The sequence below is a fragment of the Rhinoraja longicauda genome, unplaced genomic scaffold, assembly GCF_053455715.1.
Source record: "Rhinoraja longicauda isolate Sanriku21f unplaced genomic scaffold, sRhiLon1.1 Scf000114, whole genome shotgun sequence".
Classification (NCBI taxonomy): Eukaryota; Metazoa; Chordata; class Chondrichthyes; order Rajiformes; family Arhynchobatidae; genus Rhinoraja; species Rhinoraja longicauda.
The window spans coordinates 259,445-331,533 of NW_027601332.1; the positions used below are offsets into that span (position 1 = coordinate 259,445).

General features: G+C 41.2%; 1 protein-coding gene and 1 non-coding gene across 2 annotated transcripts; one reads left to right on the forward strand and one right to left on the reverse strand.

The window, feature by feature from the left end:
* The first annotated feature begins 12,480 nt into the window (after nucleotides 1-12,480).
* On the forward strand, nucleotides 12,481-52,733 carry mcm9 (minichromosome maintenance 9 homologous recombination repair factor). The gene is made up of 13 exons (XM_078394936.1): nucleotides 12,481-12,772; nucleotides 20,253-20,567; nucleotides 23,261-23,577; nucleotides 24,848-24,929; nucleotides 26,527-26,727; nucleotides 31,968-32,093; nucleotides 33,271-33,390; nucleotides 41,293-41,467; nucleotides 42,786-42,988; nucleotides 43,144-43,347; nucleotides 45,864-45,946; nucleotides 48,991-49,136; nucleotides 51,018-52,733. Exons 2-13 carry the CDS (start codon nucleotides 20,258-20,260, stop codon nucleotides 52,525-52,527), a joined length of 3,477 nt encoding a protein of 1,158 aa, XP_078251062.1. The 5' UTR covers nucleotides 12,481-12,772; nucleotides 20,253-20,257; the 3' UTR covers nucleotides 52,528-52,733.
* trnak-cuu (transfer RNA lysine (anticodon CUU)) lies at nucleotides 45,679-45,751 on the reverse strand. Its single transcript has one exon. It is a non-coding gene; the product is annotated as a tRNA-Lys (tRNA).
* Nucleotides 52,734-72,089: the final 19,356 nt, after the last annotated feature.

Consider the following 72,089-nt stretch of genomic DNA (forward strand, 5'->3'; position numbering starts at 1 on the left):
AGAGTGGGCTCATCTTGGCATGATTCACTCTTGTATGGTTGCCATTTTCTGAGCATCATTTGATGGGTCAAATGGCCCAATTCTACACCTATCACATGATAATTTGCGAGCAGGGAAACACCATCAAGTGTGTATGACATTCACTTCTATCATACTGATAGAAATTAAACGAATGAAGTCTATCTTCTATATCTTCTATCCTCACTCATGGTCAAATTAGAAGCAAACTTCACAAGAAATTACTGAGCAGATGTGAATTAAAGTCCTGTTGGAGATATTGCTATTTTGCTCTCTGCGTGTGCCTGACTACTGCTCTGTGCTCTGCAAATGTCAATGCTTGGTCTCATGCTGCTTACTGAAAAAAATGAGAAGACATGTACAGTACATGCTGTGATCTCTGCAGGCTTGTGAGTCCATGGCTCACAGCAGCATGGATCCGCAAATGGGAAAAGATCGACTGGCATCGGTGACTGAAGTGGGAGGGAGGGGAAGATTGTGTCGCCACCGACATTCAACAATTCCCCAGGTCTGTTTTCCCTCACCTCTACGGCAGCTTTTTGATTCTGCACTAAGGCTGCCTTGGATATTGTACCATGGGTATCATATCGATATTCAGCGGTCAGTGCAGGAATAAACAGCATCTTTAGTTTTTCAATAATGCTGTCATCAGGAAATGCACAAGCATTATGCTAAAACTGCGGGAAGGGGGAGGAACATTTTAACCATTTCTCATGTGTACATTTAATTTGTATAAGTCTGTCAGGGTGCCTGGGCTAACCCCATGTAATGCTCCAAGAATAGGTGATATTCAATTTCCACGCACTGGTGCCCAATTGACTTTTCATCCTACAATGGTAATATACTCGGTCTCTTTACCCAGGTTATTTTATTAAATAGTAAGTAGTTGAGACCAGTTCTGATTCCTATGTTACACCTTAGGTTACAGTTTACCAATCTGAACATTATACATTTACCTGAACCCTCGGCTCGGTTAGTTATCCAAAGCTCCATCGTTGACACTATGTTATCCCGGTATCCTGAGTTCTAACGTGTGGCACTTCATCAAATGCACTTTGAATAGTCAAAATACATTACATCCACTGGTTTATCACACTGCTCATTATATCCTCAAACATGCTTTCCCTTCTTAACACCATATTGATTTTGCTTAAATGTACTATGAACTTCCAAATCTTATGCTGTGCCTTCCTTCAAAATGCGTTCCTTCATTTTCCACATGCCAGATGTCAGGCTTATGAGTCTAAAGTTTCCTGCTTTCTTTTTCTCTTCTTTCTTGAATAGGATGTTGTGTTGAATGGTGGTACCTTGAGCAAAAAACAAAATGTTGGAGGGTCTCAATGGGTCAGGCAGCATCCGTCGAGGGAAATGAACAGATGGCATTTTGGACCAGGACCTTTCTTCAGACAGATGAAGTAGAGAGAAGATAGTTGGTAGAAAGTCATGAGGGGAAGGGGTGGGACAAGAGCCAGAGATATGTGGATCCAGATGAGGAAGTGTTATATTTCTGGTTTTCCCATCCACTGGGACATTATTTAAGAAATAGAGAATTTTAGAAATTCACAACCAATGAATCCATCATTTGAACAACAATTATTTTATAGAGAATGAAGCATATCAAGTCCAACAAACTTGTCAGTGTTTAGTTCTATTAATTTGCTTAACACCTTTTCAATGGCAAATATGATTGTTTTAACTTCCCTGTTTAAAGGTATTGGTATTTGTTTATTATTGCCGCATGTACCAAGATACACTGGAAAAAATAGTTTTGCATGCTATCCAGGCAAATCATACTGAACATGAACACATTAGGTAGTGCAAAAGAGAATACAAACAGAGTACAAACTATAGTGTTACTGCCACAGAGAGAGTGCAATAAAAAACAAACGTTTGCTCGTTGATTTACGCTTTTATCAGGATGCTTTCAGTGTTTCCCTTCGTGAAGAAAAACAAATATTTGTTCCGAGTCTGGGCCATTTCCTTATTTCCAACTATGAATTTGTAAGTCTTACCTCTTAAGATGTAACATTCACTTTGGTTACACTTTTTACATAAACTTGTAGAATGATGTTTTTCATTGAATCATGAATTGTTAGAAAAACAGAGGCTTCTAATTGTGTCACCTGAGCTGTTCCTGACTCTTTCATAGACACAGCATTGGCAATTCACGAATAAACTTTTTTTTCTTTCAGGCATGGCTCTCAAGTGAATGGATTATGATAGCAACAGGGGGCATTCTTCGTATTACTGCCAGGACAAACAATTCCTTCCAATCTTGTCGGCGTACAAATAAATACAGAAGGAAAGTATCCAAAACAACTAAAAATAATGTGGTAATATTGAAAGCCAAATTGAAACTGTGTTCTATTCCAGGGCTAATTACTGCATTTGGGATCTTGGTAATGTTGGGAGGAATTGTAATGGTAATAATGGGTTATTGGCCCCTAGCTTATGAGATTTCCAAAACCATATCTCATAATGCCACGAGCAATAATATGACAGCAGAGACCACAACCTTGGAGATTATTTCTGGATTTATGGCTGGCTCTGCACAGACTGACAAGCTGAAGATTTTTGGACCAATGGTTATAGGAATTGGAATATTTCTCTTCATCTGTGCCAACGCAGTTCTTCATGAAAGTAGAGACAAGAAAACTAAGATAATTAACATGCAAGATATCTATTCTACGGTGATAGATATTCAGAGCAAAGAGAAAAAGGCATATGGTCCTAATGGAGTTGTGAATTATGTGCAGTGCAAAAGTATGTATAATCTGAAACTTCCAGATTCCCACAACACAGTAAAATTGGCTGAAGGTGCATGTCAGTCACCTACTGCAGATGATATAAAAACGATGTGATCTAATTAAAAAGAAAAACAGGAACATTGCAATTATTTTGAAAAGCAGGAACGATTTAACCTCCAAGAAAAAATGACATTATCATGGAGTACTTACAGAAAAAAAATATTAAGAATAAAAGAAAGAAAATGCCCACATCAAATGGATCTGAATACCATGTTACTTTTGTTGATAATCTTATTCCCCCCACAAGGGCAATGAACAGATCAGTTTACAACAGAGAAGACACAAGATCTTCCAATGATAATAAAGCACAGATGTAAAAAAAATATGAATAGTTTGAATAAAACCTGATCATATACATCCATCATTTCTACTGACATTTCTTTCTAGAGAGAATGAAGGCTAGTACATCATCCCAGAGCAACAATTGGATTCATTTGAAAAAACAGTGCCTCAGCTGAATGTTTTCAATTCAATAAAGATGGCATCAAGGATGCAACTTCAAATGTTGTCTGGTTTGATCATATTCAACTGATATCCACCAAACTCTTGTAAAGAGTCGCACTCTCATCGAGAACAATAGTTCCCTCAACATTTTATGTCTTTATTTCTATCCTCCAGACTTTAGAAACCACCCTTCCCAATAACAATATTCACCGAGAAGAAACCTTCAGTAGGTCACAGTCAGATGAAAGCAGCAGCAAAGCTTTCTTATAAATCGAGGTGGCATCATGAGCAGCTCCTGAAATGATAAAAGAGGAATGTTTGTTGACATTTATGGATCAGGACCTGCTTGCTGTTTTACTGGTAGCTCCATCACTGGTTCCAATCTTTGCAATCTTTTTTATATCTCTTCCTATTTAAGTATGTTCATGAAGCCCTTGCCTGTAATTGGTGCCTTGGCCACCTCCGAAAAAGGCGTGGTTGAAGAGATGACAGACAATAACTCATCAGTAGTAAGTATTCACCCGCAATATTCACCAACATGCTTGGCCTCTTCCTATGAGACAGGCAGTGTTAAAGGTTGAAGAAAGCTCTCTTCAAAATAGTAGAAACAAGGAACTGCAGATGCTGGTTTTTTTTTTAAAAAGACACAAAGTGCTGGAGTAACTCAGCTGGTCAGGCAGCAGCCCTGGAGAACATGGATCGATGACATTTTGGGTCAGGACCCTTCTTCAGATCCTTCTTCTTCTATCCATGTTCTCTAAGGATGCTGCCTGACCCGCAGAGTAACTCAGGCACTTTGGTACTCCCCAAAATAGATTGAGTTGTCAGAAATTGTAACAAAACTTTGAGGAAACAGCAACCAGAAGTGTAACAATGTTTAAAGCATGGTGACTGGGTATGGAAACGAAGAGAAATCAAGTCGTCAAGTTTATGTACATGTTTAGTGAGATACAGCTAAAATGAAAATGTTGGTTGTAGCAGCATCACAGAGACATAGACTTAGTCAACACAGATAACATAAATAATACATGAATTACACATATATCCTATAAAACATTGAGAAGAGAGAGATAGCAAAAAATAGGGCATTAGTTCAAAAAACAATTAGAAAACAAATCCATGCTAGTGTAAGAGGTTGTCCATCGTGTTGCTAAGGTCACATTGGGGTTGTGCACGTCGGTGCAAGAACCTGAGGGTTGTAGGAAAGTAGGTCGTTCCTAACCCTGACAGTGGGGATCCTTGATGATAGATGCCACCTTCTTGAGACTGCGCCTCGTGTGGATGCTTTAGATAGGAAGGAGTAGTGTGCCGTGATGGACTAGTCTGTGTACAGCACTTTCTGAAGCCTCTCGCTCTCCTTTGCATTGGAATTGCCATACCACGTCACAAGGCAACCAGTCAGGATACTTTCTACATCGCATCTGTCAAAGTTTGAAAGAGTATTTAGTCACATGCTGCATCTCTTTAAAAGTCTAAGAAAGTAGTGGCTTCTACTTTCCATATGTTTCTAAATTACACAGTGGCCTCATGATGATCAACACTGTGATGAATTTCAGAGGGATCAGTAAAGGAGCTTTGTGCATAATCAGTCACAAGAAGCATCCATGTAAACACACCGATTTGTAAGAATAAATTACTGGAAACCACAGATAGGTGTCTCAATGTTATTGATGACTAAAATGTAATCAAACTCCCAGGCTCTAATTTGTTACTCTTGACGTTTTTCAGTCAGCTTTTTAGTTCCTGTAACAACTGAATACAGTGGTGGCATTGCTTGTTACAGTAAATAAGAAAATACAGTATTAATATGTCCAATATTAGAAATATTGCTGCTCCATGTTTTAAGACATCATCAGCTAAGATGGATTCTATCTTGAATACAATTTGTAATTATATCAGGTTCTGCAAATGAGAGAGAAAACAAATGGAAGACCATGTAAGATTATTACAAAATGCTGGCAATAGTTCCCTAGTACCCAATTTCTGGAAAAAAAAGGATTAAAATAAATTTACAAAATAAGCTTTGTGTTGTGATGCATCCTAATTTTAAATTACAATAATATTTAGCTGATTGTTTTAATTACGCCTCTTCATTATGTGCACTAATTTTGATGCTTTTTTAATACATTAATTAATATCCATTTGTGTTTTTTGTTCCTTATTGGTTTCTGATTGATACAAATTGGTGGTCAAATATTTATCTTAAAGACAATTTAATGGGTTTTTTAATGCACAATTTCTGATACCCATTTTGCCCATTCCTAACAATTAAAAAAGTGAATATATGCAGAGTAATTTGCCACGCATGCTTGACAAAAAGGATTTTCCATAATTGCCTGCTCTCACTAATAAGTGAACATTACTCAGTGCTGTATGTAGAGACATAGAGTCATAGAATCATACCTTGTGGAAACAGGCCCTTCGGCCCAACTTGCCTTGGCCAACAATTGCTATATTTGCTGAATCTTTGATCATGTTTGAAGTACATTGAAGCGGGCCATCTGACTCCATGCTCCCATTTACTTATCCACATGTTAAGCAATCTGAGCAAACAGTATATCTGAAGTTTCGATATAGCACTTATCTATCCACAAGAGAACCTGCACGAAAGACTGCCCTTGCCAAATCCACGTGACCGAAATTTATGATATAAGGAGCTGCAGATGCTGGGTATACCAAAAAGTGCTGGAGTAATTCAGTGGGTCAGGCAGCATCTCTGGAAAACATAAACATGAGTCTGAAGTAGAGTTCCGACCTGAAATGTTGCCTATCCATATTCTCCAGAGATACTGCCTGACCCATTGAGTTACTCCAGCACTTTGTGTCTTTTTTATGTCTGAAATTCGAGTTGGACAAGCCATGGCAATGCTGATTGAAAATGGAAGATCAGGGCAGAACCTTGGCTTTTCAAGAGAATAGAGGTGGCCCAGGAGTGAGAATTTAGGTGTAGGTGACCTGAGGAATCTCCAGAGGCAGGCAATGCTATACAGGAAAAGATGGATCTATACAATGTTCATAGAACCGCTGCAAGACTGATCCCAGGCCAGAGAGGATTTCTGCATGAAGAACAGCAACAGATGTTCATTAATATCTGCTATATTGTTCAATAATATGGTTTTGTTTGTATGCTTTCAAACCATAATTTCATCCACAATGTTAGCATTTGTATTCAAATCATAGTTTATATCATTTCTCAAATCCACTATAATTTTGCATGTTATGCAAACTCCACATACGGCTAACATATGCAAAACGTTACCCATTACATCCACCTGGGCTCATACATGAATATGAACAAAACCTGCAGGAACACAACAGCATGAAGAAAGGGAACATATCCTGGAAAGAGCATATCTCAAGAAAAAAATAGTGTAGCTAAAAGCAACCTGAATAACATCAAAGTTGATGCATCAATATAAATTAATCTTTAAATGTTCTTTAATCATCTGGGAGATACTACTACAATGCAGTGAGCAACGTCTTGCAATTACATCAGCTCTCTAGCAAGGCAATGGACTGGATAAGCAGAATGAAATTAAATCTGTGATCAGAGTTTCCGCTCCAAAAAACCAGGGGCCACAGTTTAAGAATAAGGGGAGACCATTTAGAACAGAGATGAGGAGAAACTTTTTCAGTCAGAGAGTTGTAAATCTGTGGAACTCTCTGCCTCAGAAGGCAGTGGATGCCAATTCTCTGAATTAATTAAAGAGAGAGCTAGATAGAGCTCTTAAGGATAGCGGAGTCAGGGGGTACGGGGAGAAGGCAGGAACAGGATACTGATTGAGAATGAGCAGCCATGATCACATTGAATGGTTGTGCTGGCTCGAAGGGCCGAATGGCCTACTCATGCACCTATTGTCTATTGTCTATTGTCTAAAAAATCATATGAAGGAATTAAACAGATTTCCATCCAGATTTCCTTCCTCGCTTCAATGTTTCAATATCTCCATTCTTCTTTTACATCTGTAAATTTTTTCTAAGAGATGAACAAGAAGTTCCCTTTAATTTTCTCCTAAAACGAAAAAGTAGAATTACCCGAGGTACAGCAGGAGGATGAAGAAAATGTAAAATACAAAAATGTGTACCTCACCCCAATAACATTGTTATGCACGTGTTTCTTGTGTGTGTATTGTTGTGAATCCCCATGCCAATCGAATCCAAAGTTTTCTTTCCCTTGGTTGTTTATTGTTCTGGTTACACATTAAAAGCAACAAAAAAAACGAAGTCTTTTATAATAAAAAAGATTGGAATCTAAACAATTGCATTTGAGATAAGAGGTAAACATGTCTGGGAAATGTAGCAGAATCAGAGAAATTCATCTTCATCTGTATCACAAAACATGCAACAAGGTAATGGCTGCACATTGTAATCAGATTCCAAAGTCGTTGCATTAACTTCCACGTGATCTTATGACCTTGCACTCCCAGCAATTTGTAACAGAATTTGTTTGAGCAGAAGGCTGAGGAAAATAAATCAGTTCACAAAACATGCTCCAGATGCCTTTTAGATTGTTCGATTCAAAGATACAGCATGGCAACAAGTGGTTTAGTCCACCTAATCCATACCACCCACTGATTGCCCGTTCACACTAGTTCTACGTTATCCCACATACAAATCTATTCCCTACACAATGGGGGCAATTTACAAAAGCCAATTAACCTACAAACCCACATGTCTTTGGATGTGGGAAGAAGCCGGAGGACCCAAAGGAAACTCACAGGGAGGATGTACAAACTCCACACAGGCAGCATCTGAGATCAGGATCGAACCTGGGTCTCTGGTGCTGTTAGGCAGCAGCTTAACCAGCTGCGCCACTGTGCTGCTTTACTCTAGCAAATTCTCAACCTGATAAACATTGGGATCAATCGTAACTCCCAAAACAAATAGGAAACAGACCAGCCTCAAATCTGCCCATGTTAGAAGATGAGGAATGATGAGATGGTAGTCAATCAGCTAATGACAAAAGTACAGATAAACTGGCTGTCAGCACTATTTTAATAGTGAATTTGTTTTTAATCACAGTGGGCGAGCCAAGGGATTTCAGATACTGAAGCAAAAAAAGAAACTGCTGTTGAAACTCAATGGGTTGAGCAGCATCTGTGGAGGATATTCTATGATTTGGGACATGACCCTGCTTGAATAGGCCAACTGAAAACCTGCCATCTGCAGGCAAATGAAGTAGGATACATTCACGAGTTGAATTTTTTTAAAGCACCAACAATGGACTGACCCTACAAGGTTATCAGGAAAAAAACTCACCCCAACAATGCCTCGCACCCTCTCATCCCTCAAACACCTTCTCGTTTCACATTACAGATTAGTTTAATTTAGAGATACAGCATGGAAACAGGCCCTGCAGCCCATGCGGACCATCGAACACTAGTTCTATGTGATCCCACTCTCTCATCCACTCCCTACACACTAGGAACATCTTACAGATGTTAATTAAACCACAAACCCACACATCTATGGGATGTGGTAGGAAACTGGAGAGCCTGGAGGAAATCCTTGTGGTCACTGGAAGAACGTGCAAACTCCATGCAGACAGCAGCCAAGGTCAGGATTGCTCCCGGGTCCCTGGTGCTGTGCGGCAGCAGCCCCTAGCTGCGCCACTGGGCCACCCTCTTCAGCTTGTCTAGTTTGCAAGACTACTCTCATTCAGTAGAGCACAATCTGTTTACTTCCCCATGTAACCGAGGCATCCTTTGCCAACAAAGTAGTCTTATAGCAATGCCAAGACAATGGTTCTAATGTGCTTTATTGTCATATGTATGGAGGTACAGTGAAATTCCTTTTTTGCATACAGTTCAGTAACAATATTGCTATACATAACACAAACTTAGTTAGGTACAAGTGTATAAAGAGTATGCATGAGTCACTATGTTTTGGTGCCATTTTTCATGATTCAGGTCTAAGTTGTTATAAATGTAGTGCTTTTAACTTGACCATTGTTGGCCTGGCCAAGCAAAGTTATTGGTGTGCTCCACCCTATTTTAAACTTGTAATCCGCGTAATGTGAAAGAGTGAAAAGAGTATCGTGTAATCTGGCAGTACAGATAGTTAGGAGAGAATTTTATACATGGTTGAAAGTGATTCAATCTAATCGGCGATCAAAGTACAAAAGTATGAGGTGTGAGTTGGCAATGGGGTAGAGGAGAACCAACAATTAAAGGTTGGAGAGTAAATGAGTTATAGTCACCTTTTAAAGGAATAATACATATTTCAAATGTAAACTATTTCACTTTTGAGGCAATTAAAAATAATAGGAAAGATAATCCTATCAAAAGAAATTAAAGATAATATAAGATTAATGAAAAAGGTATACAAAATTGCCAAAATAAACAGTAAACCTGAATTTCAAAACTTAGCAAAAGGGAACTAAATCATTGATAATAAAGAGAAAGCAGAATAGAGAGCAGAGACAGCGCAAGAGCTTTTACAGATTTGTAAAAAAAAGATGAGCATTGTTTAATATGGTTCCTTGAAGAATGTGACAGAGGAAATTATATTAAGAAGTAAGGGAATAACAGAGAAACTGAACAAATATTTTGTGCCTCAATTTTCAAAACATAGAGCAATATACCACACAAAGAGGGCTTTTGGCCTACGATGTCCATGCCCAACATTATGCCAATTTATAATTTTTCCCCAAAGTGGAAATGTCGAACTCTAGAGGACATAGCTTTATGGTGAGTGGAGCAAAGTTTAAAGGAGATGTGTGGGGCAAGTGTTTTTACAGAGGTTGGTGGGTGCCTGGAATGCGCTGCCAGGGGTGTTGGTGGAGGCAGATACAATAGTGATGTTTAAGAGGCTTTTAGATAGGCACATTGATTTGCAGAGAATGGAGGGATATGGACCATGTGCAGGTAGATGAGATTAGTTTATCTTGGCTCATGTTCGGCATAGAAATTGTGGACAAATGGGCATATCCCCGGCTGTATTGTTCTCTATTAAATGTGAAACTAATCTCCTTTGCCTGAAAGAACCTGAGGGTTATCTTTTTGCATGCAAAAGGTGGTGGGTGTATGAAACGAGCTGCTGGACGAGGTAATTGAGGCAGGTACTATCACACACACTATGTTTAAGAAACATTTAGACAGGTACATGGACAGGACAGGTTGAGAGGGATATGGGACAAACACAGGCTGATAGGACTAATGTAGATGGGACATGTTGATAAGTGTGGGCAAGTTAGGCCAAAGAGCCTGTTTCCATACTGTATCGCTCCATGACTCTATCTCCCCCATTCTTGTATATCCATGTGCCTACCCAAAAGCCTACCCAAAGTATATCCATGTGCCTACCCAAAAACACAGAAAACTCTTGGAAATAGAGTAAGACAATATATCTACAGTAAATCTGAAAATAATAATAATAGTAAAAAAGGTTTTTCAAAATCCTCAGCACCTGGTGGCTTGCATGCAAGCAATTTGATGGTTGTGACCAAGGAGATATTCTACATACTGGTTGCCATCTTCCAAATTTCCGTGGTTGTTACAATTTTTCCCACAAATGTCGCCCTACAATTGAGGAAAGTACGGAGAAATAGCAGGAAACTAGTACCATTTAATCTGACATCACCATTCAGAAAATACGTTTAGCTTTCTGGAATCTGAAGAAGGGTCCAGACCTGAAATGTCACCTATCCACGTTCTCCAGTAATGCTGCCTGACCCACTGCGTTAATTACTTTGTGTCTTTTTTTTGTAAAGCGGCACCTGCAGTCCATCATTTCTCCGTTTATTCTTTTATTAAGGAAGTGTTTAGAGAGTATTCTGTACTCCTTGGAATTTAGCAGAATAAGCAGAGATCTTATTGACAATCACTTTCAGGACTTCACAAGTTAGTTGCGCAATTGTGTTTCCCTTTGCCGGGGTGCTTGGAACTAAGAATCGCAATTGCAAAGAGGTCAGGCAGTAAGGACAGAAACAAGAAGATATTTCTCCAGGTAATAACCAGGAACTGCAGATGAGAATTAGAAACCTTAATAATGCTGTACCCAAGAAGGCTGTGAATGGTTCATTGTGATCTATATTCCAGGCAAACACTGATAAATTCCTCAAAACATTTAGAACTGAGATGAGGAAAAACTTTTTCACTCAGAGAGTTGTAAATCTATGGAATTCTCTGCCTCAGAAGGCAGTGGAGGCCCCAATTCTCTGGATGCTTTCAAGAGAGAGTTAGATACTCTTAATGATAGAGGAATCAGGGGGTATGAGGAGAGGGCAGGAACAAGGTGCTGATTGTGAATGATCCGCCATGATCGCATTGAATGGCGGCGCTGGCTCAAAGGGCCAAATGGCCTATTCCTGCCTACTATTGTCTAACTTTTGCTGGGGAATCTGCGGCAAATTGAAGCTTGTGCTGAATCACCGAGGTTATATGTCAGCCTTTTTTTGTCCTTGTCTGGTAAGAATAAACTGTTACAATTTCTTAATAACACTTTATTGCTTCCCTGTATTGACCTCTCATCTAGCTTTATTAAAGAAGATTAATTGGTTTTGCATCTTTTATTGCTATGGGTGCTGTGTTTGGGTAACCCGGGTGGTACGTTTCCAAGTACAGTCCGGTGACCACGTCATTGGATTGCGAAATTTTGGATCGTTCAACCCGCCAAATAATGCACGTTCATTACATTATATTGTGTATACAAAACTAAAATTGTGAAATGAGAAGTTATTTAAACGTAAATAGGCACATTAATTCAGTAAGACAAATAATCCCTTAAATGTACCAATGAGTTTTTATTTTTCTGCTTTAAGAAACAGATCTAGAGTTTTATTGAACCCGCGCTTTATTGAACCCGCGCTGAAACTGCAAAGCTGGGAACGACCATTGCACGGGTGAGGGGTGGAGAAGGTAGGGAATGCAAACATCATCTCTTGATTGGAGTATTGTAGAAACACAATATCCACCAATTAAGAATAAAATAATTTAAAAAATAATGTACAATTTTTTTTCAGTTGAATATCGCATGTTACTACAAAAGAGATGAAGCAGTAGCTATGGTATTTCTTCCGGGCTCCGCCGCGCTCTCTTGGGCGGCGCGGCTGGCGGGAGATGCGAACGGCGGCTGGGGGTTGCTCTCATTGTGACGCGGGCCGCTTCTTGTTACTGTCCACCTGGTCCCGCGGCCGCTGGGGGGTTCCCCTCATTGTGACGCGGTCCACCGAGTCCGAGGCCGCTGGGGGTTTCCCTCGTTGTGACGCGACCGTTACTTGTTACTGTGCACCGGGTCTCGCGGCCGCCGGTGCTCCGGTTTTTGCTCAGGATTGGAGCATCTGCAGGATCTGGAGTTCCCCCTGCTATGATGTCATCGGGCTCTGTTACTCCGGGTCCCTGCGCGTCATCTCGACCACTCTGTGAGTGGTGACGCCATCGGGTGATGACGTCAGCGCAGTCTGCCCTTGCATTGCAGAGGTACCTGGGTGCAATCAAGGGCGTCACATGAGGCCTTGGAGCAAACGATTGCATTACACTGGGACCAGAGGGCATAGCTTTAAGGTGAGAGTGGCAACGTTTAAAGGAGATGTGGGGAAAAGGTTTTTTTTTTGCATAAAGGGTGTGGGTGAGGCAGATGGGATAGTGGTGTTTAAGAGGCTTTGGACAGCCACATGGCTACGCAAGGAATGGGCAGATATGCATTGTGTGCAGGCATATATGGTTAGTTTAATGGAGACAAGAGACTGCATTTGCTGGATTAGAAAAATATACATAGTTCTGGTGCAACTCAGCAGGTCAGGCAGCATCTCTGGAGATGATGGCAAGGTAATGTTGAGTTGGGACATTTCTGACCGGAAACATCGCCTATCCATGTTCACCTGAGAGGCTGCCTGACCCACTGTGCAACTCCAGCACTTTTATTTTGATTTTAGTTTAGAAACATAGAAAAATAGATGCAGGCCATTCGGCCCTTTGAGCCAGCACCACCATTCAATTTGATCATGGCTGATCATCCACAATCATTAGACCGTTCCTGCTTTTTCCCCATATCCCTTGATTCCTTTAGCCCTAAGAGCTAGATCTAACTCTCTCTTGAATACATCCAGTGAATTGACCTCCACCACCTTCTGTGGCAGAGAATTCCACAGATTCACAACTCTCTGGGTGAAAAAGTTTTTCCTCATCTCAGTCCTAAATGGCCTAAACCTTATTCTTAAACTGTGACCCCTGGTTCTGGACTCCCCCAACATCAGGATCATTTTTCCTGCATCTGGCCTGTCCAATCCTTTAAGAATTTTATATGTTTGTATAAGATCCCCTCTCATTCTTCTAAATTCCAGTGAATACAAACCCAGTCGACCCATTCTTTCATATCTCAGTCCCGCCATCCTGGGAATTAACCTGATGAATCTACTCTGCACTCCCTCAATAGTAAGAATGTCCTTCCTCAAATTAGGAGACCAAAATTGCACACAATACTCCAGGTACGGTCTCACCAGGGCCCTGTACAAATGCAGTAGGGCCTCCTTGCTCCTAAACTCAAATCCTCTCACAATAAAGGCTAACATGCCATTAGCTTTCTTCACTGCCTACTGTACCTGCATGCTTACTTTCAGTTTAGTTTATTGTCATGTGTACAGAGGTAGAGTGAAAAGTTTTTTTTTGTTACGTGCTATCCAGTCAGCGGAAAGACTATAAATGATTACAATCAAGCCGTCCACAGTTTGCAGATATCTGTTGGAGTAGGGGGTTTAAAAGAGTGGAGCGATTGTAATGAATGATTGATCCACTTCTGAGACCAGCACCAGGGTCACCAAGCTTGGATGCCTTGCATTTGTTTAACTTGGCATCATGTTCGGCACAGGCCTTGTGGACCAAAGGGCCTGTTCCTATGCTATATTGCTTTATGTAGAATGTTCCAGTGTCACAAATGCAAATGGAAGTAGAAATGACACCTTATGTTGTGGTGCAAATTTATCTGGAAATGAACAGAGTTCAGGAAAATTAATCTGATTGGGTTTTTTATGAAAATATGGCTTTTTGTTATTTCAGTTGAACAGATTAATAGCAAATTTGTTTCAGAACTTGAAATGGTGGGTTTAGTGGAAAGTGTGCTTAGGTTTATTGATGGAGTGAGACATATATTACACATTTTTTGCCTGATTCTCATGATCTAGAGAAGACATTTCATCTGCACTTATTTTTTTAACAACTCAGCAAAAACATTTAGACTCTATCCCGTGCTGCAAGACTGGAGTTGTGACTAGATGCTAAGGATGTCGGTGTTATGTTAATCTGACATTAGTCATTTTTGATGACAGACTGCAGTTCACAAGATGCCATGAATTTAGTTTATTAACGTGGATTTTTATTATTATGAGTCATTATTCCTCGACAGCACCCATTAGACATGGCCTTTCACCATGGACTTTAATACGGTTGTTGTACAAACAACCACAGTGGTTCAAAATGTGGGATGTACTTGATTAGAAAGTTCACAAGAACGTGAAGAACATATACACCGATCAGCCAAAACATTATCACCATCTGCCTAATATGCTGTTGGTCCTCTGTGTGGCGCCAAAACAGCGCCGACCCGCCGAGGCATGGACTCTACAAGACTCCTGAAGGTGTCCTGTGGTATCTGGCACCAAAACATTAGCAGCAGATCCTTCAAGTCCTGTAAGTTGCGAGGTGGAGCCACCATGGATCGGACTTGTCGATCCAGCACACCCCACAGATGCTCAATCGGATTGAGATCTGGAGAATTTGGAGGGCAGGGCAACACAGTGAAAAGCTCATCATGTTCCTTAAACTATTCCCAAAAATGTGTGCAGTGTGGCAGGGCACATTATCCTGCTGATAGAGGCCACTGCCATCAGGGAATCCCATTGCCATGAAGGGGTGTACCTGGTCTGCAACGATGTTTAGGTAGGTGATACGTGTCAAATTGACGTCCACATGAATGGCCGGACCCAGGGTTTCCCAGCAGAACATTGCCCAGAGCATCGCACTCCCTCCACCGGCTTGTCATCTTCCCACAGTCGGTTCGGATCAGACAGGATAGCCTTCGTTGCCCTCGCATATCGATGAGCCTTGGGTGCCCAACACCCTGTCGCCAGTTTGTGGTTTGTCCCTCCTTGGACCACTGTCGGCAGGTACTCACCACTGCTGACCGGGAGCACCCCACAAGCCTTGCCGTTTCAGAGATGCTCTGACTCAGTCATCTGGCCATAACAATTTGGCCCTTGTCAAAGTCGCTCAGGCCTTTACTTTTGCCCATTTCTCCTGCATCCAACACATCAACTTCAAGAACTGACTGTTCACTTGCTGCCTAATATATCCCATCCCTTGACAGGTGCCATTGTAACAAGATAACCAATGTTATTCACTTCACCTGTCAGTGGTCATAATGTTTTGGCTGATGTATACTTGCCACATTAGCAGCCCTAGTTGTTGTTAACCAGGAATAGCCCCCATTCCTTAAAATAATCTATGATGACATTAGCCATTTATGGGGGAGGGGTGATGGAACCAGTGAGCAACTGGTTAAATGTGATCTGTCTCAGAGGTTCAATTCAAATCAGTTTGGGTAATTTTAATGGTGTTTCCAGTGGGCATGCCAACCAGAATGGCTCCATGAACTATCTTGTGTTAAATTACTTTCTTAAGACATGCAATTATGTAAATGGCATTTACAGTGGTCTCCATAATGTTTGGGACAAAGACCCATCATTTATTTATTTGCCTCTGTACTCCACAATTTGAGATTTGTAATAGAAAAAATCACAAGTGGCAAAAGTGCACATTTTCAGATTTTAATATAGGCCATTTTTATACATTTTGGTTTCACCATGTAGAAATTACAGCAGTGTTTTTCATAGTCCCCCCATTTCAGGGCACCATAATGTTTGGGACACAGCAATGTCATGTAAATGAAAGTAGACATGTTTAGTATTTTGTTGCATATCTTTTGCATGCAATGACTGCTTGAAGTCTGCGATTCATGAACATCACCAGTTGCTGGGTGTCTTCTCTGGTGATGCTCTGCCAGGTTTGGTGATTGGGTGATTGACTTGGCCACTCAAGAATTGACCACTTTTTAGCATTGAAAAACTCCTTTGTTGCTTTAGCAGTATGTTTGGGCTCATTGTCTGGCTGTAGAATGAACCGCCGGCCAATGAGTGTTGAGGCATTTGTTTGAACTTGAGTAGATAGGATGTATCTATACTCTTCAGAATTCATTATGCCACTACTATCAGCAGTTGTATCATCAATGAAGATAAGTGAGCCAATACCTTCAGCAGCTATACATGCCCAGGCCATAACACCCCCACCACCGTGTTTCACAGATGAGGTATGGATTTGGATCTTGGACAGTTCCTTCTTTCCTCCATACTTTGCTCTTGCCATCACTCTGATATAAGGTAATCTTCGTCTCATCTGTCCACAAGACCATTTTCTAGAACTGTGGTTGCTCGTTTAAGTACTTCTTGGCAAACTGTAGCCTGGCCATCCTATTTTTGCAGCTAACCAGTGGTTTGCATCTTGCAGTGTAGCCTCTGTATTTCTATTCATGAAGTCTTCTGCGGATAGTGGTCATTGACAAATCCGCACCTGACTCCTGAAGAGTATTTCTGATCTGTCGGACAGGTGTTTGGGAATTTTTCTTTATTATGGAGAGAATTCTTCTGTGATCAGCTGTGGAGGTCTTCCTAGGCCTGCCAGTCCCTTTGCGATTAGTAAGTTCACTAGTGTTCTCTTTCTTCTTAATGATGTTCCATACAGTTGATTTTGGTAAGCCTAAGGTTTGGCTAATGTCTCTAACAGTTTTATTCTTGTTTCTTAGTCACATAATGGCTTCTTTGACTTTCTTTGCACAACCTTGGTCCTCGTGTTGATAAACAGCAATAAAGGTTTCCAAAGGTGATGGAAAGACTGGAGGAAAGACTCGGTGCTGACAGCTCTCTTATATCTGCAATAAGGAGACAGTTAAACACACCTGAGCAAGTACAAACGCTTGTGAAGCCATGTGTCTCAAACATTATGGTGCCCTGAAATGAGGGAACTATGTATAAACACAGCTGTAATTTCTACATGGTAAAACCAAAATGCATAAAAATACCCTTTAATAAAATCTGACAATGTGCACTATAACCACATGTGATTTTTTTCTGTTACAAATCTCAAATTGTGGAGTACAGAGGCAAATAAATAAATGATGGGTCTTTGTCCCAAACATTATGGAGGGCACTGTATGATTGTGCTATGGCCCATTGGAACTTCAAGCAGCAGCATTTCATTTAATGAGATAGGGAAAACACTGCATTATTTTACTGGTAACTATGCATTTAAAATTATATATGCAGAACTCTGATTAGCTAGTAAAGCTTTACTGCAGGACAAGACCCTCCTGATTCTCGAAGGTTACTGAAGATTCAGAATTGATTTTTCATTCTTATTTTTCCATTGGAAAAGGTTGTACTGAGATGTAATTTTGTAGTATTGCAGCTCTTGTGTTGGCTAAGGAGTTGCCGAATTTAGATCCTATGCCAATAATCTATTATATGACTAGATTATATATGACTAAAACTCTCATCTTGTATATATATTCGTATATATATATATATATATATATATATATCATTGCATATTTGTATGTACCCGAAATACAGCCAAAACGGTACACGATAGCGCAACAATTTTAGGACCACCTAAAGGTGAGGAGAGCTCTCCAGCTGATGGCTACCCGGGGCCGGGGTGAGTGGCTCCCTTTCCCCTTTCCTCTCCTCCCTCACCTGCCCCCGGCTGGCAACGGGTCCACGGGTCGTCAGATGGGGAAGGGTTGCCGGGCCTGCAGGAGAGGTTTGGACCCAATGGAGGGTTGCTGGGCCCACATGAGAGGTTTGGACCCATCGGGAGTTACCAACGGGTCCACGCCCGGCTATATATTACTATAATCTATATATTACTAAAACTCTCATCTTGTATATATATGTGTAGGAGCCATTTGTGTTTATTAGCTGTCCGAGCATATTATATTATTTTGTATCTTGCTGTATTATTTTTGGGCACTTGGGGGTTGTGAGTTGAATCACGGGCGACGAGGACAGGGCTTATAAGAACTAATAACTGATCAAGGAGTTTGTGGACTACTGCCAGCGGAACTGCCTCCGGATCAACGTGGGCAAAACCAGGGAGATGGTGGTAGATTTCCGCAGGCACAGCCAGGTCCCCCCGACACCGGTGAACATTCAGGGAATGGACATCGAGAGGGTGGATTCTTATAAGTACCTGGGTGTCTACCTCAACAATAAACTGGACTGGACTGAAAACACCGATGCGCTATACAGAAAGGGCCAGAGCAGACTTTATCTGCTAAGGAGACTCAGGTCCTTTGGAGTGCAGGGGGCACTCCTAAGGACCTTCTACAACACAGTGGTTGCATCGGCCATTTTCTATGGAGTGGTCTGCTGGAGCAGCAGCATCTCAGCGGCGGAAGGGAAGAGACTCGACAAGCTGGTCAGGAAGGCCAGCTCTGTCCTGGGTTGCCCTCTCGACTCAGTGCAGGTGGTGGGAGATAGGAGGATGATGGCAAAGCTAACATCGCTGCTGGACAACGACTCCCACCCCATGCAGGACACTGTCACTGCACTGAGTAGCTCCTTCAGTGACAGACTCCTTCACCCCAACTGCGTGAAGGAGAGATATAGGAGGTCCTTCCTTCCCGCTACTGTGAGACTGCACAACCAGCACTGCTCCCAGCAGACGAGTCAACAATAACAGCTAAGAACACACAGAAAACTGATGACAATTTATGTATCGTTTATTTATAATGAATGATCTCTTGCTATCCGCTTTGTTGCTGTGACACTAAATTTCCCCGGTGTGGGATGAATAAAGGAATATATTATTATTATTATTATTATTATTATTATTTGGACATAATGGGCATATATGGGCATAACGTACTGGGAGGAGCCAGAACTAGGTACTATCTGAGGAGGCGGAAACATGAGGCGTCAGATGCAGAGAAGCTATGGCGAGATACAGTTCTTACCAGGCTTATGATGGGAGAAATACAAATCTGTTTGTATCACTACTTCAATAAACGACTAATTACACTGAAAGTCGTGAAGATCTCTCTGTTGTTGGTTTGAGTCAACATCGTTCACTCCACTCCTCCATGAAGTGGTGGCAAACGGAGAGGACTGCTATGGGAAGGACTGAAGTTGCCACTACAATGTGGATTTATGGATCTACTTGTATGTGGGTTTGTGGATATATTTGTTCCCGAAATACAGCCAAAATAGTACACGATAGCGCAACAATTTTAGGCCCACCTTACCATTGACCTGCGGTTCAAATGGTTGTTATATTTTAAAAGTTATTCACTTTTTAAACTTTAAAAATCACTTTAAAAATTTTAATAAACCCCTTTTCTACTTGCCCTGCACGCCAGTCGCGCCTGCGCAGTAATACCTCCGTGTTCGACATCACAATGGGAATCCAACGGGTCTGCGCGTGCGCAGTTGTGGCCCATTGATCTAATACAGATGCTCCCCGGCTTACAATGCTTCGACGTACGATACTTCGACTTCGAGATGATGCAAACGGCAGCGACCCATAGCGAGCTGCAGCTCGCTTCACGGCATGGCTGCCGGATCCGCGGGTGATGGGAAGGGAGGAGGGGAGAATAAGGGGGGGTTGAAGGGGGATGGAATGGGTGAGGGGGGGAGGGGGAGATAAGGGGGTTGAGGGGGGGAGGGGGAGATAAGGGGGTTGAGGGGGGATGGAGTGGGGGAGGGGAGGGTGCTACACCAATGCAGAAGAGGTTTGGACCCAATGGGTCCACAGCAGCTAGTTTAAGACTAAATGTCAATATCAGCTTGCATTTGGTGCAGTAACAGTTTCTTAAATTATTTTAAATAATCATTTGCAAGCTTTCATATTATTCCCAAATATGCTGATTCTATTGGTGCAGTAACATTTGCTACCTGCTATTGGATAAATGTAATTTTTGTTTTTGTTTTCCAAACAGGAAGTATGCGTCTGAATACAGAGCAAGTGGCTTTAATCGGACAAGTCTTTGAATCCTATGTTGGAGAATTCCACAAAAATGATATCGCCCAGATTCTGCAGAAACCAGATCAAAGTGCTCATTATCCGATCACGGTGAATGCCATCACACTGTTCGAAATCAGCATGGAGATTGGCGAGTACTTGAGTGCATTTCCGAACGAATTATTTCCAATATTTGACAATGCATTACACAGAGCTGCCACGACCATTCTGCAGTCTTTTGCAGAACCACATGAATTGGTCATGAAACAAAACCTTCACACGAGGATTTCAGGTGAAATGCAAGGCTATGCTTCTATGTTTCTAAATGCAAGGCATGTAATCTTTCTGTCTTAGTTATGACACAAGGATGCTATTAGGCCCAATGACTCCATACTAGCTCTCTGCAGGCCTCATTAATCCCACTTCCCCTTTTCTTCTTTCCCTGCACTCCTTAAATCTATTCTTTCTCACATGTCCATCTAATGTCCTTTCAGTTCTTCTGTCACATGCCTACGCTTCGGTAATTAAGATTTTAGATTTAGAGATACAGCGCAGAAAGGGCCTTCGGCCCACCGGGTCCGCGCCGCCCAGCGATCCCCGCACATTAACACCATCCTACACCCACTAGGGACAATTAAAAAAAAAATTTTTAAAACATTTGGCCAGCCAATTAACCTACAAACCTGCATGTCTTTGGAGTGTGGGAAGAAACCAAAGATATCGGAGAAAACCCACGCAGGTCACGGGGCGAACGTACAAACTCCGTACAGTACAGCACCCGTAGTCAGGATCGGACCTGAGTCTCCGGCGCTGCATTCGCTGTAAGGCAGCAACTCTACCGCTGCGCCACCGTGCCGCACATGTACAGGTTAATTAATCTGTTATTACATTTTTGGAGGAAAGCAGAGCCCCCAGCAGAAACCCACAAGGTCAGCAATTGAATGTCCATATTTCTCAAAGCAGTCGAGGTCTGTCCGTGGCACAGTTTTTGGTAACTTCTTTAGTTTATTGGTGAACTCGTTTATTGGTCTGCGCCAGCTTAGCACCAATCACTGAGAAACACATCTCCAGCAGACATTAAATAATGATCACTCAGCAATACTGTTCGCTGACTTTTATTACTTGAAGTTTCATTTTCTGTTTCTTGTGTAATTTCAATTTGAATCCAGGAACTGTAGCTCATCTAAGTAGTCAGTTTTGCTGCAAGGTAGATGCATGTGTTCGTTTGTTGTTTTTAAAAATTATTTTCTGCTGCTAAACCTTCTTCCCAATAATGACGAGAGGAGTTGAACGGGTTCCATATTCTCGTTGGTACCAATGTAGCAGACAGCATACTTCCGGTTCAGAACTTGGATAAAGACACCAAATAGAACGAGGGAATTAAATGTGACATCTCCAAGTTTGCGGATGACACAAAGCTGGGTGGCAATGTGAACAGCGAGGAGGATGCTATGAGGCTGCAGGGTGACTTGGATAGGTTGGGTGAGTGGGCAGATGCATGGCAGATGCAGTATAATGTGGATAAATGTGAGGTTATCCACTTTGGTGGCAAGAACAGGAAGGCAGATTATTATCTGAATGGTATCAGATTAGGAAAAGGGGAGGTGCAACGAGACCTGGGTATGCTTGTACCTCAGTCATTGAAAGTAAGCATGCAGGTACAGCAGGCAGTGAAGAAAGGTAATGGCATGTTGGCCTTCTTCGTGGCGGCACGGTGGCGCAGCGGTAGAGTTGCTGCCTTACAGCGAATGCAGCGCCGGAGACTCAGGTTCGATCCTGATTACGGGCGCCGTCTGTACGGAGTTTGTACGTTCTCCCCGTGACCTGCGTGGGTTTTCTCCGAGATCTTCGGTTTCCTCCCACACTCCAAAGACGTACAGGTAGGTTAATTGGCTGAGCAAATGTAAAAATTGTCCCTGGTGGGTGTAGGATAGTGTTAGTGTGCGGGGATGGCTGGGCGGCGTGGACCCGGTGGGCCGAAGGGCCTGTTTCTGCGCTGTATCTCTAAATCTAAAAAAAATCTAAAAAATTGCAGGCGATTTGAGTTTAGGATCAAGGAGGTCCTACTGCAGTTGTACAGAGCCCCGGTGAGACCGCACCTGGAGTATTGTGTGCAATTTTGGTCTCCTAATTTGAGGAAGGACATTATTGCTATTGAGGGAGTGCAGCGTAGGTTCACCAGGTTAATTCTCAGGATGGAGGGACTGACATATGATGAAAGAATGGGTCGACTGGACTTGTATTCACTGGAATTTAGAAGGATGATAGGAAATCTGAGAGAAACATATAAAATTCTTAAAGGATTAGACACGCTAGATGTAGAAAAAATGTTCCCGATGTTGGGGGAGTCCAGAACCAGGGGTCACAGTTTAAGAATAACGGGTAGGCCATTTAGGACTGAGATGAAAAACTTTTTCTCCCAGAGAGTTGTGAATCTGTGGAATTCTCTGCCACAGAAGGCAGTGGAGAACAATTCACTGGATGTTTTCAAGAGGGAGTTAGATTTAGCTCTTAGGGCTAAAGGAATATGGGGGGTAAAGCAGAAACGGGGTACTGATTTTAGATGATCAGCCATGATCATACTGAATGGCGGTGCTGGCTCGAACGGCCGAATGGCCTAATCCTGCACCTATTTTTCTATGTTTCTAATTGTTTTACACCTGGATGTAATGGCAACATCTAGAAATCCATTGTAAAGTAAGTATCCTGGTACCTTTATCTTATGTTCTGACCCAGAAGTAATGCTGGCAGCTCTAATGGTACTGGTACCAACAAAGATGCACATAGCCTTTTTTTTTAAACTACATTAATCTCTTTAGCCTATATTTCTGAAGTGGACATAAAAAATCTTGACCTGCTATTCAAAAAAATTGGTGTAGATTTGGTCAGCTACCATTGTCAATTTTTATCCTTCATTGAAGAAAATAAATTTGGTTATTTGGGCAAGTGTGAATTGATTTGCTTAAATGTTACTGTTTCTAACAGGATTGCCACTGTGTCCTGAATTGACGAGGGATCGTATTCCAAAGACTAGGGATGTGGGCCATTTTCTTTCAATTGTTGGCACGGTAATCCGCACAGGAATGGTGAAGGTGCTGGAATATGAGCATGAGTACATGTGTAACAAATGCAGGCATGTTTTCACTGTAACCCCAGACTTTGAGCAGCATTATGCCTTCTGCCGCCCCACATCCTGCCCCAATCCAGAAGGTTGTAACTCGATCAAATTTTCACGTCTTTCTGGCGCCTCATCTTCTTGTTCAAGTTGTAGAGACTATCAAGAAATCAAAATTCAAGAACAGGTATTGTAAAAAAACAATTTTTAACATTTCTGTTAACATTAAAGCTCTTCATTTTCATATAACAAGCATTTATGGTTGACAAAAAAAAAAGACAGTGCTGGTGTAACTCAGCGGGTCAGGTATCATCTCTGGAGAACGCGGATAGATGATGTTTGTAATTAAGTGTCCCGACCCAGAACGTCACCTATCTATGTTCTTCAGAGGTACTGCCTGACCCGCTGAGTCACTTCGGCACTGTGTGTCTTTTTTTGTAAACCAGCATCTGCATTTCCTTTTTTAAGCATTTTGGGCTACAAGGTGCAGTCATAAGGTCAAAAGTGATAGGAGCAGAAATATGTAATTCGGCTCATCAAGTCTACTCCACCATTCAATCATGGCTGATCTATCTTTCCCTCCTAACCCCTGACACCCATACTAATCAAGCCTAATAATTTATTGCAAAACAAAATGACTCTATATCTCAGATTAAAACCAGAAACTTTGGGACATACGCAGCAGAACAGCAGCGTTTGTGGAGAGAAAAATACAGTTAACGTTTTAGATTAATTCTCTTCCATCAAAATGGTTTATGTTGGTATCAGTATCCTTTAATATCTGAATATGAAACCAATTATTTGTAGGGTCGAATGAGCTTGGGCTGAGATATGAATTCCAGTACTTTGCATTACCATTTTTCTTGATTCAGTTTTTATGAAATTTTATCATTTAAATGATAATGTCAAGGGTTTTTGGTAGGTGGTGCATTCATCCCCAGCTGGTGCTGAACGCTCACCTGCTACACCTTAATGCAGGCTGCAGCAGACCAGAGAGCAGCCCAGCCCAACTATCTGACTGCATAGTAACAGTGGACAATAGAGATGAGGGGAAAAAGCTGGCTTGGTGATGTGAGGCAGACCAAGATCCTAGTTTGAGAGAAGTCACCAGCTGATGTTCAGAAAGTAGTTAGCTTAGAAACCTTGCATTACCATATCATGCAAGCCTTAAAGTTATATTATATTGTAATTATATTGTAATTTCTCCACATACTAACCCATTCAAAATGTTTTAAATGGGCTGACAGATTTTGAGTTCATCTGCTTCCTGCCACAAGTCAACATAGAATACCCAATTGTGTTGTCACCAAAATTGAGTCATTTGGGATCTTTCTAGTCGTCGTATACTTTTGAAACGTTATCTTGTATATTTTTGCTAATAGTACACTTTCTTTTTCCGTTTTTAGTTTTAGAGCTATTGTATTAATCCTTGCGTATCTTTCCTGTTTCAATAACAGGTTCAGAGGCTGTCTGTGGGAAGTATACCTCGATCGTTGTTGGTTGTACTAGAAGATGATCTGGTGGACACCTGCAAATCAGGTAAGATTTACTGGTTAAGTTGTGTGGCACAATTTTAACACGCCCTTTAGAGTTTGAAGCCCTCCAGAGTGCAGACTCTATAGGTACAATCTGAAAATGATCCTTCTCACAATTAAAGCCTTAACCAACTACTCTTAGGAATGGATGGCATTACAATTTCACCCTGAGCAAGAATTCTCTAATATTTTAATTTAAAACTACTGTTACTTTCTGAAAAGGGTTTTTTTCATGACTTTCGGAGACTGCACTATAAATTGAGCCTCCACTATACTACACTTGTTTCTAATTGGAGCGAGAAGAATTTAGAAAAACATTGTTCAATATTTATATTAAACTTTTAGCTTAAAGGGAAACTTGGATGGTTATATAATTACAGTTTTTTAACTGGTGCATCATGTGAAGTGTTCATCTGAATGGGTAGATGGGAGGTGTGCAAAATGTCTTATTAGAATAAATTAATTTAAGGAAAAATGTCATTCCTGATCTGCACTGGAAATTCTTTCTCCATCATGTGATCACATCTGAGAAAAGGGTAAATATTTAATTCATGGGTTGGATGAAGGTGCAGAAACCTTATTGTGAGTGCCGTAAATCATGATGATGATGCAACATGTACATTAACAATAAATTGTAATGTAATACAGCACGGAAACAGACTCCACTTCCTCTGATCTAGCCTTGTCAGCCCTTCAGGTAGAGAATTCCAGACATTCAACACCTACCTGCGAGAAGTAGTTCTCGTGTATCTATGCATTAAATTATTGCCTCTTAATCTTGTGACTATTTTTCCTCGCTTGGGATTTTCCAGTGGAAATTTCTAACTGTCCCATCAGGATTTTGTAAGTTAGGACACAGTCAGAGGATGATTTTTTACCGAATCAGGATTTTGTATGTTTCAGTAGGATCATCTTTGTTCTTCTGAGCTCCAAAGAATGTGGACATAATTTAGTAGAACATTGGCACCATCGGTGATAAAACAACTAACATCCAGGGAAGTAGCCTGTGAATCGGTTCAGATTTATTTCTAATGCTAGTGTATGCTTTCTAAAATAAAACTACTCACCTGTGCCCTGTAGAATTCTAATCAAGTTTTGCACTTAAACCGGTGAAGAGAGGGAGCCTGGGGAACAGGGTCCTGGTGAACTTTGAGCTTGAATGAGCCTTATGTCAAATCATTGTTTTCTGAACTATCAGAATCTATTGGAGTCTGACTGTGTTGGCAAATAGTTTATTCACTTCTCTGCTCCTAAAAATGAACAATAATCAAATGCTTAGAAGCGGCACGGAGATACAGCGGTAGAGTTGCTGCCTTACAGCGCTTGCGGCGCCGAAGACCCGGGTTCGATCCCGACTACGGGTGCTGTCTGTACAGAGTTCTCCCTGTGACCGCATGGGTTTTCTCCAAGATCTTCGGTTTCCTCCCACACTCCAAAGATGTGCAGGTTTATAGGTTAATTGGCTTGATATAAATGTAAAATTGTCCCTAGTGTGTGTAGGGTAGCATTAATATGCGGTTGGTCGGCATGGACTCGATGGGCCTGTTTCCGCGCTGTACCTCTAAACTAAAGTAACATGCATATTTGTATTTGAATCACAGGTGATGATGTTACTCTTTATGGTATGGTCATGCAGAGGTGGAAACCTTTTACTCAAGATACCCGTTGTGATCTAGAACTTGTCCTGAAAGCCAATAATCTCGAAGTGAACAATGAACAATCATCTGGAGTTGTTATTGATGAGGATATCCAAAAAGAATTTGAAGAATTCTGGGAGAGTCACAAGGCTGATCCTCTAGCAGGTACTGCACCACATGCAATTGATTAAATCACGTCAGTAGATTTTTCAGGTAACACATCATAACTAGATTTTACTAAGTTGTGCAATAATATTTTGTTACAATATAGAAAAGGTATTTTCAACTCATTGAGTATGCAGGCTCACAGAGCAACCTAATTCCTCACTAGAAACATAGAAAACATAGAAAATAGGTGCAGGAGTAGGCCATTCGGCCCTTCGAGCCTGCACCACCGCCATTCAATATGATCATTGCTGATCATCCAACTCAGTATCCTGTACCTGCCTTCTCTCCATATCCCCTGATCCCTTTAGCCACAAGGGCCACATCTAACTCCCTCTTAAATATAGCCAATGAACTGGCCTCAACTACCTTCTGTGGCAGAGAATTCCACAGATTCACCACTCTCTGTGTGAAAAAAAACTTTCTCACCTCGGTCCTAAAACACTTCCTCCTTATCCTTAAACTGTGACCCCTTATTCTGGACTTCCCCAACATCGGGAACAATCTTCCTGCATCTAGCCTGTCCAACCCCTTAAGAATTTTGGAAGTTTCTATAAGATCCCCCCTCAATCTTCTAAATTCCAGCGAGTACAAGCCGAGTCTATCCAGTCTAAAAGACACAAAGTGCTGAAGTAACTCAGCAGGTCAGGCAGCATCTCTGCAGAACATGGATAGGTACTGTTTTGGATTGAGACCCTTTTTCAGACTGATTGTGGGGGGGGGGGGCAGATGAAATCTGGAAGAGCAGCATCTGCAGTCCCCTGTTACCTATTCACCCCAGTTTCCCATCCACATATCATAGATTCCACAACTTGCCTACTCCCCTATGTTTACCTTAGTCAATTAACCTACCAGCACATACTTAAGATATATACTTAGAAAACAGGGCACTCATTGGGAGATTGTGCAAACTCTACTCACAGCACTGGAAGCCAGATTTTAACTATGGTTGCTGGACCTCCACCAGCTGCACCACTCTGCATCTCTAATTTGATAATGTTTGTTAAGGAAGTGTTAAAAATATCAATTATTGTTAATAGCGATAGTGGACACAATAATAAGAAGAATAGCTGAAATGGCTAAATTGTTGATTTGCTTTTTAAATAAAGTAGTAATTTTCCTAGCAGAACTTTAGCTACATTTAAGCGTAGTTGCTGTCTGTGAAAGTTGTCATCCTGCTGGTTTGAATGAAACATTGTGGTGGTTAATGTTCATTTTGAGTAGACCTGACTGATGCGGAAATGTTAACTGCAGAACTCTGGTAACTGTGATCCCTTTTACAAATGTCCTCTTTAAAAATAGTACAAGGTAGATGTAACCTTTGCTAAGATGTAAGCAAAGCCTCCAAATTAAAAATTGAAAATGCCGGAGAAATTGAAGGCAATTTGGTGTCAGGTTTGAGTTTCCCTATGAAAGCAAACTTTCCCTTGCACATGGCATTGGGATGTACCAGAGTAAAGGAGTGATTTTTGCAGTGTTGTCATCCTTTGTGTTAATTATGTGTCAGTTGCTCTTGTTGTTTATGTCCCGTTAATGTGTTGCTTGTTGGGTTTATCCACCTTTTCACCCCTTTCTGAAAAGTGTAACAAAATTTTGTTGAACCTATTCTTAGAATTTTAAAAATAATTTGTAATTGTAAATGTGAAACATATTAAAACATATAAACATTGTACTATGATTGGAGCCAGCATGCAAATATACTGCAGTTACCTGCTTCGAAACCTGCATCACCCACCTTCAAGAACAGATGGATGTAGATGCATGGGAACATCGCCATCTCCAGATTCCCCTCCAAGTTGCACACAGTCCTAACTTGGAAACCTGTTGAGAGGAGATCTTATCGAAACGTATAAGATTATTAAGGGGTTGGACACGTTAGAGGCAGGAAACATGTTCCCAATGTTGGGGGAGTCCAGAACAAGGGGCCACAGTTTAAGAATAAGGGGTGGGCCATTTAGAACTGAGATGAGGAAAAACCTTTTCAGTCAGAGAGTTGTGAATCTGTGGAATTCTCTGCCTCAGAAGGCAGTGGAGGCCAATTCTCTGAATGCATTCAAGAGAGAGCTGGATAGAGCTCTTAAGGATAGCGGAGTCAGGGGGTATGGGGAGAAGGCAGGAACGGGGTACTGATTGAGAATGATCAGCCATGATCACATTGAATGGCGGTGCTGGCTCGAAGGGCCGAATGGCCTCCTCCTGCACCTAATGTCTATTGTTGGCAGTCCTACATTATAGTGGCAGGGAACATAAAAACTGACTGCAAAAGCTTTTATAGATATGTGAAGAGAAAAAGACTAGTTAAGACAAATGTAGGTCCCTTGCAGTCGGAAACAGGTGAATTGATCATAGGGAACAAGGAGATGGCAGACCAATTGAACAAATACTTTGGTTCTGTCTTCACTAAGGAAGACATAAACCGTCTGCCGGAAATAGCGGGGGACCGGGGGTCTAATGAGATGGAGGAACTGAGGGAAATCCAGGTTAGTCGGGAAGTGGTGTTAGGTAAATTAAATGGATTAAAGGCAGATAAATCCCCAGGGCCAGATAGGCTGCATCCCAGAGTGCTTAAGGAAGTAGCCTCAGAAATAGTGGATGCATTAGTGATAATTTTTCAAAACTCTTTAGATTCTGGAGTAGTTCCTGAGGACTGGAGGGTAGCTAATGTAACCCCACTTTTTAAAAAGGGAGGGAGAGAGAAAACGGGGAATTATAGACCAGTTAGCCTAACATCGGTAGTGGGGAAAATGCTAGAGTCAGTTATTAAAGATGTGATAGCATTACATTTGGAAAGTGGTGAAATCATCGGACAAAGTCAGCATGGATTTACCAAAGGCAAATCATGTCTGACGAATCTTATAGAATTTTTCGAGGATGTAACTAGTAGAGTGGATAAGGGAGAACCAGTCGATGTGTTATATCTGGACTTTCAGAAGGCCTTCGACAAGGTCCCACATAGGAGATTGGTGTACAAACTTAAAGCACACGGTATTGAGGGTTCAGTGTTGAGGTGGATAGAAAATTGGTTGGCGGACAGGAAGCAAAGAGTAGGAATAAACGGGTCCTTTTCGGAATGGCAGGCAGTGACTAGTGGGGTACCGCAAGGCTCAGTGCTGGGACCCCAGTTATTTACAGTGTATATTAATGATTTGGACGAGGGAATTGAATGCAACATCTCTAAGTTTGCGGATGACACGAAGCTGGGTGGCAGTGTTAGCTGCGAGGAGGATGCTAGGAGGCTGCAGAGTGACTTGGATAGATTAGGCGAGTGGGCAAATGCATGGCAGATGCAATATAATGTGGATAAATGTGAGGTTATCCACTTTGGCGGCAAGAAGAGGAAAGCAGAGTATTACCTGAATGGTGACCGATTGGGAGAAGGGGAGATGCAACGTGACCTGGGTGTCATGGTGCACCAGTCATTGAAAGCAAGCATGCAGGTGCAGCAGGCAGTGAAGAAAGCGAATGGTATGTTGGCATTCATAGCAAGAGGATTTGAGTTTAGGAGCAGGGAGGTTCTGCTGCAGTTGTACAGGGCCTTGGTGAGACCGCACCTGGAGTATTGTGTGCAGTTTTGGTCTCCTAACCTGAGGAAAGACGTTCTTGCCTTAGAGGGAGTACAGAGAAGGTTCACCAGATTGATCCCTGGGATGGCGGGACTTACATATGAGGAAAGACTAGATAGACTGGGCTTGTACTCGCTGGAATTTAGAAGACTGAGGGGGGATCTTATAGAAACATATAAAATTCTTAAGGGGTTGGAGAGGCTAGATGCGGGAAGATTGTTCCCGATGTTGGGGGAGTCCAGAACCAGGGGTCACAGCTTAAGGATAAGGGGGAAGTCTTTTAGGACCGAGATGAGAAAACATTTCTTCACACAGAGAGTGGTGAGTCTGTGGAATTCTCTGCCACAGAAGGTAGTTGAGGCCAGTTCATTGGCTATATTTAAGAGGGAGTTAGATGTGACCCTTTTTGCTAAAGGGATCAGGGGGTATGGAGAGAAGGCAGGTACAGGCTACTGAGCTGAATGATCAGCCATGATCATATTGAATGGCGGTGCAGGCTCGAAGGGCCGAATGGCCTACTCCTGCACCTATTTTCTATGTTTCTATGTTTCTTACAATTCTGTGAAATGCCTTGCGATATTTTCCTTGGTTAAAATCATTATGAGATGCTGTTATGAGTAGATTAATTATTTGTAGAGCTAGATTAAATTAACATGGAAAGATATTTGATCATCGGTGCTGTCAATGAGGAATGGGAACAAACTAAAAAGGCACCACCAAAGAGTGGAAGGCTGAAGGAAACGATTTGCACAATCAGTAAGAATCCAGGGAACAACAGGTCAGTGAGCCTCCTATCCGAGGAAGGGAAACTGTTGGAGAATGAGATAGGATTTACTCCAATTTTGAAGAGAATGGACAAATTGAGGATAGCCAGCTCACCTTGGTATATGGCAGGTCATGTCTTACTAACTTGAGTTTTTTGACGTGATTAATGAAAGTTGGGCGGTGGATGTTGAATACATGAATTTTAGAAAGGCTTCTGACAAGGTCGCTCCTGGTAAACTGATCCAAAAGATTAAGATGTGCAGGATACATAATGGCTTGGTTGCATGGATTCAGAACTGGCTTATTCATATTAGTCAGAGAGAGGATCATAACCAGTAGAGCTGCACAGGGATCTGGAAGAAACCACAGTGGTGTTTAGGTTTTTTTTACATGGGCACATGAAAGTGCAGGTCCCAGAGGGATATGGGTGATGTGCAGGCAGATGAGATCAGTTTAACCACATTATATTCAGCACAAGCATTGTGGACGGTAAGGCCTGTTTCTGTGCTGTACTGTTCTATGTTCTAATCAGTGCTGGATTCCCCCCACCTCATAAATTCCACATTCAACTTTAACATTTTAAGTTTAACACAAGTTTTTTTAATTGAAATTATTAATGGAATTGTGAATGAACCTCTTGTCAACTGTTCTGGAGTCTAGTGATGAATATAAACATGTACATAAACATTGTTAAAACCTTAAAATGCACAAGTGATAAACGACTTTAAATTGGACAATATAATAGCTTGACTGCATTCTGGGCAGAGTGGGTCTGGGAGTGAGTGGAACATAATGCTGGTTCTGATAAATTAGTTTATGGTGGCACATACAATTACTTGTGTTCTATTTTAAGTGCAAGTAATAGGATATGCTTTGTTTTCTTTCATCACATCTCTTTATTTTTTTTTTAAGGAAGAAATGAAATTCTGGCCAGCCTTTGTCCACAAGTATTTGGAATGTATGTGGTTAAACTAGCAGTCGCCATGGTGTTAGCAGGTGGAGTGCAAAGAATTGATGAAGCTGGGACCAAAATTAGAGGTTAGTGTTGTCAAAATAGACATGCAATCTTATTGAATTGATATCCTGTTGATTAATCTGTGGAGATCATATCATTGCTCTATGCCTAGAGTGGAACATTATTTCCTTTTCCCATTGATGTTGATGCTTAATTAATCCATGCAATTCATTGGAATGACTTGAAGCAAAATTCATGAAACCAGAAATAATTTGAGACAAAAAAATAATTCGGCCTGTTTAACAACAAAATAACTATTGATTTTTCTTGAATATGTTGAACATGCAAGATCTTTTTCTGCCATCACTGCCTGAATCATGTAATGGTCGTTTAATCAACTGCCATTTGAAAAATTATGTCAGTTTTGCCTTCCACTAGTTTAAAATATTATTTTAATTTGATGTAAAAAAATGTTTCACATTACCTTTTCATCTGTTTTTGTTGGTTTTGTACACATCTGCAAGATTATCTCTCGGTGTCTTGTTCAAGGTCAAAAACTGACCTTGTGTCTATATATTTCATATATTTCACATATATCAGCATCTGCAATTCTTTGTTTTTGCAGAGGATTGATACAGATGTATTTAATTTCTGCCTCTGAACCTAGTGAGTCCGGCATATGGTGAGGACGGATCAGATGTAATTAACATCTGGCCCCTTAACTTTCTGTTAGGACATGTAAATGTTAGCATATATTTAGCAACTCCATGCATTTCAATGCAGTGTCTAATCTGGGTGAGGATGGGAGGGGGGAAGGTGTACGTTATTACCTTGCTTAATTATTTTACTTAATTTTACCCCTTAATTTGTATTCTAATCTTTATTTAATTGACTTTGATTTTTTGAATCGTGTCTATTTTAAAAAATATAATCCATTGTGTATTTCTTTAAACATCATTGATGGAGGTGCTTTAAAAAGACCGAGCCCTTTGAACAGGCAGCAAACAGTCAAAGGCTGTCAGAATAGCCAGAGTCTGGGTGTGCTGCCTGCCTGCCTTCCTGAGCCTGTTCTGCCTGAGGGGCACCTCCACAGTATTCAGAGTTCACTTGCTAAGTCCTTTGAATGCAGGAAAAGTCCAGGCAGGTAGAGGAGTGATGATGGCAGGTGTGAACAGCTAGCAAACTCCAATGAGTGCTTGGCTGAGTGCATGTGCTAATTACTGGGACAGCATAATTACTAAGGTTTCCTTTGTTTTGAAGGGGAGCCCCATCTCCTGCTGGTAGGTGATCCTGGTACTGGAAAATCTCAATTTCTCAAATATGCAGCAAAAATTGTACCTCGGTCAGTCTTGACAGCAGGAATTGGATCGACGAGTGCAGGTAAGCAAAACATTTAGTTCTCCTGCAAAGATCAGGGGAATATTTGCATATTACACAATTTATAATCTTGTACAATTTTAATTCTCCATTACTGTTACAGTATTTCTTTTTCATTTAAATTACAATTAAAACACAAAGTACATGGTATAACATCAGGATAAGCGCTCAACTAAGAAAACCAAAGCCAAACAACTATCTAACTGAATATACCTGTACTTAGATAATAACTAACTCCATATGCAATCATTGAAATGCAATATTTTTGTTAGTCATATTTTAGTTGCGGCTCACATCCTTTTGCATTGGCATAAAAATTGATCAAGCATTTGGACTTGTGGCTCATATTTCAAGATGGCATGATGAATTAATTGATAATTCTGTCACAATGATTTGAGTTTTCAAAACATTTTATTTTGATTTTACAGCTGATCAAACACAAAATTCAAGCAATGAATTAAAAAAAATAATTAAAACATTGTAAACAAAATTAAAGCATGAAATTAAATTTAAATTAAATTGTTGAACACAAAATATAAAAATATCAAATCAACAATCTAGCTGAATTTTTTCCAAGGAGAAAAAATTCTGTCTTATGACCTTAAAAACATCTGGATAGTATAATTTAAGGAGACAAGGAACTGCAGATGCTGGAATCTTGTGCTGTAGGAACTCAGTGGGTCAGGGAGTATCTCTGGAGGATGTGAATATGTGATGTTTTGGATCAGGAACCTTTAAGAATAGTCAGCATTCTAGCACCAGTTAGCATCTGCAGCAGTTAGACAGGTACATGGATAGGACAGGTTTGGAGGGATATGTACCAAATACAGACAGGTGGGACTAGTGTAGCTGGGACATGTTGGCCGATGTGGGCAATTTGGGCCGAAGGTCCTGTTTCCACACAGTAATCACTCTTTGACTCCATGTCTAATATGGTGATGACACCTGCTGCCCCTTGGCTGCTGAAACTTGCACAAAAGCTGCAAGGCTGTGTGTCAATCATTTCAACAATTTTTCCTGGAATTTTCCATCAACTCTCACTGGAATATTACACCATTTTAAAAAAAACATTTGGACCCCTCAAGGTCCAATTTCCATCCCTCACGGCACAATTTTGGGTTGCCGCCAATGGGTGTGAACCAGCGTCTAGGTAGTGCTTCCAGTTACATATACTTTTGTATTCTGGTGTAGAATACACAAGTTCAGACAATTAAATAAAAGACTGCATTTCTCTTTTAGAAGGAAAATAGTAGTCCTGGTAACAGTGACCATAATTTTCTGCAAAAGTTATCCAGATACCCAGCCGAACCAAACACTCTCAACCCCTCTTGATCAGTGCCACCCCTTTGCAGTTCCAGCAGCTGATTGCAACCAACCCTACCCCATCCCAAATAAATAAAAAGTGCTGGAAATACTCAGCAGGTCAGGCTGCATCTGTTGGAAGAGGAACAAATGTAACATTTTGGGTTGAAGACTCATCATTGAAACTGCGAAGCTGGCAAAGAAACTTGATAAGCTCCAGGAGGTTTGGGGGGATTTCTGTGAAAGCGTACAACTGAGGTGACTAGAGGGTTACGCTGTAAACAAGGTTATCTGATCAATGGGAGTAGCTGGAGAGTGAAAATATAGACAATTGACTATTGCACTTGCAAGATGCAGAGCAGGAGGGAGTGCAAGACAGGGTGGGCATGTCCTGCACCCCAACAAGAAAACAAATGGTAGGGAGAGGGAATAAATTAGCTGAGTCAAAATCATGGGTGGATAACTGATGCAGCTGTGGCCTGCTTTAGCTGTACAGAGGCCACAGACCAATAGGTCAGTGGGAGTGTTTTAGTTTTAGAGACACAGCATGGAGACAAGCCCTTTGTCCCACTGAGTCCACGCCAACTATCAATCACTTGTTCTATGTTATCCCACTTTCTCACCCACTATCCCCTACACACTAGTGGCAATTTACAGAGGCCATTTAACCTATAGTATAGCATAGCTACTATAGTAGTAATTATACTCCTAAAATTCAGTAATACTGAATTACTATTCAGTAATAGCTGTATTCCAGAAGAAGGCTTTATTCTCCTACAAAATGCAACATCCAGTCTTGTGCCTTGTTTCCTTTCTGGTCCTTGTGTGCTGCAGAATTTTGCAGTGTCCAGTCCTCGCACAAAATTTGAATTGATCCACTGTATACCGACCATTTAACATGGAGCATGGCTTTCTAAGTGTACAATTTCTAGGGTAGAAATCAAACCTTTAAAATCAATGTGGAAATAAAGAACTGCAGATCCTGGTATATGCGCCAAGGAACACAAAGTGTGGGTGTAACTCAACAGGTCAGGCAGCATCTCTGGAGAACATGGGAGATGATGTTTTGGGTCGAGACCCTTCGTCAGAACGAGCCTGAAGAAAAGTCTCCACCCAAAACATTGGCTATCCATGTTCTCCAGGGATGCTGCCTGACCTGCTGATTCACTCCAACACTTTGTGCATTAACCAGAATCTGCATTTCTTTGTTTCTACATTGATTTTAAAGGTTTGATTTGTATCTAGAGTCTTAGCTTGACTGTTCAGTTAAAGCTGATATTCACAGAGTAACTTATGTGACCATCTGTATCCAATTTCGACCAGTAAAGTGTGTGGTTTTATGTTTGTTTTAATGTTCAGTTGCTTAAATTTACTCTGTTGCTGCCTTTTCTCTTTGGTGAAATTTGGCCTTCGGAGACACACGGAGACGCATTTTATTACACTAATGACAGTGCACATTTGTAGATGCCTTTTAAACTAAATTGTTTCAGTATTGGATTAGTATTGCGGAGGAGAACTTGTTTGTCTGCTAATAAGATCATTGGGATATGTCTGACGTGATGAGCCTTGGTTATTCTATGACAAAAACTAATGGACGTGACTTGAATCCTGTGTATTATGAATTGTGTAACCTAAAATCAGGTGTACTTTTTTAAAGAATTGTCTTTTGAGTAATTTGCAAATGTTTCTGACTAGAGGTACCCGAAAAGACTTGAGAAAGCCTTTTGACAACTAGCAACAGGCAAAGACTGTCAGGTTGGGCAGTCTGCCTACTTCTTGCCTTTCAGAGTCCTCCTCATCCTCTCAACAAACATTTTATTATTTCCATGTAATGTTCTTTAACAGAGAGAAAAATTGGCCCGTGATTACTGCCAAAACCACTGAGCTACTATCAATGGCATGTATTCTGTGATCAGCAGCAGCTGCATGTAACAGGTTCAAACTGTTAGCACACTGTGGGGGGGACAAAACTTATTTCTTGTAAAGTTCAATGAAACTGTTGCACTTATTTTGGTATTTTTGATGCTGTTCCTTCTGATGGGTGGGACATTTATGTTGAGGTGTCTGTAATGAAATATATGCAGGATTCAAGGATTCGGATCAATGAATGAAGGAAGCACATGGTGAAGAGCACAAATAAATATTTATTAAAGCAAACACAAGTAAAACATAGAAAAACTATCAACTATCAATAAAAAAACAATACAAAATAATTCTTACGCCCCTGTGTGTATTCGAGTCTCCTGTCTGGCCTGACTAGCACTGGCACTGGCACAGTCTAAGCTCTTTCTGTCTCTCTCTGTCTCTCTCTGTCTCTCTCTGTCTCTCTCTCTCTCTCTGAAGCTCTCTCTCTCTGAAGCTCTCTGAAGCTCTCTCTCTCTCTCTCTCTGAAGCTCTCTCTCTGAAGCTCTCTGAAGCTCTCTCTCTGAAGCTCTCTCTCTCTCTCTCTGAAGCTCTCTCTCTCTCTCTGAAGCTCTCTCTCTGAAGCTCTCTGAAGCTCTCTCTCTCTCTCTCTCTGAAGCTCCCTCTCTCTCTCTCTGAAGCTCTCTCTCTCTCTCTCTGAAGCTCTCTCTCTCTCTCTGAAGCTCTCTCTCTCTCTCTCTCTGAAGCTCTCTCTCTCTCTGAAGCTCTCCCTCTCTCTGAAGCTCTCTCTCTCTCTGAAGCTCTCTCTCTCTCTCTGAAGCTCTCTCTCTCTCTCTGAAGCTCTCTCTCTCTCTCTCTGAAGCTCTCTCTCTCTCTCTCTGAAGCTCTCTCTCTCTCTCTCTGAAGCTCTCTCTCTCTCTCTCTGAAGCTCTCTCTCTCTCTCTCTGAAGCTCTCTCTCTCTCTCTCTCTCTCTGAAGCTCTCTCTCTCTCTCTCTCTCTCTCTCTCTCTCTCTCTCTGAAGCTCTCTCTCTCTCTGAAGCTCTCTCTCTCTCTCTCTCTGAAGCTCTCTCTCTCTCTCTCTCTCTCTCTCTCTCTCTCTCTCTCTCTCTCTCTCTCTCTCTCTCTCTCTCCCTGAAGCTCTCTCTCTGAAGCTCTCTCTCTCTCTCTCTCTCTCTCTCTCTCTCTCTCTCTCTCTCTCTGAAGCTCTCTCTCTCTCTCTCTCTCTCTCTCTCTCTCTGAAGCTCTCTCTCTCTCTCTCTCTCTCTCTCTCTCTGAAGCTCTCTCTCTCTCTCTCTGAAGCTCTCTCTCTCTCTCTCTCTCTGAAGCTCTCTCTCTCTCTCTGAAGCTCTCTCTCTCTGAAGCTCTCTCTCTGAAGCTCTCTCTCTCTCTGAAGCTCTCTCTCTCTCTGAAGCTCTCTCTCTCTGAAGCTCTCTCTCTCTCTCTGAAGCTCTCTCTCTCTCTGAAGCTCTCTCTCTCTCTGAAGCTCTCTCTCTCTCTGAAGCTCTCTCTCTCTCTGAAGCTCTCTCTCTCTCTGAAGCTCTTTTCTCTCTCTCTGAAGATGAAGTCCATGAGCATGTATTTACATAATTCACAAAATGCTGGAGTAACTCAGCAGGTCAGGCAGCATCTCAGGAGAGAAGGAATGGGTGACGTTTCGGGTCGAGACCCTTCTTGTATTTATATAATAATTTTATCACTAAGAACAGCAGGCGATTATGTGTCAAGCTAGCTATCCTCCTTGGTACCATAATGGAGTGAGTTATGTGTCCTATCAGACACCGAGCTAGTCTCGGATGTCTCTGGGAAAGCAAAGCTTATCTCAGTGACCTCGCAGTGGCCTCATGATCTACTGGTCCCTTTGAATTAGCCCAAGCATTCTTCGAAAACATCTACTTGTTTTCCTAAGCAGGGTTTGAAATGTGGTGCTGCTAATTTAGCTGACAACTCCATTTCAGCTCACAGTCTGTTTAACCCTTACATTACAGTGTCAAGGGTTACCCTTAATCTTGCCCAAGCAACCACATCCCCTGTTTGTGAGTCTAGATCGTAAGTACTTGCCTTCTATTGGGGCAATACATCCAAGTCTGGTGGCATGATGTGCAGTACCCAACAGAGATGACTGGATGCCTGTCACCCTGCCTGTTTGTCACTAACGGCCTTGCTTCCCCTGTCCTGTTTATCCTTGGCTGACGACATTAAATCTGAGGTTTATCCAAAAGGTTACTATCACCCATTAAATGGCAGCAAACTTGCATTTTTTGTGTTGTAAATATTTCCCCTCAATCTCATCAATTCTGTGGCCAAAGGTGTTTTTTTGTTTTCACAGAATCGCTTAATATTTCCATGGACAACTTTGCCCTTTGCTTCCATGGTTTTTTTTTTTCGGGGGGGGGGGAGGGAAGAAGTCAACATTTGCATGTGTCATATGATAGTTTATAAGACCAAACTGTGGAATATCCAAAGGCGTACAGGTTTGTAGGTTAATTGGCTTGGTAAATGTAAAAATTGTCCCGAGTTTATGTAGGACAGTGTTAATGTGTTAATCTGATCGGTGTGGGCCGAAGGGCCTGTATCCATGCTGTATCTCTAAACTAAACTAAACACACATTAATTAGAGCCTCTCAACTTGGTTAGTGAGCCAATAATGCATGTTTTTCACAGTCCAGTCCTGTTATAGACAATAGACAATAGGTGCAGGAGTAGGCCATTCAGCCCTTCGAGCCAGCACCGCCATTCAATGCGATCATGGCTGATCACTCTCAATCAGTACCCCGTTCCTGCCTTCTCCCCATACCCCCTCACTCCGCTATCCTTAAGAGCTCTATCCAGCTCTCTCTTGAAAGCATCCAACGAACTGGCCTCCACTGCCTTCTGAGGCAGAGAATTCCACACCTTCACCACTCTCTGACTGAAAAAGTTCTTCCTCATCTCCGTTCTAAATGGCCTACCCCTTATTCTTAAACTGTGGCCCCTTGTTCTGGACTCCCCCCACATTGGGAACATGTTTCCTGCCTCTAATGTGTCCAATCCCCTAATTATCTTATACGTTTCAATAATTGAATAATTGTTCTTTTACAATTAAAGATAAAGGGTGAAAATCTCTATGTAAAAAAATCTTCATTTGCACATCATATACTGTCATAGAAACATAGAAAATAGGTGCAGGAGTAGGCCATTTGGCCCTTCGAGCCAGCACCGTCATTCAATATGATCTTGGCTGATCATCCAAAATCAGTACCCCGTTGGGGCTTTTTCCCCATATCCCTTGATTCCCTTAGCCCGAAGAGCTAAATCTAACTCTCTCTTGAAACTTAATTATGGGCTAAAAAGCCATTTCACTTCATGACGATTTTGTAATTCCCCACTGCTTTTCCAACGATTAAATTCATATTAACAATACAGATTGCCAGTGGGCACTTCCATGCTGTTTGTCAACAGCCTCGCAGCAGCTTAGGTGTTCAGTTTCCCTTCTCCTAATCATCGTTTACAGCACAGAAGGAGTCTGCTTTGCCTCATAGCCCATAGAGTAACAATAGTAAGATGACAAGCAAACATCACAGATAAAAATGAAGTATTATTTAAAACTGGTTGGATTAGCTATATGTGCAGGAAACGAACTGCAGATGCTGGTTTAAACCAAAGAAGTAACGATGATAGGAAACAGACATTGTTAGCTGTTTGTTGGGTGAAAACGAAAAGCTAGTGTGACTTGGGTGGGGGAGGGATAGAGAGAGAGGGAATGCTGAGGCTACCTGAAGTGAGAGAAATCAATATTCATACCACTGGGCTTTTATCATCCTTACTTTTTTTGCTTATCTTTTATTCATTGTTCTTTATCTCTCTAAATCATCGTCTCTATCTCTCGTTTCCCTTATCCCTAACCAGTCTGAAGAAGGGTCTCGACCCGAAACATCACCCATTCCTTCTCTCCAGAGATGCTGCCTGTCCCGCTGATTTACTCCAACATTTAGTGTCTATCTTTGGATTAGCTATATCTTGCATTAGCTTGAATAGGTTCTGATCTTGTTATTTACTTCATGCAGCTGAACAAAGTGCACTTGTTTGTTCAGCAGGGTTCCTATTCAATATAATCAGCACATGTAACATAAACAAAGTTGCGTCTTTGTTATAGTCAGTTATGATCGTTGGATAACAGTTGCATCCGGAGGGCAGCAGCTGTATGAAAACACTATCGTGCTCAAAGCTGCCACCATTTTGACATGGATGTGCTTCATCCCTGCTTCCGTATTTGCTTGATGAACATCCAGGAAGTCTCTACGAACGGTACTCCTCCCCACTGTGCCCCACCTGGACCCGCGGCTATTTCTCCCCTCCCCCTGCCCCCCCTACATTCCCTCTACTGGCTTCACAATTTGCAACTCTTCATCAGCCTATCTCACACCTTCGGTTTTAATCTCTGGCCTTTGTTCCACTCATTTGCCTATCAAAAATCCCCCTCGCCTATGTCAAATTATTACATGTTACACTTTGTACCGCCTCTCCTCTCTCCCACTCCCCCCCCCCCCCCCCCCCCCCGCACTAGAAATAGTCTGAAGAAGGGTCCTGACCCTCAACGTCACCGATGCATGTTCTCCAGAGATGCTGCCTGACCTGATGAGTTACCAGCACTGTGTCCTTTTGTGTAAACCAGCATCTGCAGTTCCTAGTTTCTACTCCAGGCTTTTACTCTCTGTGAAATGTGCCATGAGGTTTCTTTTCTCTGCCTCTTTCTCTTGTAGGTCTGACTGTGGCTGCTGTAAAGGACTCTGGAGAGTGGAATTTGGAGGCAGGAGCACTGGTTCTGGCAGATGGAGGTCTTTGCTGCATTGATGAGTTTAACAGCATGAAAGAACATGATAAATGTAGCATCCATGAGGCGATGGAGCAGCAGACTATAAGTGTGGCAAAGGCAGGGTAAGGTTTTCTCATATTTTGAAGTTGTTTTTAACAAAGGACTAATTTGATGCTTAGTTTCTCCATGGTCCCTCCCCAAAGTCTTAAAACGAGTGCATTCTGTCTTCCTTGTGGCAAAACAAATGATTACTTGTACTTCAGCAACACATATTTTTGCAAAATACCCTGGATTGCATGCAAACTAAAGCTTTTCATTGTATCTCAGTACACATGACAATAATAAATTAAACTAAACTCTATGTGACTATTTGAGAGGCAAGCCAAATAATACGAGTATATCAATCAGACAGTTCCGAGGTAAATTGAGAACAATCGGCATTTGATCTAAATATCCTAAATGAACATGTATGAATAGGTGGAACCAGTACAGAATTTTGAAATAATTTCTCATTAGCTCCACACAGTTTGTTCATTGCTAATGCAAAATGAAATGCTACTGAAATAATTTCCCCATTGGTGTTTGCTGCCAAGTAACGCACCCTTCTTCAATATGGTCTACATATTGCATGGTGCGGCATCGTGGTGCAGCGGTAGAGTTGCTGCCTTACAGTGGGCTTGTAGCACCGGAGACCCGGGTTTGATCCTGAGTACGGGTGCTGTCTGTACGGAGTTTGTATGTTCTCCCCGTGACCTGTATGGGTTTTCTCAGACCTTCGGTTTCCTCCCACACTCCAAAGATGTACAAGTTTGTAGGTTAATTGGCTTGGTAAATGTAAACAAAAATTGTCCCTAGTGTGTGTAGGATAGTGTGAATGTGCTGTGATCGCTGGTCGGCATGGGCCAAAGGGCCTGTTTCCACGCTGTATCTCTGAACTAAACTAAACTGTCACGACTGCATTAAACATTTGATATACTATTTGGGGGAAAAAACCCCATCAAACATTAGAAAACAGGTGACCCCCGCGTTACGTCTATTTTGTAGAGGAAATCTGTACTTACAGAATTTGCAAATCACGACCCCAAACGTTTGAGATGTGGAATAAAATTTGCCTTACAAAATTGTTTTTTTAACTAGTACGTTTGTTGATGATTGAAATAATGTTATGACCAATTCAGCCTGTGAAATAGAAATAGTTTTCCCTAATTCATCAATTGTGTTTAATCCAGTTCGGGCCATGGAAACAGAGCAGTGACAAAAATAAATATCAATAGGTTCACACAAAATTGGCAGCATTTTTAAGGACACTGTATGCTGTTGTTTCTATGTGATAAGCATCAGGTGAATAAAGGTTTGTTGCTGCCATTATAATTACTATTAATACTCGTATTTTTCCCATGCAATATTCTAATATAAAACTGACCATCTTTCTTTGTTTAGACTAGTGTGCAAGTTGAACACAAGGACCACTGTACTGGCAGCTACTAATCCAAAAGGCCAGTATGATCCCAATGAATCTATAACTGTAAATACAGCTCTTGCTAGCCCACTGCTGAGCAGATTTGACCTTGTTTTGGTGCTCCTGGATACCAAAAATGAAGAATGGGACAAAGTAATTACTTCATTTATTCTGGAAAACAAAGGTATTTAAGGTCAAAATGCATTTTTGGTTCAATTTTTGTGAATTTTAAAATATCCCTTTAGGCTTATTAAATAACATAAAATGAAAGCTTCAAGGTTGCACGAAAGAGTGTTGTTTTAATTATAGAACGATATATCCTTTCCTAAAACCATTTAGCGTGTCCAACTGTCTCTAACAAATTGTGGAGCATGGAGAAGATGAAAACCTACTTCTGTCTTATCAAGACTTTTCAACCCAAGATTTCTGATGAAGCAAATAAAATCCTTGTGAAATATTACCAAGTGCAACGTCAAAGTGGGTTCAGAAATGCAGCAAGAACCACAATACGTATGCTTGAGAGCTTGGTACGTCTAGCTGAAGGTAAGCAGTCTTTAGATTTTTAATCATCAAAACGATATCATAGATTTACTGTAATATAAATAAAATTCCAAGAATTGGCCGTACCTATAAGGTGCCTGGAGTGTTCCTCACTATAAAAATTATTGGCCCCTAAATGATAAGGGAAAAATTTAATACGAACACAAGGGGCAACTTTTTCACACAAAGGGTGGTGGGTATTCAGAACAAGCTGCCTGATGAAGTAGTTGAAGCAGGTAATAATGTTTTAAAACCATTTACTCAGGAAAGATTTGGAGAGACATGGGGAAACTTGATTGGCATGGATAAGTTGGTCCAAAGAACCTGTCTCCATGCGATATGGTTCTGTGATTGTGGTCTATGGAAAATCGAGGATCCATCTGCAGAGGGATCTTCAGAGACCAAGGTCCAGGAGCATGGAGATGAGTTTAATTGGAATTATGGTGTTGAAGACCAAACGATAGTCAATAAATAGGTCCTTGTTAACCAAATGTACCAGAGATGGGTTTTGGGCAAGGGAGATGGCACCTGTTGTGGACCTGTCACAGCAGTAGTTGAATTACAATGGAACAAGGCTTTCTGGGAGGGTGGAGTTGATGCGTGCCACTGAACAGTAGTCATTGAGATGCTTGCTTTTTTTTTTGTCACATGGGGTGATAGCAGTCTTCCAAAAGCAGGTGGGCTCCTCCTTAGTGGCTGGATTGGAAAAGATTCAAGGATGAAAACAGAGCTTTAGGGATTTTGCTGCAATGACCTTTAGCAAATCATCAGGAACACAAAGCAGCCCAGTGCAAAAGATAGAAGGAGAGCATTTACATCGATACACAATGGAATAGTGTCGGAAGCTTTCAGATGAATGAATGAATGTTTATTGGCCAAGTATGTACACATACAGGGAATGTGCCTTGGTGCTCCGCTCGCAAGTAACAACACAAACACAGTAAACAATTAAGAATAAAGCATAAAACTTTAAAACATTAAGAATACAACATTAAAGTTTAAACATGTGAGTGAAATAAACCAGAGCAAAAAGAGACTACAGACTTTTGGTTATTGAGTAGAGCTCAAATGACTACACAGCTGTGACTGGTGTTGTTGATGATGAGAGGGGGGAGGGGAGGAGGAGCTCTCCTGAAGTCTACAATCAGTTCCACTGTCTGCAAAGGGGAGAACATAGGTTATGATGTTCACCTTTTAAAATGACGAGATGTGAAGCATCTGAATCTAGAATAAAGAAATGTGTCTGTCAAGGTGGTGTGAGATTAAGAGATGGGAGTCTGGAGGTAGCCAGGAACCATGATAGCTTTTTTTTTTTTTAAAGGAAAATTATGGAAACACTGGGGAAATAGGTACAGATTTAATGTTTCGGGTCATCGACCCATTGCCAGTACCTCTGTATTTTTTTTCTTTATGAATGAATACTTTATTGTCACATGTGACAAGTTACAGTGAAATTCTTTACTTGCAAACCCTCGGTATGCAAATAGCCACCACATAAAGGGCACTGACAAAGTTACAAAGTATCCCGGTGCCAGGTCCTCCTTTGCTCTTTCTCCCCCTCCCCCTCCTCACGGATGTCCCTTCCACACCGGGTCCTCCTTTGTTCCTCCCCTGACAGCGGCGTCCTCACTCCCACGTGGTCCGTCCTCGTCCGTCAGTGGCGTCCTCATTGACCGCCGCACTGACCTCTCCACTATCGCCGCCGGATCCTTTCCGTGGCGCAACCCAGACCCCAGGTCCTGGCCGCGGGCCTTGCCTCTGACCCACGAGGCCCCGCCTCCGACTTCTTCGCAGCCTCCTGGGAGGCATTGATTTTCATCTGTGTTTATTGATTGCCATGGGATCCTGTAGGTTATATACACTTCAGCTGTAGTCCATGGGTGGCAGGGGGAAAGGATATTTAAACTGTTGAATTAAGTACTGGTTAGTTGGACAACTTATTTTTTTGTAATAAGCTTCCGCACTTGAGTTCATTATTTGTCCATATCCCAAAGCTTCACAGGAGTAATGGGACTGAGATGCAGCAGTTCTTGTGTTTCTTGGGTTAAATGTTTGATTACATATGTTTTAATAATTGAAGATATATTTAAACAGGATAGGTTTCAAAAATAAAGACAACAAATCTCTTAGACTAGTTTTAAATTCAAAATAATGAGTAAAGATTTTATTTTCCCAGTGCAAGCACATGTTCTTCGTCGGCTTGAGTTTTATAAAGAGAGCAGAGAGAAGCAATTTTATCTCCCTCTGGCTTCAGCAAAACATAATGGTTTGAGGGTTCTTTATGTCATATATGCGCCGCACAATTAAATGTTTGCACCCATCGCCAAAGAGTGACGCCCAACGTGGGGCTCGAACCCACGACCCTGAGATTAAGAGTCTCATGCTCTACCGACTGAGCTAGCCGGGCTGTGTCACAATTGCCTGCTGTTATTTGGAGGTTTGTTTATTTCAATTAAGTGTACAGATTTTTTTTAATCTGTCTACTGCTGCCTGCCAATTTTTGAAAATTTGTGTTTTAGCTCATGCAAGACTAATGTTTAGGGATAACGTAACTGTTGAAGATGCCATCACAGTGATCTCTGTAATGGAGTCATCCATGCAGGTATGTATTGCTGAGAAAAACATTTTATATAGAAATGAGAATTAAAACCAACATATCATGAAAAGGTGAAGGACTGAAGTTGGACATTTAGCACATTATATCATGAGTGGAGCCAGGATTTTAACATAAGAGCCATAAGTGCCATTTCATGCTTTTTTTGATGATTTCATCAAGAGAATGCCTTTTTCACGATCGAGTGCCTAAATCAGCCGGTTTTTGCCGTGTTAACGTAGCTTACAAGAAAATTTCCACCACCGGGACAAAAGTTGGGGCGCCACCGTCGGTCGTTCGTTCGTGGGTAGTGGACGAGGCCCCAGTCTTTTACAGTCAGGCTGTAATTGGGTGTTAAGTGGTGATTGGAGACGGGTGGGTGGGGAAACATAGAAAATAGGTGCAGGAGTAGGCCATTCGGCCCTTCGAGCATGCACCTCCATTCAATATGATCATTGCTGATCATCCAACTCAGTATCCTGTACCTGCCTTCTCTCCATATCCCCTGATCCCTTTAGCCACAAGGGCCACATCTAACTCCCTCTTAAATATAGCCAATGAACTGGCCTCAACTACCTTCTGTGGCAGAGAATTCCACAGATTCACCACTCTCTGTGTGGAAAAAAAACATTCTCATCTCGGTCCTAAAAGACTTCCCCCTTATCGTTAAACTGTGACCCCTTGTTCTGGACTTCCCCAACATCGGGAACAATCTTCCTGCATCTAGCCTGTCCAACCCCTTAAGAATTTTGTAAGTTTCTATAAGATCCCCCCTCAATCTTCTAAATTCCAGCGAGTACAAGCCGAATTCCAGCGAGTACAAGCCGAGTCCAGTCTTTTCATACTAGAGTCAGGCTGTGAGTAGGTGTGAAGTGTTGATTGGGGAGAAGGGGAGAGGTACCAGGGTTAAGTTTCTGTGTATTGAGCCTGCAGTTAAAACTCGTTCAGGTCGTTGGTCAGCTGATGATTGTCCAAGGGGGGTTTTCCTCTTGTAGCTTGTGATTTCTTGCAAGCCCTTCCAAACTGAAGAAGAGTCATTAGCTGAGGACTTGCTCCTCAACTTCTCAGAGTACCTCTTTTCTTGGCAGCTCTGATTCCTCTTCACAGCATTTACTTGGCCTGCCTGTAGAGGTCTGCATCCCCGCTCCTGTAGGGTCTGCAATCATCAAAATGCCTCAAGTCAAGTCAACGCCTTGTAAACAACTGAACGATTTGGTGAGTGTGTACGGGAGTGATATATTCTCTACAGACAACTGTGTGCTGTTTTGCAAAGCATGTGAGAAAGCAGTGAATCATGAGAATAAATATTTCATCTCCCAGCATGTACAGTCAGCTAAACACAAGTCGGTAGCAGCGAAACTGAAGGCGGGAAATACGCAAGCTTGTCTCCTCACTACATTTACTGCTGGCTCCAGTCACAAATCTGAGTTTTTGAGTGATCTGTGCAAGGCATTCATTGATGCTGGAATTCCACTGTGGAAATTGGAAAACAAATCTCTCAGAGGTTTTTTAGAGAAATACACAGAGGAACATATACTGAGCGAGTCATCATTACGGAAAAATAATGTTGACAGCAACTTCAACATTGTTGTGCAGAAAATTAGAGATGATGTTGCATGCAACAAAATATGGATCTCAATAGATGAGACAACCGATGCTGTGGGGAGATATGTTGCCAATGTGGTCATCGGTACACTGGAGGCAGGTCAACTATCAAAGGAGTATCTGTTGACATCGGAGGTATTGGAGAAGGCAAACAGCTCAACTATTGCTCAGTTGTTTACATCTTCACTTGCTGTACTTTGGCCAGAAGGTATAAAACACGAGAATGTTCTTCTGTTTGTGACTGATGCAGCTCCGTATATGAAAAAAGCTGCTCGTGCTCTTAAAGTTTTATTCCCCAAAATGTTGAATTTCACATGCTTAGCTCGCGGACTCCATAGAATTGCTGAGCACATACGTAGCTTGTTTCCAAATGTCGATTGCCTAGTTTCCAATGTCAAGAAAATCTTCCTCAAAGCACTGTCACATGTGCAGTTGTTCAAGGAAATGGCACCTGAGATTCCGCTACCTCCTCAGCCCGTTCTGACTAGGTGGGGTACATGGCTCTCTGCTGTACTCTACTATGCTGCAAATTTTGAAAAGATAAAAGAAATCGTCAACTGTTTTGAAGAAGAGGAATCTGCTGCAGTCAGGATCGTCAGTGAAATCATGCAGAAAAAGTCCCTCCACTGCGATCTTGTGTTTATTGCTTCCAATTTTGCAAACTTCCCACAAGCTATCACTTTCCTTGAGAAACGTGGCGAAACATTAGTGAATAACTTGCAGGTTTTCAACAGAGTAACTGACGATATTCGTAAAGTTCCTGGTGATGTAGGTAAAGATATACAAGGAAAATGTGAGAGAGTGATTTTAGGTAACATAGCTAAAGTTCTCAAAGGTAGTTGTTATGCACAAGATATCCACATGAATATAGAGTCTGGAGTTTGTTTCGGGTATGCATCAGTGACCTCAGCTGGGGTAGAAAGAAGTTTTTCACAACTGAAGCATATTCTGTCTGACAGACGGCATAGTTGAACACCAGGTAATTTGAAAAAAATGCTAGTAATTATGTGCAACCAGGCAACTTTGGTCATTTAATGTAGTATTCCTTTATATTATCATTTTTAACCATATTTTGGTGGTGGAAATAGTCCTTTTTATGCCTCTTTTTGTCAATAAATGCCTTTTTGTGCCTTTTTTGTAATTTTATTATGCCTATTTGCCTGCCTATTTCAGAGTTTTTTAGTGCCTAAACATCCTGGCTCTAATCATGAGATACATGCAAAAATGTAAAAAAAAATAATTTCGATTGAGTCCACAGGAAATATTTTGCTTTTGTATCTTGAATAATATATTGAACCGATTTTATCACGTGCACAAATAACTGACGTAAGAATGCTAATTGATTTTGTACACTGCCGAGCAATAGACTTAAGCATATTGAACTGTGCTCGAAGAATTGAAGAGTCTTTTTGTGACTTTATATAGTTTGCTTTTGTTCTGATTTCCAGGGAGGTGCTCTTCTCGGTGGCGTGAACGCATTGCACACGTCCTTTCCAACAGACACAAAAGAGCAGTACAAAATGCAGTGTGAATTGCTGCTGGAAAGACTGGGCCTAAATGTTCTTCTCCTTCAAGAACTGCAGAGACTTGACAGGTAAAAAAGTTGCACAAACTCACTGGGGGTTGAGGAATACTACAAAGGTTTACTTTAATTATACTTGTAGGGTAATAAATTTGATTATTTTTAATTGATGAAACACCACCGTTATCAGAGTTGGGTGAATTAATTGATTATTTAGACAAATTGTTTTATTATTGACACTTTAGTTGTTGCTAAACATTACAAGAATGTTGAACTGAAAATTGAACCTACAATTATCGAATGATCATCCCCATCCACTCCCCCCCCCCCCCCCCAACCTTAGAGGTGCTGCTCAAACCAGTTTCCTGAGTTCCTCTCAGTTTAATTTTGCTGTAGATTTCAGCATTTTGTGCTTCCATAAGTGGTAATTGTAATGTACAATTAACCCCCTACTTGCTGATTGCTCTACTGGGAGCAGTGCAACTTTGTCCAGCCGGTTTATGACATTGATTTGAGCAATTGGGTCGGGTTGACTACGATGATTGATCAGATGAATCAGCAAAGGGGCAATATTGTGAACGGCTGCCTCATTGAAGCAAAGCTGCTGGAATTGGATCTCAACTGAGACATTGGAAATGTGAAATGGAGCTTGGAGATGCATTGCAAAGTGGTGGCGGCTCACCAGGGAATTTTTGGAATGCTGACAACACTTGCATGAGGGTGTTTTTAAATTATTTCAATGCATTAGTGCAGGCATGCAGGGTTACATCGAACAAATCTGCACGGGATTAGATGAAGTTAAAGTTTTCCATTGGGGGAAATGTGACAGAGCATTAAATGTTTATTAGGAAACCTTAATAGGGATTTTGATCTTTCAATGCACAAAGAGTAATAGCCACCAAATTTACATTAATCAGGGACGTATTGCTGAGACTTTATAAGGCACTGGTCAGACTGCATTTGGAGTATAGTGAGCAGTTTTGGGCCCCATATCTGAGGAGGGATATTTTGGTGTTGCAGAGGTTCCAGAGGAGGTATACTGGAATGATTGGGTTAACGCATGATGAGCGTTTGCTGGCTTGGGTCTGTACTCGCTGGAGTTCAGAAGGATGAGGGGGGGATCTTATTGAAACTTACTGAATAATGAAAGGCCTGAATAGTGGATGCAGAGAGGATGTTTCCACTAGTGGGAGAGTCTAGTACCAGAGGACACAACCTCAGAATAAAACGATGTACCTTGAGTAAGAAGATGAGGAGGAATTTCTTTAGCCAGAGAGTGGTGAATCTGTAGAATTCATTGCCACAAAGGGCTATGGAGGCCAAGTCTTTGGGTATTTTTAAAGCCCAGATTGATAGGTTCTTGAGTAGTAAGGGTGTCAAAGGTTACTGACAGAAGGCAGGAGAATGGGGTTGAAAAGGAATGATAGATCAGCCATGATTGAATGGCAGAGGAGAATCGATGAGTTGAATGGCCTAATTTTGCTCATGTTACTTAAGAACTAATGAATTTATAATCCCATTTCATTTTATTTAAATTGAGGAATAAACTCTATCTGAGTTTGTTTCTTTTACCCAGCTCATGGCTGATTATCCGGCTTCTACCATAGCTTCCCCTCTTGTCCTGCACATTGACTTGAAAACATTGCGTCAGATATGTCAAGAGAGTGATTTTATTCTGCTAGCTATTTTAGATTTAGAGATACAGCGCGGAAACAGGCCCTTCGGCCCACCGGGTCTGCGCCGCCCAGCGATCCTATCCTATAACACTATCCTATAATACATGAGAACTTTTAAAAACTGAAGTAATCAAAGAGATGGGTCTAGACTTCATATCATGTTTAGCGGGTGGTTAGAGAGAGTAGTTCTGGCTTTTCATCAAAAAATAATTTCTGTAGATGATGACATTTCTGTAGGTTAAACATTTTTTCATAATGTAACTTGTATTTTCAATAGCATTCAGAATGGAGACGAACAGCATCCACCAAATGGATGTACAAACTCAAGTGACAGGTGTGATGCATTTTCTGACGCTGCTCCTGATTCAAGAACTGATGAACTGAATCCCATTGCTCGGGATGTTGATCAAACAGGTAGTGATCTCACCTGGTTTGATGACTTTCAAAGCAAAACTCATGAAAAGGGTCCTGAAAGAGAGGGGACTGTACTAGCTGAATCCTGCATACTCAAACAAACATCAGGGAATTCTTATCAGCATCCTTTTTCTAAATTAAATACCAGTCCCCAGCCAATAAAAAGTACAGAGCAAGTTGCAACAACTAGTAATTCCAACATGATTTCGCCACCTATAGGTTTGTGTGGTGTGAATAACATTAAGTCTGCTGGTTTAGCCATTGAGAATTCAGAAGCTGAAAGAAGAACTGGCACGGATCACACGAAAAGACAGACAAATGTTGAAATCCATGCTTCGTCAAACACACCAGATTCCGCTGTGACTGTTCGGGTGTCCAAAAAGCTACACACTTCCCGGGTTTCACAGAGCGGAATGTTGTTCAAAAGTAAAGAAACTTGTAATGAAAGTCATTTATCTGAATCAAGTGAACCCAGTGCACTTCTGAATCTGGATGACTCCAGCTCATCTGGTGGTACTTCAGGACAATGTACTTCACCTGGGCTCCAAGCTAAAGCAAATAAGAAAGTAAAACCACCAGGAACAAAGCATACCTCACAGGCTAGTGATGCCTTTCCTCTTCAGCCTGAAACTAGCGGGGATTCTAACATCCTATTGACCAAGCTAAAGACATTTGTATTCAAGCCAAAGCAAAAACTAAGCCATTCAGCTGCAGCTAAATCTACTTCCGAACCCTCGGTCCCGTTTTCTGACCATACAGAAGTTGAGGAATTAAATAACGAATTGGCACATGCTTTTAAGAAGCCATCCCAAGCCAGTAACCAAACAGAAATTCCCCAAATATTACACGGCTGCACCTCTAACAGTATTCTCTTGCATAAAAAAGCAAGCAAAGGAACATTGGTTGCTAATTGCAGTGGTACAGAACCATCACTTGATCTGCAGAAGAGTCCCAGTAACAAACACACGGGTAAGCTGCAAAAGGTGGCACTGGATAAATCAAAACCTCCAATTCCTACAGAACTGATAACAGAGCAAGAGAGCAGTGAAAGTTCAGCTCTGACGGGCCAGGTAAAGGTGTCCTCCAGTACTTTAGCAAAGCTTTCTAGTTTCTCTTTTAGTCCCTGCCCTGACAAGAAAAATGTAAAGACTACAGATCAAAGTGAGGTATCGGTTGCGGAGCAGAAAAGTATGGTACAAAATGATGCTACTGAGTCTGGGATGCTGTCCAGAAAAAGGAAGACCTTTGGATTTCCATCAACTAGCACTACAGCAGCGGCAATGGGTAGATATCTCTTTTCCACTGATGAGTTGGAAGATGATTGTATTCTGGATTTTGACTGGAATGAAGAAAGAAAAAAACCCAAAACTTAATTGTGCAGGTGCACTTGCGTAGCTTTTTAAAAAAAAGTTTTGTACTTTATGATCAACCTATGCACCGATTTAAACAAAGCTTAAATGTGAAACATTTTTTTAAATTGCTGGCATTAAAATAGTCGATTCTATGATAAAGTATTAGCTGTGATGTAAGGAGAGACGAATAAAAGAAAGTGTCACATTTTGTCCTTGACAAATGAGAATGCCGGGTGTGTTATGTGAAAAAATGGAAAGGTGAAACATGTACTGAGTTGTTTCATATGCTATCCACTGACAGTAGTCGAGTATTGGTAGGAAAGAAAAATGCTGCAATGGTGAAATGGAGGAAGAATTCTTATTTTGGAAACCTTTTGCTTCACTGCAAGTCATTCAGTCACACTCAGCGAATTTCACATCATTGTGTCTATAGATATATTTTATCATGAAGGATTATAAATGAATACAAATTTTGGTATTTCTTGATGTCTATCAAAAGAACACTTAATCAACAGGTGAAGCATTGCACCTAATTGTTACATTCTTACTATGTATCTTTATTTAACATAGAACAGTACAACACAGAAACAAGCCCTTCCGCCCACAATATCTGTGTCAGTCATGATACTACATTAAACTAACCTCTGTCTGCATGTGATCCATATCCCTATAATCTCAGCATATCCACCTATCTAAAGCCCCCTTTTTTTGCTGGAATTCTTTGAAAAAGCAAATAGTCGGACAGACAAAGGAGAGTCAGTAGATGTTGGAAAATCTATATTTTCGGAAAGTCTTTGATAAGGTGCCACATGGGAGGCTGCTAAGGAAGATGAGAGCACACGGTATCAAAGGGCAGATGCCAGCATGGATAGCAGGTTGGCTGGATGGCAGAAGGAAAAGAGTGGCAACAAAGGGGACTTTTTCTGGTTGGCTGCCAGTGACTAGCGGAGTTCCGCAGGTCTCGGTGCTGGGGCCGATGCTCTTCACGTTGTATATTAATGATTTGCATGAGGGGCCGGAAGGCTTTGTGGCCAAGTTTGTGGATGATACAAAAATAGGTGTAGGGGCAAGTAGTGTAGAGAAAGCAGGGACTCTGCAGAAGGACTTGGATAGGTTGGGAGGAGTGGGTGGAGAGGTCGCAGATGGAATATAGTTTTGCGAATTGTGGAATCGTGCATTTTGGTAGTAGGAATAAAGGCGTAGATTATTTTCTAAATGGGGAGAGTATCCAGAAATTGGAGGTGCAAAGGGACTTGGGAGTGTTGGTGCAGGGTTCCCACAATGAAAACAAACGCAATGCTAGCATTTATTTCAAGTGGGCTTGCATTCAAAAACAGGGATGTGATGCTGAGGCTCTCTCTGGCGCTGGACATAGACACGTAGACAATAGGTGCAGGAGTAGGCCATTCAGCCCTTTGAGCCAGCACCGCCATTCAATGTGATCATGGCTGATCATCCACAATCAGTATCCCGCTCCTGCCTTCTCCCCATATCCCTTGATTCTGCTAGCCCTAAGAGCTCCATCTAACTCTCTTTTAAATGCATCCAGTGAATCAGCCTCCACTGCCCTCTGAGGCAGATAATTCCACAAATTTATAACTCTGGGTGAAAAAGTTTTTCCTCATCTCAGTTCTAAATGGCCTACCCCTAATTCTTAAACTGTGGCCCCTGGTTCTGGACTCCCCCAACATTGGGAACATGTTTCCTGCATCTAGCGTGTCCAGCCCCTTAATAATTTTATGTTTTTATAAGATCCCCTCTCATCCTTCTAAATTCCAGAGTATACAAGCCCAGTCACTCCATTCTTTCATCATATGACAGTCCGGCCATCCCGGGAATTAACCTTGTGAACATACGCTGCACTCCCTCAATAGCAAGAATGTCCTTCCTCAAATTAGGAGACCAAAACTGCACACAATACTCCAGGTGTGGTCTCACCAGGGCCCTGTACAACAGCAGAAGGACCTCTTTGCTCTTACACTCAACTTCTTTCAGTTACCTTCAGTTCAACTCATCTGCCATATCCTTGTTCCCCATAACAAATTCACCTGTTTTTGTCTTCAAGGGACCCACATTTGTCTTAACTAATTTTTTCCTCGTCACATACCGAAAGAAGCTTTTACTATCCTCCTTTATATTCTTGGCTATCTTTCCTTCGTACTTCATCTTTTCTCCCCGTATTGCCTTTTTAGTTACCTTCTGTTGATCTTTAAAAGTTTCCCAATCCTCTGACTCTTTGCTCATTTTTGCTATGTTTTATGTCTTCTCTTTTATTTTTATATTGTCCTTGACTTCCCTTGTCAGCCATGATCGCCTCTTACTCCCCTTAGAATCTTTCTTGCTCTTTGGAATAAAATGATCCTGCATCTTCTGGATTGTTTTTTGATTAGTATGGGTGTCAGAGGTTATGGGGAAATGGCAGGAGAATGGAGGGAGAGATAGATCAGCCATGATTGAATGGCAGAGTAGATGATGGGCCGAATGGCCTAATTCTACTATCACTTATGATCTCCTTAAACAGCATCTGTTCTTTAGCTTGAGAACCATCTTTAAGCCACACCCTGTCAGAGATTATTGCATTGATCCTCATCTTCCCTCCCCACCTTCTGCAATTTTAAATGAACGCATTATCTCTCTTTCCCCAGTTCTTTTGAAGGATCTCAGACCTGAAACATTCATGCCGTTTCTTTTTCCAAAAATGCTGCCTGACCAGCTGTGTGCATTTTCAGTTTTCACTTTACCTTTCTAGCATCCACAGTTTTAAAATATGTTAAATTACTCCAAATCACCATGCTGCTCCAACGGTAATATTGAGATCATTATAAATCCAAAGTGAGTCACACATCATTAGTTGTATTTGGTGAGTTCCGTTCACTTATTGACCCATGTATTTATTCTCAGGATTCTATTGTGACATCAACACATAATTAGTTGATGCTTTGATTCTACTGACACTTGTATTTCTGTACATTTAATTTGCTTACCAGCACAATTTGTAACTTATTGACTGCCAAAAAGTTCTTTAATCCAGTTTCTGCATTCTCTTAGCCAGGAGGGAGAATTGAATCTTAAACTTTAAAGATTGCATTTAATTTTATTTGCTATATGTCATTTAATTCATTCTCTGGAATCGATTTAATGGTGAGGGGGGGTTCAAAGTGTAATGGCTTTCAGAAAACGTATGGTCTTAATATGGGCAAATAGGGTTAATGTAGATGGGCAAAAGAAGATCTGCATATATATGGTGGTCTGACGGGTCAATTTCTGTGCTTTACGACTGATATGGTTGCCAACTGTCCTATATTAGCCGGGACATCCTGTATATTGGGTTAAATTGGTTTGTCCTTGTCCGCCCTTGTCCCGTATTAGGCCCTGGAGGCGCTGTAGGCCCGGACACTGTAGACGCAGACTCTAGGCCCGGGTGCCGCTGTAGGCCCGGACAATGTAGGCCCGGGTGCCGCCTAACAGAGGTTGCGTAACCATTAGTGGAGCAGAAGCACGTGGCCGCTGGCTTGGTGAGGTCACCTTTTGTCCCTTATTTGGGAGTGAGAAAGTTGGCAACCCTAGCGGCTGATGCTATGACTGAAAAAACCCAGGTACTTGTGTGTGTGGCCTACTTAAACCCAGGGACTTGTGTGTGTGGCCTACTTAAATTGAGGCAATAAGGGAGTGAACATAATGAACTGGATTTGGGAGAGGGAATTCATTTCCTGATTATCAGAGACCCATGGACACTTGCTTGGGACATGGTTGTGCATGTTGTTTTTCATGGCTATGTGGAATAGTTCATGTCCCATATTCCAGCATACCCATCCTCTCTTCTCCCCCCTCCCCCCCATAAAAATGTTTCTCTGATACACAGACAATTGCATTGGTGCTGCCTTCTGCATTAGCGCAGAACATATCAATTTCATCACCTTCCGTATGAATTCCACCTTATCCTCAAATTCACCTGGACACTTCCCCCTCCCAACCTGTAAAGATGCTATCCTTTTTTCCTCAATTTCTGCACCTCTGCCTCATCTGTTCTCAAGATGAAGCCTCCTACTTTGGAGCTTCTGAAATGTACAGTGTATTCAGAAAGTATTCAGACCCCTTCACTTTTTCCACATTTTGTTACATTACAGCCTTATTTTAAAAAGGATTAAATTCATTTTTGTAATCATCAATCTACACACAATACCCCAGAATAAAGAAGTGAAAACAGGTATTTAGAAATGTTTGCAGTAATTAAAAGGAAATAACTGAAATATCACATTTAAATAAGTATTCAGACCCTTTGCTATGACACAAAATTGAGCTTAGGTTCATCCTGTTTCCATTGATTATCCTTGAGATGTTTCTACAACTTGATTGGAGTCTATCAGAGGTAAATTAAATTGATTGGACATGATTTGGAAAGGCACACACCTGTCTATAGAAGATCCCACAGTTGACAGTGCATGTCAGAGCAAAAACCAAGCTATGAAGATGAAGACATCTGAGACAGGATTGTGTCAAGACACAGACCTGGGGAAGGGTATAAAACAATTTCTGCAGCATTGGCCAATACCATACCTACAGTGAAGTATGGTGGTGGCAGCATCATGCTGTGGGGATGTTTTTCAGCAGCAGGAACTGGGAGACTAGTCTGGATCGAGGGAAAGATGAACGGAGCAAAGTACAGAGCGATCCATGATGAAATCCTGCTCCAGAGCGTTCTGGACCTCAGACTGGGGAGGAGGTTCACCTTCCAACAGTACAACGACCCTAAGCACACAGCCAAGACAACGCGGGAGTGGCTTCTTGACAAGTCTGTGAATGTCCTTGAGTGGCCCAGCCAGAGCCTGGACTTGAACCCGATCGAACATCTCTGGAGGGACCTGAAAATAGCTGTGCATCGACGCTCCCCATCCAACCTGACAGAGCTTGAGAGGATCTGCAGAGAAGAATGGGAGAAACTACCCAAATACAGGTGTGCCAAGCTTGTAGCATCATACCCAAGAAGATTTGAGGCTGTAATCGCTACCAAGGTGCCTCAACAAAGTGCTGAGTAAAGGGTCTGAATACTTACGTAAATGTAATATTTCAGTTATTTATTTTTAATTATTTTGCAAAAATTTCTAAACACCTGTTTTTGCTTTTTTATTATGGGGTATTATGTGTAGATTGATGATTTTTTTTAAACTGAATTTAATCAATTTTTAAATATGGCTATAATGTAACAAAATGTGGAAAAAGTGAAGGGGTCTGAATACTTTCTGAATGCACTGTATTTCTGCTTGCATGGCTTCCTCATCTGCCTTGATGGGCCCTTTGCATGCATTTCCTCCATTTCTGATGTTTGCTTTGAGTCCATCTGTCCTCAAAAGGGCCTATTCTCTCTTTGGTACCCTTTTGTTCTTCATATACCTGTAGATCTCCTCGGATCACATATTGCTACATGAATGGTGGACTCATCAATGTAATATGATATAACCATCATAATTGAATAAATTATCTATTTTAGATTAAAAGGAGTAAATGTCAACTACTTTGTCAACTTTGCTTTAAGATGGTTTTACTCCTTAAAATTACATTTTTTTGCCAGATGGTTCAAGGTTGGGTGAGATTACTAAAAATAGAGATTTATTCCCCTTAAGTGTTTTCTCTAAAAGTGATTTAATGGTGTTTTCTTTTAATTTTAATTGGTTTCTCGTGCCATTATATCTCCAAGGACTAAAATATTGTAAACTGACAACAAAGGGAAGGACTCCAATTAGTTTCTATGTGAATTGCACACTGGTGCTCAGATGACTAGACCAGAACTATAATCTGATTTCCTGTCTAAACTGATAGTGTATTGTATTCCAGATATTTCAGAATTCTCCACAAACTATCCAACTAATTATTTATGCTTTTTGTTTGTGTTTACTTGTGAAATGTGACCACTTTTCTCCTGGGCCTATTAGTTTTATTACCTAGGCTACTGCTGCAATTTGCTCTCATAAATTGATATTCATATATGTGGATAAATATGAGGTATCGTGGATAAATGTGAGGTTATCCACTTTGGCGGCAAGAACAGGAAAGCAGAGTATTACCTGAATGGTGGCCAATTAGGAAAAGGGGAGATGCAACGTGACCTGGGTGTCATGGTGCACCAGTCATTGAAAGCAAGCGTGCAGGTGCAGCAGGCAGTGAAGAAAGCGAATGGTATGTTAGCATTCATAGCAAGAGGATTTGAGTATAGGAGCAGGGAGGTTCTGCTGCAGTTGTACAGGGCCTTGGTGAGACCGCACCTGGAGTATTGTGTACAGTTTTGTTCTCCTAATCTGAGGAAAGACATTCTGGCCTTAGAGGGAGTACAGAGAAGGTTCACCAGATTGATCCCTGGGATGGCAGGACTTTCATATGAAGAAAGACTGGATAGACTAGGCTTATACTCGCTGGAATTTAGAAGACTGAGGGGGGATCTTATTGAAACATATAAAATTCTTAAGGGGTTGGAGAGGCTAGATGTGGGAAGATTGTTCCCGATGTTGGGGAAGTCCAGAACCAGGGGTCACAGCTTAAGGATAAGGGGGAAGTCTTTTAGGACCGAGATGAGAAAACATTTCTTCACACAGAGAGTGGTGAGTCTGTGGAATTCTCTGCCATGGAAGGTAGTTGAGGCCAGTTCATTGGCTATATTTAAGAGGGAGTTAGATGTGGCCCTTGTGGCTAAAGGGATCAGGGGGTATGGAGAGAAGGCAGGTACAGGTTACTGAGCTGGATGATCAGCCATGATCATATTGAATGGTGGTGCAGGCTCGAAAGGCCGAATGGCCTACTCCTGCACCTATTTTCTATGTTTCTATAAGTTATCAGGCATTTACAGTAGATGTCCACAAAACCCATACCACATTTGTGATTTAATTTCAAATGCATGTTGACCCGAATCTTCGAGTCCGGCCACAATTCACACTCAAATGCAGGGTAAACACATTTTATTTTGCAAATACAGTCATTAGAATTAAGCAATTTAACTTGCATGAACATTTGAAGACAATGTTGAAAAAGTGGACATGATTTTAGAAAGACATCATGGATGTTGTGTTGTAATGTTTAACTTGCAAACTACATGCTCCTTTCTCAATGATAGTTGCATCATAACAGTGTATAAAACATTTGGAGTTTAAAAATTAAATAGATCCCATCAGTTTACGTTGTCCTTTGGGACATTAGTGCTTTTTGCTACTGTGTCTAAATTACTTTGACGCAATCACGGAGATGTCCCGCCCCCTGACATCAGTCTGAAGAAGGGTCTCGACCCGAAACGTCACCCTTTCCTTCTCTCCTGAGGTGCTGCGTGACCTGCTGAGTTACTCCAGCATTTTGTGAATAAATACCTTCGATTTGTACCAGCATCTGCAGTTACTTTTTTTGACACAATCAATGATTCCCAAAGTTACAATGTTTAGAAACCTAGAAAATGGGAGTCTGCTCTGCCATTCTGACTGACTGATCATCCAAATATAGCCTATTTTTGCCTCTTCTCCACCTTGATCTTTTTAGCCATTAGAACTATATTTAATTCCTTTGTGAATATATTTAACAATTTGGCCACAGCTGCCAGAGAACTTCACAGGCTCATCATTCTTTGCGAAAAGATATTTCTCCTCATCTCAGTCTTAAATGGCTGTGATGTCCAAGTTCTGACCTCCTCACCACCACCTTCCTTCCTACACTCAACCTGCCTAGACCCATCACGATTTTATAAGCGTTAAGGCATGCTCTGTTATTCTTCTGAATTCCACCTAAAGTAAATCCAGCTAAATTCTAGTGATCTGAGCTCTACTTGAAAATGTTAATTTAATTGAAACTCAAGGAGACATGAAAATTTGAAAGGAAATTGAAAGTCTTAGGATTCTAGTTAACATTACAATGCATAAATCGCACAAACACATTTTAAAATACTGAATTAGAAATCAAAGTAAAATGGAGAAACTGAACTAAAAGTAAAACATTTTTGACCCCAATGGGAAACTGAGTCAGATTTTGACAGACAATCTAATCCTCAATGGGATTATATTGCAGCTGGGTTAAATTAAGTCTGCAATGTGGAAACTCTACTCCAGTCCAATCGTCTAGCTTTGCAAGTTAGCGAGTATCTTATTCTAAAGCAAGGTTGGTGAATATGCTACACTGGATCTAGTCTCTCAAAAGGACAAAATTATTTCTACCATTTCCAGTAGATCCTGAAACAATTCCAAATATATTTGGTGGGTTTGCCATGTATCTGTAAAAATGACCTAGTTTGGATACCATTCCGATTCTGTTCGCAAATGAACGTTTTTTAAACTTAGAAAAATCCTTTTTTTTTACTAACAAAATGACTTCACTTAAAAAAAATCTTTTAACAAATCTATGGATAGAATCATGCAGCACGGAAACAGGCCCTTTGGCCCAACTTGCCCATGCCGACCAATGTGCCCCATCTACATTATTCACACATGCCCACAGCCTACCATGCGTAAACTTATCAACTGCCTCGCAGAAGTGCATGTAGCCAATATCTACAGCTCTGCCCTCATCAACTTTTTTGATCACATCTTAAAAAACTCATATTCATAAGGCACGATCTCCCACATACAGAATCACAATGACTATCCCTAATGAGCCCGTCTATCCAAATGCATATATATCTTACCCCTCAGAATCCTCTCCAGTAACTTGCCTATGACAGATGTTAGGCTTATCGGTCTATAGTTCCCAGGCTTTGCAGCCTTTCTTAAATAGAGGTACAAAATTAGCCATTCATCTGTCTTCTGGTACCTCACCAGTATCTAATGATGATATGTATATTTCAGCTAGGCAGGACCTCTTTGACCGTAATACGGACTGCCCTCAAGGCAATTCCATTAACTGCTCCAAGTTCCCCAGTCTTCGTGTCTTTCTCCATGGCAAAAATAGAGGGAAAATACTCATTGATGACCCTGCCCATCTCTTGTGGCTCCACGCTTTGGTTTCAGAGGTGTCCTATTCTCTCTCTAGTTACCTTCTTTCCCTGTGTGCTTAAAATCTCTTTGGATTTTTCTGAAATGTTATCTGCCAGAGCCATCTCCTGCCCCTTTTTTGCCATCCTTATTTTCTTCTTAAGAATGCTTTTCAGTTCCCAAAACTCCTCTTGATCCTAGCTGCCTTTACCTGTCCCATGCTTCTTTCTTTTCCCTGACCAGAACCTCAATTTATTTTGTCAATCAAGTTTCCTTACTGCCACCTGCCTTGCTCTAGCAGGAACATGCATGCCCTGAACTCTAGTCACCACATTTTTTTAAATCCCACTTTTCCAGCATATCTTTGCCTGCAAACAACCTACTCCAACCAACCAACCTACCAACTCTAGCAAGTTTCTGTCTTGTACCTTAACCATACTATCTTGTGTATGATTTGATGGCCTCGACCGCGCATGGTTCGACAGCCCCAACCGTGGGGAAGAAAGAGGGAGAGATTGGACTTTATTGCCTTCCATCACAGCGAGGAATGTGGGGAGCTGCTGCGGTGGATGTTTATATTAAATTTTATTTTATGTGGTTTTGTGTCTTACTGCTTTTCACTTGGTGTGGTCGCATGGTAACTCGAATTTCACTGTACCTTATGGTACATGTGACAATAAACCCATCTTGAATCTCGATTCATCCCTTCAACCATGCAGCACAAGTCTGCTCTCTGTATCTTTACCTACATGTTATACTTGAGTTTGGCTTGATTATATTTATGTATGGTGTTATCTGATTTGAGTGGATAGCATGCTCACAGAGCCAGAGACCCGGATTTGATCCTGACCTCGGGTGCTGTCTGTATGAAGTTTGTACGTTCTCCCCGTGACCATGTAGGTTTTTTGCCGGGAGCTCCGGTTTCTTCCCACACCAAAGACATACAGGTTTGTATGTTAATTGGCTTTGGTTAAATTATAAATTGTCCTTAGTGTGTAGGATAGTGTTAGTGTATGGGGTGATCGCTGGTCGGCGTGGACTCGGTGGCTGCAGGGCCTGTTTCCACACTGTATCTCTAATTTAAACAACCTTGGTACAAACACACTTAAGCTTAATCTCCCACTCAATCCACATTCAGAATTACAGTTCAGTGTGTCATTATGGCAGAGAAGAAATGGAAATAAAGACACTTTCAAAACCTTTCACTAAAGCTGCAGACACAGCTGCAAATCATTCACAAAACTTGTAATCAACTAACAGCACGATATGGAAAATGAGCTTGTGCCAATGTGTAATGTAAAAGACATCATTGTGCACATTTGCCGCATAATCAGCAATTGATCGAGGGATGATTTATCCATTAGCACTAAAATTTAAAATAAAATATTGCTGATGCTGGAAGTCTGAAATAAAACAGAATGCTGGAAATATCCATATAAAATGCTAACCCTGTTTCTCTCGCCATTTGATGCTGCCTGACCCGATGAGTATTTTTGTATTTTATATTTTTAATGCTTTGATATTTCAAAGCTAAATAGTCCATCATTATCTCAGTGTTATCCAGTGTTGGTTCCATCTTACCTTTCTGTCTGAAATAAGCAAATGTCAGCATTGGCACGTGTCACTGGCAATAAGAGTTGTTCACAGGTCAAAATTTAAATCTGATACAATCAGTAACATATCTAAATTGTATAATCAAAACAACTAATGATGAGACATATTCCCAATGAAAGACCTCCTGTTTTCCTACCAGCTTAGACAAATGGGTTTCTCTTCCACTTTTAAGTTCCAAGTGAAATGTTTTTCAATAATTTCAAACAGTTTCGATGGCCAAAAATTAACTCCAAACATTATCCATTAACTGATACTGATTGCCTATAGCCATTTTAAAATTGTTTGTGCTTTAATTTAATTCTAAGAGACCTGATGATCTGAATTTGCATTGTTAAATCATGTCCCTTAATTCAATGGTCCACATAATACATTTTGCAGACCACAGTTTTGCTACACGGATAATGCAGCTGGTTTTAATAGTGTGATCTTGGGAGGTGGCAGTGAGCTAACACAGACCATTGTAAGAAGAGTGTGCCACATTCAATTAACTTCACATTTGATTACAATTCCAGTCTTGTGTATATTGGAGACCTTCCCAAGTGGTTTGAATTCCATGGCTCACGAGTACTAGAAAAGCTGTTTCCCAATTAATACATTTTGACCAACCACAAGGCACCAATCAGGATACAGTTTCCTGCGGTCATAAAGTTGGGAAGCTGAAAGTGCTTCCATCGATTGAATAGCAAAATAGATTCAGCATTCTCCTTCATTCTCCATGATGCGGTAAAATAATGTGTACAGAAAAAAAACCCTTGATGAATTCAGAAATAATGAAAGTTGCAGCAGCAGAAACACTTTTGGATACATCAGCAGTAACTTTGATGAACTAAACTCGGCTGTTGGAGATGATGTGAGACTCGTGTCAGATGGACCAAATAAAGGCAGTGCTTTTTGAGTTGATCATTCTGGATCTTTTCTAACATATTCACATCGACCTATGTATTCTGTGTGGATTGTGTTTTTGTATGATTTTAGAGGTTGACTTTTCCTCCCCTAATTTAGCAAAACTTTATCAATCTCCAGAATTTACCCTTTTCTAAATGGAAACGCTCAGGACATTACAGTTGCTGCAACCTGCTTCTCCCTCAAACAGCAGTCTGCATTTTTCATTTTAAGGATGTTTCTGAATGTTGATGATTTTGATATAACACTGATAAATGGACAATAAACATGATTACTTCACATGCCTTTGATGTTAACGTTAAAAAAAAAATAAACTGAGCATAGGAACAAAATGGCTCCTCATCTCATTTCTGTTCTTATGCAGGGTCATTTAATAGACAATAGACAATAGGTGCAGGAGTAGGCCATTCGAGCCAGCACCGCCATTCAATGTGATCATGGCTGATCATTCTCAATCAGTACCCCGTTCCTGCCTTCTCCCCATACCCCCTGACTCCACTATCCTTAAGAGCTCTATCTAGCTCTCTCTTGAATGCATTCAGAGAATTGGCCTCCACTGCCTTCTGAGGCAGAGAATTCCACAGATTCACAACTCTGACTGAAAAAGTTTTTCCTCATCTCAGTTCTAAATGGCCTACCCCTTATTCTTAAACTGTTGCCCCTTGTTCTGGACTCCCCCAACATTGGGAACATGTTTCCTGCCTCTAACGTGTCCAACCCCTTAATAATCTTATATGTTTCGATAAGATCTCCTCTCGTCCTTCTAAATTCCAGTGTATACAAGCCTAGTCGCTCCATTCTTTCAACATAACCCTTTAATGACCCTCTTTGAAATGCTTCATCGAATTTTCTGGTTTCTTTGAACACCAACTGCCTTTCCCATTTATGGCATCCTCAAATAATGTTCAAACTGGTGAGAGTGCTCATGACCAAGGCAAATAGATGGTCCTTTATGTCCCTGTGTGTTTTGAACAACACAGCTTCTGAAACTCTGGATGGATATTATAATTTAATCTTTTTTTTAATCATTTTATCATTGCTATGAATTTGAATCTATTTCAGGAGTGCTTAAATTGTAAACACAGGCGTGGACACATTGGAATCTTGTTTTATTCCTTGTTTTGTGAAATAAACGTGTTTCAAAATATCACAAACACTTTCGGCACAAACACTTTCGGCACTTTTCCATCAATGTAAGTACAAACATGATCCACTAATGACAAGTCAAATCTAGTTTACTTGCTTGCAGCTACATCACAAACACATAGACTCAGACAAAACACAAAAACAAATTATATGCAAATTATACCTACAATTTCTAAAATAAATTACTTAAAAAAAACAAACAAGACTTATCTGTAACAATTAGAAAATAAAAACCTACTCCATGAAGTGTTCTGATGTCGAGGTAGAATTAGGGTTGTGCAAATTGGTTCAAGAACTCTGATAGTTGTCGGTAAGTAGCTGTTCCCGAAACCGGTGGTGTGGGACTTTGGCTTCTCTACCTCTTGCCTGATGTGAGAGGAGTGTGTGCCTCAGATTGTAAGGGGTGGGAATCCTTGAAGATAGATGCTGTGTTCTTCAGGCAGCCTCTTATGTAGATGCTCTCAATAGTGGGAAGAGCTGTGGCCATCTCTCTATGCTGCCTCTTGTGTTCCTGTACATTGAAATTGCCATACCAGGCAATGATGAAACCAGTCAGGATGCATTTTATATTACACCTGTAGGTTTGTTCCAGTATTTGGGGACATCCCATTTCATCACCTATCTCTTATATCTCTAGTCAGAGCATTCAATGCTTGCTTTGTTGAATCACCTCCCTGAGCTGGACATTTATCCCCAAAAATTATGAATCATCAATTTCCTTGTTAATAAATTGTCACATTTCATTTAGGTGAAAATTCCATCACAACACAGGAAACAAGATTTATGTGGACAATTATAGATACGGAATAATAAGATCTGCATACAACTTTCAGTGATAAAAACAATGTAATAGTAGCTTGAAGAATAGCTCTGACGAAAGACACTGATTACAATTCAGAGTGGTTCAAAGAGCTGCAATGACGTATCAGTGAAATAAATTACTTTAGATACAGGTTAACGTTGATCACAGAGCGGACCTCCCACCATTCACTTCATTTACACCACAATGCCTCGGAAAAGCTGCCAATTTAATCAAAAACATGTCCCACCTGGGTCATTTCTTCTTTTCTCAGCTCCCATCTGGCAGAAGGTACAGAAGCATGAAAGTGTGCACCACCAGACTCAGGAACAGCTTATTCCCTTCTGTAATCAGGCTTCAGAACAGTCCTTCCATAAGCTAGTGCACCTTCCGATTCATCCCTACCCCATTGTGGACATTGGTGTTTATCTTGGGAACTGATGCGCTACAATGCTGACAACCATAGTCAGCACTGTATCATCCCCTTTGCTTTATCTATTGTACGAGTTTGACTTGATTATATTTATGTATGGTATATCTGATCTGATCTGATTGGATAGCATGCAAAACAAACTTTTTCATTATAGATCAGTACACCTGACAATAATAAACCTAAACCTAATCATTTTAACGTTCTGAGGTTTAAACGTTTTGAGATGATGGGTTCTATTTCTAATTTAGCATGAATTTTGATCAATTATAAAAAAGGGTTAATTCATAATGAAAGTCACTTCTTTTGTTGGAGAAATTTAAAAACATTTCACCCTGTAGACTAAAGATCAGAAAAAACCCCAGAATAAGCATTTGGTTGGATTCATTGCCCCAGTCCCACTCCAAACACACATACACACATTGCTGGATAATTATAAAATAACTGGTATGAAATTAACTGACTCAGAATTTCCTTCAAAAATGGTTGTAATCCTGACATTTTGAAGGTATTTATTCACAAAATGCTGGAGTAACTCAGCAGGTCAGGCAGCATCTCAGGAGAGAAGGAATGGGTGACGTTTCGGGTCGAGACCCTTCTTCAGACTGATGTCAGGGGGGCGGGACAATGGAAGGATATAGGTGGAGACAGGAAGATAGAGGGAGAACTGGGAAGGGGGAGGGGAAGAGAGGGACAGAGGAACTATCTAAAGTTGGAGAAGTCAATGTTCATACCGCTGGGCTGCAAGCTGCCCAAGCGAAATATGAGGTGCTGTTCCTCCAATTTCTGGTGGGCCTCACTATGGCACTGGAGGAGGCCCATGACAGAAAGGTCAGACTGGGAGTGGGAGGGGGAGTTGAAGTGCTCAGCCACCGGGAGATCAGGTTGGTTAAGGCGGACTGAGTGAAGGTGTGGAGCGAAACGATCGCCAAGCCGGCTCAAATAATTGAGCCATGTAGTGAATTTTAACAACTTTCAAAATCATAACACTAATTATTTTACTGCACTATTGCAATTTACAGAGCATAATTTGTGCTTGCATTTCATTTGCATGCCTTTGGTTTAACCTCCTTTAACCTACTGACACACAAAATCCTGGTGACAAAATGGAACAAAACACTTAATGAAAAGCCATTACAGAGTTACTGCCAAAGTCAGGAACTAAAATAATTTGATGTCAAGTATGCAAAGTTTATTTTTTACCATGTGTTCAAATGTCACACAGCTTATCCCTTTAAATTTAATCTAAATGGAAATATGGTTTTGTATGTGGGAGGTCGTGTCTCACGAATCTGATGATGATTTTTGAATATGTAACCAAAAAGGTTGATGATGGCAGAGTTGTAGACATTGTATATATGGATTTCAGTTTCAGTTTTAATTTTAGTTTCAGTGATGAGTTTTGAGCACCATGTTATAGGAAAGATATTGTCATGCTGGGAAGGGTGCAAAGAAGATTTACGAGGATGCTGCCAGGATTCAAGTGCCTGAGCAATAGAGAGGTTGAGGAGGCTAGGACCGTATTCGTTGAAGCGCAGGAGGATGAGGGGTGATCTGAAAGAGGTGTACAAAATCATGAGGGGAATAGAACGGGTAAATGCACAGTCTCTTGCTCAGAGTAGGGGCATCGAGAACCGGAGGACATTAAGGTGAGAGGTGAGGGTGGAAAGATTTAATAGGAACCTGAGTAACCTTTTTTACACAAAGAATGGTGGGTGTCTGACATTTCTTCACACAGAAGGTGGCAGAAATTTGGAACTCTTCCCACAATAGGCAAACTTTAATGGGGTAATGATGAGCAGAACACTGGTTTCTGGTATAAAGTCTGATTTCTTAAACTAGGTTTGGCAAAAGTCAAAATGGACGATAGCCAGTGGCGCATTTCTGTAACAGTTTTCCTTGTAATCTGGACTTATTTGAAATTTATCTGACATTTTGAAATATAAATATAAAATAACAATCCAAACATCACCACTCAGCGCCGTTATTATGCCTATTCACTGCTGTTATTGTGTCTATGCAGGCAGAGTAGATTGGCTTCATTTTACTTCACGTTTGGCACAGACTTTGTGGGCCAAAGAGTTTGTTCCTGTCCTGTACTGCTCAATGTTCTATGAAACAATGAAGCTGAGATTGATCAGCATTACAATACAACCTACAGAATGGCAATGTACAGTTTTAGAGAACTGCACCTGAAGGGTTAACAGCTCAAGTCAATGAAGACCTTTCTCAATTATCAATGAAAGAGTTCTTGTTGAACTCACTTTGACTTATGAGTTTCAATTAAAATCACTGAACTACTCCACTGCCCAGTGCAAGAAATGTAATGAGCAGCTAATGATAGAGAGCCTTGTCCAGCTTTATCACATTGCACTTCATTCACACTAATCAAAAGTGAATGATCACCTGGTGCTCTTCTGTGCAAGGAATCAGTTGTGACTTAAACAACTGATTTGGACAAGCAACTTCCACAACTTAATCAGACATGCAGTGTTCTGGAGGATTGGCAATATTAATTTAATGCAATATCTGACCATGGTATGTTGTTCATGTTATGTAACCTGTCACGGAAAACCTTATTTGAGAAAGGGCGATTCAAAGCTTTGTGGAGTGCATTGAGCAGCACAGAGGTATTTGGAGAAAAAAATCATTTGAAATTAATTCTGGGCAGAGGAACTAATTCTATTAGTTTTGTAATAGTTAAGGAAAAAGATTGGTCACAAAATCAAATCCTAAATCGGGGCATGGCAAATTTTGCTAAAGTTGATTGGGAGAGACTATGGAATTTAGAAGGATGAGAGGGGATCTTATTGACACATATAAGATTATTAAGGGATTGGACACGCTAGAGGCAGGAAATATGTTCCCGATGTTGGGGGAGTCCTGAACCAGGGGCCACAGTTTAAGAATAAGGGGTAGGCCATTTAGAACAGAGATGAGGAAAAACTTTTTCACTCAGAGAGTTGTGAAACTGTGGAACTCTCTGCCTCAGAAAGCAGTGGAGGCCAATTCCCTGGATGCTTTCAAGAGAGAGTTAGATAGAGCTCTTAATGATAGCAGAGTCAAGGGATATGGGGAGAAGGCAGGAACGGGGTACTGATTGTGGATGATCAGCCATGATCACTGTGAATAGTGGTGCTGGCTCAAAGGGCCGAATGGCCTCCTCCTGCACCTATTGTCTATCGTCTATTGAGACTGTTTGCAGATAAAGAGATGGCTGGCAAAGGGGAGGATTTAAAAAGTGAGATTGAGTTCCAGTTTGAGTGAAGGGGAAGATTCCTGGTTGAAGAGGGATATTGGGCAGGAAAAGGGTTTGTGTTGAGTTCAGGCAGCTGGAATCCAGTGAAGTGGAACATGCAAGTGGGTTAATAGAGGGCATACGATGGCTTTGGTAGATAAGATAATCATAAGTGATTCTACAAGTGTATTGAGAGCCAATGGATAAGTAGGGAGAGAATTGTTCATTTAAGAATCAGTATAGTTGTCTATGTAGAGAGCCACAGGAGACTGGTGAGATGTTTTTTAAAAATCATCTACATTTATGGTCGAGAAAGTGATGGGTAAGAAATTTGGGGAAATGAATCGTGATGTCTTGGAATATATCCATATTACAAATGAGGAGGTGCTATTAGTCCTAAAATGGATAATCCCTGGGGTCTGATTAAGGCAAGGCCTTTAAGGTCCTGTATGGGCAGCATATCTAGAAGGTTAGATCAAAGTGGAATCCAGGGCAAGCTTGCCAATTGGATACCAAACTGGCTTGGTGGAGGGAGTCAGAGGATTATAGTGGAGGATTGTTATTCAGATTGGAGGCTTGTGACTGGTGGTGTATCACAGGGATTGGTGTTCTCTCTTCTCCCCTCTCCCACCAGGCAAGAAGGAAAGAAGTGTGAAAACACACACCTCCAGATTCAGGGGCAGTTTTTTTCCCCAGCTGTTATCAGGCAACTGAACTATCCTACCAAAAATTACAGAGCAGTCCTGAGCTACTATATACCTCAATGGAGATCATTGGATTTTCTTTGATCAGACTTCACTTGTTTTATCTTGCATTAAACGTTATTCATGTTATTCCCTTTATCATGTTTCTATCTGTACACTGTGGGTGGCTCAATTGTAAACATGTATTGTCTTTCCACTGACTGTTTAGTATGCAACAAAAGCTTTTTACTGTACCTCAGTACACGTGACACTAACCTAAACAAAATGAAGGGGGACCGCATTGAAACTTACTGAATAGTGAAAGGCTTGGACAGAGTGGATGTGGAGAAGATGTTTTCACAAGTGGGAGAATCTAGGACTAGACCACTAGGACTAGAGAGTCTAGGTCGTAGCCTCAGAATTTATAGGATGTTCTTTTAGGAAGGAGATGAGGAGGAATTTCTGTAGGGTGAGGGTGGAGAATCTGTGGAATACTTTGCCATAGAAGGCTGTGGATTCCAATTCAATGGATTTTTTAAAGACTGAGATAGATAGATGGATTCTTGATGAGTACAGGGGTATGGGGAGAATGCAAGAGAAAAGGGGTTAGGAGGGAGAGATGGATCAGCCATAATTGATTGGCAGAGTAGACTTAATGGGCTGAATGGCCTAATTCTGCTCCTATCATTTATGACCTTATGTTGTTGGGGACTGACAAAACCCAATAATTAATGTCTGATCTAACCTGTCTCCTGTCTTCTTTGCATCATGTCTCCACATTAGAAACATAGAAACATAGAAAATAGGTGCAGGAGTAGGCCATTCGGCCCTTCAAGGCTGCACCGCCATTCAATATGATTATGGCTGATCATCCAGCTCAGTAACCTGTACCTGCCTTCTCTCCATACCCCCTGATCCCTTTAGCCACAAGGGCCACATCTAACTCCCTCTTAAATATAGCCAATGAACTGGCCTCAACTACCTTCTGTGGCAGAGAATTCCACAGACTCACCACTCTCTGTGTAAAGAAATGTTTTCTCATCTCGGTCCTAAAAGACTTCCCCCTTATCCTTAAGCTGTGACCCCTGGTTCTGGACTTCCCCAACATCGGGAACAATCTTCCCGCATCTAGCCTCTCCAACCCCTTAAGAATTTTATATGTTTCTATAAGATCCCCCCTCAGTCTTCTAAATTCCAGCGAGTACAAGCCTAGCCTTAGTACAGGACTCTGTTCAAAGAGACATGTTTGAAAGTAGGGAATGTCTCTTTGTGTACATTTTCAATTGCTGAAGCATTGAACTTGATTATTCCCCCAAACAAAAGCTTTTAACTGTACCTCGGTACATGTGATAATAATAAACTAAACTAACGTTTCCTCCTCTGTCCTCCATTCACTCTTTCTCCCTCTCTTTGTCAAAGCCTCATAGCCTCAGAATTAAAGGGTGCTCTTTTAGAAAGGAAGGTGACGAGGAACTTATTTAGTCAGAGGGTAGTTAATCTGTGCAACTCATTGCCACAGAGGGCTGTGGAGGCCGTCAGTGGATATTTTTTAGGCAGAGATAGACAAATTATTGATTAGAATGGGTGTCAAGGGTAATGGGGCGAAGGCAGGAAAATGGGATTAGGAGGCAGAGATCAGCCATGATTGAATGGCGGAGTAGGCTCGATGGGCCGAATGGCCTAATTCTACTCCCATAACCTGTGAAAGCCTCCTTCTAAAATAGGCCAAATATTTAATCTTACTTCTTAATGTTGCTTTGTCAAACTTTCTGGTAATCGTCTTAGTTTATCTTATTGTTTTCAAGGTATGGCATAAATACATGTTGTTCAGATC

Coding starts and splice junctions, on each gene's coding strand:
- mcm9 (XM_078394936.1), top strand. CDS start 20,258: ATGCGTCTGAATACAGAGCAAGTGGCTTTAATCGGACAAGTCTTTGAA. Junction 26,728..31,967: donor CAAGGCTGATCCTCTAGCAG/GTACTGCACCAC, acceptor TTTTTTTTTAAG/GAAGAAATGAAATTCTGGCC. Junction 42,989..43,143: donor ATTTATTCTGGAAAACAAAG/GTATTTAAGGTC, acceptor AAAACCATTTAG/CGTGTCCAACTGTCTCTAAC.